The sequence below is a fragment of the Chiloscyllium punctatum genome, chromosome 25, assembly GCF_047496795.1.
Source record: "Chiloscyllium punctatum isolate Juve2018m chromosome 25, sChiPun1.3, whole genome shotgun sequence".
Classification (NCBI taxonomy): domain Eukaryota; kingdom Metazoa; phylum Chordata; class Chondrichthyes; order Orectolobiformes; family Hemiscylliidae; genus Chiloscyllium; species Chiloscyllium punctatum.
The window spans coordinates 4,093,857-4,165,945 of NC_092763.1; positions in this window are offsets into that span (position 1 = coordinate 4,093,857).

Consider the following 72,089-nt stretch of genomic DNA (forward strand, 5'->3'; position numbering starts at 1 on the left):
GTTTTGGAACTGGAGGGATTTGTACCGATGGGACGGTCTCCACCAGAACCGATCTGGAATCAGTGTTCTGGCAAAAAGAATAAATAGGGTGGTCACTAGCACTTGCACTAGTGAGTTGGGGGGAAGGGAAAGAAAAAGCAACAGGGAGTATGGAGTCAAGTAGAAAGATAAGCAGCAGGTTAGCATGTGTGCAGGGGAAAGTTCGAGGCAGACCAGGAATTAAGCAAAAAGGAAGAATAACTTAGGACATATTACTAGAAATGACGCCAATCACAAGGATAAGAAAATCAGCATTAAGTTGCTTTGCCTGAGTGCTCATCGTATCCATAGCAAAATGGATGAATTAACAGCAGAAATCATCATATGCATCACAGAGATGTGGTTGCAGGGGGTTCACGATTGACAGTTAAACATCCAGGGATTTTTAACTAATCAAAAAGGCAGCAAGGTGGGCGGGGTGGGGGGGAGGTGCGGGGTTGCCTTGTTAGTTACGAATGAAACTAAATCTATGGCACTAAGTGACATAGGGTCAGATAATGTGGAGGTTTTGCGGGTAGAGTTTGAGGAACCACAAAGGCAAAAAAGCCATAATGGGAGTTAGGTACAGACCTCCCAGCAGTGGTCAGGACCAGGGGTGCAAGATGTACTAGGAAATAGATAGAGCATGTCAGAAAGGCAAGGTCACGGTGATCATGGGGGACTTCAATATGCAAATGGACTGAGTGAATAATATTGTCAGTGGATCCAAAGAAAGGGAATTCATGGAATGCTTACAGGATGGCTTTTTGGAACAGCTTGTGATGGAGCCCACAAAGCAGCAGTCTATTCTGGACTTTGTGTTATGTAATGAGCGAGACTTTACAAAACATCTTAAAGTAAGAGAACACTTAGTAGGCAGCGATCATAATATGGTAGAGTTCAGTCTGCGATTTGAAAGAGAGAAGGCAAAATCAAATGTAATGGTGTTATAGTTAAATAAAGGTAAATACAGGGGCATGAGAGAGGAACTGACGAACATCGACTGGAAGAGACTAGTGGGGAAGACAGCAGGGCAACAATGGCTGGAGTTTCTGGGTGTAATTGAGGACACAGTACAGAGGTTCATCTCAAAGAAAAGAAAGATTATCCGGGGTGTGGGGATTAGGCATCCATGGCTGACAAAGGAAGTCAGGAAATATATCAAAGAAAAAGAGCGTGCCTACTATTAGGTGGCCAAGAGCACTGGCAAATCAGAAGATTGGGAAGGCTACAAAAACAAACAGAGGATAACAAAGAGAGAAATAAGAAAGGAGAGGATCAAATATGAAGGTGAGCTAGCCAGTAATGTTGGATATTATAGTAAAAGTTTCTTTCAATACATATGAAACAAACAAGAGGCAAATGTAGAAATTGGGCCATCCCAAACTGATGAAGGAAGGCTAGTGATGGAAGATAAGGAAATAGCTGAAACACTTAGTAAGTACTTTGCATCAGTCTTCACAGTGGAAGACATGAGTAATAGTCCAACAATTAAAGAGAGTCAATGGGCAGAGTTGAGAAGAATAGCCATTACAGAACAGAAACTGCTAGAAAAGCTAAAAGGTCTAAAAATTGATTAACCTTCTGGCCCCAATGGGCTACATCTTAGAGTTCTGAGGGAGGTAGCTGAGGAAATATCAGAGGCATTGGTTGTGATCTTTCAAAAATCACTGGAGTAAGAGAAAGTCCTAGATGATTGGAAGATCGCTGTTGTAACCCCCTTGTTCAAGAAAGGATCAAGACAAAAGATGGAAAATTATAGGCCGATTAGCCTAACCTCAGTTGTAGGTAAAATTCTAAAATTCAGCGTTAAGGATGAGATTTCTAAATTTTTGGAAGTGCAGGGTCAGATTAGAACAAGTCAGCATGGATTTAGTAAGGGGAGGTCATGCCTGACAAACCTGTTAGAATTCTTTGAAGAGGTAACAAGTAGGTTAAACCAGGGAAACACAGTGGATGTTATCTATCTAGACTTCCAAAAGGCCTTTGATAAGGTGCTTCACAGGAGACTGCTGAGTAAGCTGAGGGCCCATGGTGTTTGACGTGAGCTATTGGCATGGATTGAGGATTGGCTATCTGACAGAAGGCAGAGAGTTGGGATAAAAGGTTCTTTTTCGGAATAGCAGCTAGTGACAAGTGGTGTCCCACAGGGTTCGATGTTGGGACTGCAGCTGTTCACTTTATATATTAATGATCTGGATGAAGGGACTGGGGGCATTCTGGTGAAATTCGCCCATTATACGAAGTTCAGCAGAAAGATAGGTAGTACTGAGGAGGTGGGCAGGCTGTAGGAAGATTTAAACAGTTTTGGAGAGTGGTCCAGGAAATGGCTGATGAAATTCAACGTGCGCAAATGTGAGGTCTTGCACTTTGGAAAAAAGAATATAGGCATGGACTATTTTCTAAATGGTGAGAAAATTCACAAAGCCAAAGTACAAAGGGATCTGGGAGTACTAGTCCAGGATTCTCTAAAGGTTGACTTGCAGTTTGAGTCCGTGGTTAAGGAAGCAAATGTAATATTATCATTTATCTCAAGATGATTGGAATATAAAAACAGCGGTATGCTACTGAGACTTAATAAAGCTCTAGTTAGGCCCCATTTAGAATACTGTGTCCAATTTCGGGCCCCACACCTCAGGAAGGACATACTGGCACTGGAGCGTGTCCAGCAGAGATTCATCTGGAATGGTAAGCCTAACATACGATGAACAGCTGAGGATCCTGGGATTGTATTCATTAGAGTTTAGAAGGCTGAGGGGAGATCTAATAGAAACTTACAAGATAATGCATGGCTTAGAAAGGGTGGACCCTGGGAGTTGTTTCCATTAGGCGGGAGAGTAGGACCCGTGAGCACAGCCTTAGAATTAGAGGGGGTTAATATAGAACGGAAATGAGGAGATATTTCTTCAGCCAGAGAGTTATGGGCCTGTGGAAGTCATTACCATGGAGCGCCGAGACGTTAAATGTCTTCAAGGCAGAGATTGATAAATTCTTGATCTCGCAAGGAGTACAGCAAGAGTGTGGGTAAGTAGAGTTGAAATGCCCATCAGCCATGATTGAATGGCAGAGCGGCCTTACTTCCACTCCTATGTCTTATGGTGCAGCCCGTGAACTGGGTGCCTGCCCTTGCGCACTTTGTGTCCATGTAGCAGCATGTTAATGACAATTTCTCCCAAGTGGAGGATGACAGCATAGACATATGCTGTGGATTGATTGGAAATGTGTCATGATGTTTCAGGGAGAATAGCAGGTTGGATGTCAGCACCAATTTGATGAGTGCATAATTTTGATGCCCTCGAGTGCGCAGTTGCAAAATTGGTGCCGGGTGTCCAGGATGGCGGTCTGGAGAAGCGCGCAGAAAACTGGAACTACCAGGTACTTGATCTGATTTTCATGTCAGGATTTCTCAATGTCTGGTTTCTATCTGTCCTGAAGTATGATAGAAATCTGTGTATTAATGAGAGAAAATTTTCTATTAATAAGGGCAGCCTCCCAGCCAGGCGTGGCAGTCTTTCAGCCTGGCGTGGTGGTCTCCTGGCATGTGTGGTGACCTCTTGTCCTTACGTGGCAGTCTCCTGGCTTCACATGTGGCGATTTACCATCTTGGCATGGTGGTCTCTCAGCAGCCCAGAGCATGGTCTCTCAGCCGGTGTGATAGTCTTTCAAGGGCCCATAGCTGTCTTTCAGCCCAGCATGGCCTCAACATAGACTTCTGGACTTGAGGTGGTTCTAGAGCAGTCTCCGAACCTTGAGAGCCTTGAGGTGAAGCCTGGCACAGTCTGGAGCCAGGACCTGGTGTGGACTGGAGGCTAGATACCAGCATGGACTGGGATGGAAGGATCATTCTGATTTTTATTTCTCTATTTTCTAATTTATTCCTACAACCTGCAATGCTGGACATTTTATTTTTCACTTTGTAATTTTTTTTTCCTTAAGAACTTAAGCTGAAAAATCTGTATCTTGGTACCTTTGTATCTAAGATGGCAGTGTAAGTGGCAACTTATAAGGGCTTTTCACTGTACTCATCTGAGGACATGTGACAATAACGTTTACTCAATTCAATTCAATTCAATGAGCAATAATTTCTGGTTCTGGGGATCATTCCCTATTGAGAATCTTGTCATTCCTGATGTCAACTTAGACCTCAATTGCTTTTTCCTATAATTGTCCCAGATTTTGCACATATCAGGGATCTAGAAGATTCTACCAAGTAAATTGAAGCAGTTCTTCTTGCAATGATATGGATTTTCGTCAACTCTCAATGGATATAAATGATTTGGCCTAAGCACTTAACCAATAGCAGATGTTTGTTCATTGGAGGTTGTATTAATAAAGCAGACTCCAAGATATAGTCACAATATGGCATGAGATTTTTAACATGTAATTACCTTAATACAAGCTGTGAGCATAAAACTGCTCTGCAATTTTTGCTTCACCATCTTAATTTACTTTAAAAGTCCTTAACAGGAAATTTACTGACAGCTAAACAACTTCAACAGTGAGCTGTGAAACAAGAGCAGAAAGGAACATTAACTGACATTATTTGTCACATAATGGTTGCTGCTTACCAAGGACAAAATCTTGGTTGCTATGGAATCAGAGGAACGGATCAATATAGTTTTGAAATAAGAAACCACTGACCAGCAACAAACGCTATTGTGGTTACACCACAAAATGTTGAAGCAAACCAGGAAAACAAAGAAATGGGTATACCTGCGAACCAATCATAGATGAATGCAGATTAATATCATGAAAATGAGTGAGCCCAATGGTTATAAGACCTTGATAATATTGAACTCCTCCTCAAGTATTTGGAAGATGGCATCTAACGATGATGTCTGGATTTTCATGATCCTGATTGAGAACAGATACAGGACTGGGAAAAATGGCTGTGAAGCAGTGCAGTCAGAGACCTAATTTCTGTTTCCCTGTCTATTTTCTAATAAGCGTGTTCAAAGACCTTATTATATATCTCTGGAGCAAGAGGCGGGGCACTATCACTGCATCACAACAGTCCTCCTGCCTTGATGATTTTCATGTGACTGTGGGAAAAAAATGTGTCTTTTTTTGTTCTCTGGACTTGCCTCTCCAACAGCTGGACAATTGAAAGCCTTTTATGCTCATTGAGAGCCATTCATGAGTAAGACTTCTTAAAATTACATTAAGTGGCCTGCCTTTAGCAGCTCCAGTGTACTACACCATCTGCATGGAGTCATGAATTATGGATTGGGGACAGGAAAAAATTTTAAAAGCTGCTAACATGATTTTGAATTCTTCACAGTTCATCCAGGCATTCTGTAGCTGAACTGTTCATTAAAATGAGTCATCACAGTACAGTGATTGGGAGATATATCAACCCATTAAACAATGTGTGTGCCAGATTATGACATCTGCCAACTATCAAGCTCTCAAGTAAGAGATCAACATTTAAAAAAAAATTATATTAATTAAAAGTAATTAAATAGATACAATGAAATACATGTCACAGTAATGAAACAACAGCCAAGTTTAATAGCAATGTTCACTCATTCAAACTTCACCGTTATATTTATATCTTCTGTCTAGAGATTTATCAAAGTAGAGGGATCTATAGTTTGTTTGTTTCCTTGGGAGTTCTGTGGGCTCTTGGTTTCAATCCAACACTTTAATCATTTTATAAATTGACTTCATGTACACAGCTTATTTCGAAATAGTCTGTTTATTTGGGAAGTTTCATGGGCTTTCAACAGCTTCTGAGAGTTTTATTCTAAAGCAGATAATAGCTGACAAGGTTGGATCAAAATGGCTAGAAGCACCAATTGTGTGTGTTTATAAGCCTTTGATTTCATTAGAAGAGAATTTTTTGTGAATGAGCAGGGCCTTTCATTCCTCCTGCTCTGGACTGGACTCACCTCCATTTCCACCTCAGAGCTTCTGATAGAGACAGCAGTCCACTTGTAGCCTGGAGACCTGGAAGGTGCTGTAGCCCAGATAAATTGAGACAGAGGAATAAATAGTCCCCTGTTCTGATGTGAAGATCCGACTTTCAGATTTTAGGTAATCATGGATCTTAGCAGCCAGGGTATTTTACTTCTTTTTTAATACTTACTCAACACAACATGTAAAATGTCTCTGAGGTAGTGTTCATGTGTTTCTGATAAGACAGAAACAAAGTCCATGAACCTTCCATTACATCCATTGCAGAAAGTGAGATTGGATAATTTCTACAATGATTAGTATAGATATTGATAAACAAAAGTGGGGTACTAGTGTAAGAATGAGTGATTTTGAGAGGCTGTGATAAATCTCATTATTAGACAAAGAGCTCCACCCTGCCTGATCTGTAAGTCACATTATGTCCACATGATATAAGCTTCATTTGTGAGGTTTTAGCCTCGATATATTGGTGAACACTAAACAACAAATTAATCTATTTCTTCTGGATTTCAGTCACAAAAAGTACCTGAATAAAACTAAACTCTGTGCTTTCTTCCAGCTTAGAAAATTTTTGTTACTGCACAATTATTTTGTCCCTCCTCCCATAGTTTGGTGGCTAAACATGGTTGTTATTATTTTATCTTCCAAAAGGGACATTTACAAAAAAAACCCTAAACATTCTATTCTCTAGAATGTCAACTATTCCATTAAATAATGCCTTTTCAAAACTGACCCTTCGTATTTCAAAGGGCTAAACTTCTGCAAAAAAAATTGCCTTTAGCCTGTATTATGTTAGTCCAACTGTGTAAGATTCTCACATAGCCAGTGACATTTAGAACATTAAAATATTAGAACTAGGAGCAGGATGAGGCAATTCAGCCCTCTGAGTCTGCTCCACCATTTGATAACTTCATGGCTGAACTCATCACAGCTTCAATCCACTTTCCTGTCAAATCTCCTTTACACTTTAATTAAAACTCCATCTCCTCTGAATTTATCAGATGTCCCACCATCCACCGCATTGTGGGATAAGTGAATTCCACAGATTCATGACCCTCTGAGAGAAGTAATTTCTCCTCAATTCTGTTTTAAATCTGTTAATCCCTTTCTTAAGACTTTGACCTCTCATTTTAGATTGCCCACATGAGGAAACATCCTTTCTATATCTATATTGTCAAACCCCTTCATGTCTGATTCACCTCAATTAGATCTGCTCGTATTCTTGTAAACTCCAGGGAGTTCGGGGAAAGTCAAACCACATTATATTTCAAAAGCAGCAACAGCATTAAACAATCCAGACTACAACACCTTAAAAATTCACATTTCCACATTATATTTTTTCCAGTGTTGCTCGGATTGATCTGCTTTTATATTCAAAATATGGAGCCAGTTCCAAGAGGGACTCATGCTTTGATTGTTATCCAGTGCCTCTGAGAGATTAAGTGCATAACCAGTCATCCTTTCCTTCAAATCACAGGATAATTGACTTACACTATTATGGTTTTGTCAAGCCATCAGGATCTTTTCTGGAAAAAAAACACAACTCAGTATCTTTGACTTACGAACTCCATATTACCCATTGACATTTTCATTTTCATGAGCTTTGTTTGATTAATGTTCCATTTCATGTTTAAATCAGGATATCAATACTTGCTGATATGAAGGAGACATCTACAAATTAGGTTAAAGTCAACATACTATTTCCTTTTTGATTTTACAAATTGTTTTATTGCCAAGTGCTAAATTGCAGGCTGTGATTTGATGTTGTACTAAGACCTGAAAAAGTATTCATGCATCTTTCAAGGTAGAAGTGCAGTTAAATTAATTATGAGTTCCTTACATACATTCAATACTTGCACTGCATTCTTAAAAGTATGCCTGTTTACTGCAGAATCAGTGGTAGTTTTTTTTTAACTAGGACACATTAACTGGCATCCCATAAAATAGCAAAGTATTATTGAGTTTCAAAGTCACCCATGGAATTCACCCTGGAAGTATTTTATACTTAAAGTGCCTATTTAGTTAAATGTCTTCTTTGATATACCCAATGTATTTGCCATATATAAGATATGATTTGCCTATACAGAGGCTAAAGCAGTTGCTTTTAAACACAGCGTATGCCAAGTAAATAAACAAATGATAGGTTCACATTTTCCTTCTGTTCTAAGCACTTTCTAAAGTTATGGCTTTGATTAACATTTTAGCAATGGGTACCTTTTATAGCTACAGTTCTGTTACCACATACCTGCCTGCTTACATCAGCACATATGAGTACATTCACACTTCAGTCTTCAACACCATAGCAAATTGGTAAACACAGATGTTCAGCAAAAAATGCATATGAAAGAAAACTCCAAGGGTAAAAGAAAATGATATAAAAACATTTACTGTTGTCAGTGGCAAATTTGTCACTATCTGTTAACTCCAAACATAAGATTTGTGTAATGTAGGTTTGCACAATTGTCATGTTTTTAGATGATATAAAAACTGGAAATATTGTGAACTGTGAAAAGACTAGTGACAGACTTCATGAGAACATAGGCTGGTAGGCTGGGTAGATGAAATTTAACGCAGAGCATTGTAAAGTGATGCATTTTTGATAGGAAGAACAAGGAGGATCAACTTAACATAAAGATACCATATTAAAGGTCGGAGAAGAAACAGTGACTGCCTTTTAAATGTTCATAAACCACTGAAAATGGATTGTAAGCTTAATAAATAAAGGCACAGTGTCTGAAAACAAGGAACTTATTGAAGGCCATTCTAAAATATTGTTTTAGCCTCATGTAGAGCATTCTGCGAATCTGGGCATGACAGTTTAGGAAGTTTGAGAAGGCTTCAGCAACAGTGCAAAAATGATCGATGTTTCAGAGAAAAGGGACTTAATTCATATTGATGCATTCAAGATGCTGGAATTATTCTGCTTCGAAAAGAGAAAGATGAGAGGGGAGTTAATAGAGGTCTTCAAAATCATGCAAGATCCAGAATAAGGAGGTGGAGTGAAACCATTCACATTGGAGGAAAGCTTGTAAACAAAAGGACATTAATTAAGATGAGAGGAAATTGAACCAAAAGAGACATGAGGGATATAAGAACATCTGAAATGAGAGCAGGAGTATAACCCTTCAATCACGCTCCATTACTCAATACGATCAAAAACATCACAGACGTCAATGCCCATAGTATGTTACCTTGTATAATCATGTGCTTTTTGCTGTGCAAGTAAGATGTTCCCAGAGTGATTCAGTGAATGGCATGTGCTGAGGGAGAAGGAAGTCTGAGTCCCTGGTAGTATTTGGCCCCAACACAAATGCCTCCTGAGGAGCAAATGTTGGCCACTTGTCTCAGTGATGTTTCTTTATGACTGCCTTTGGATGAAGTCACTGACAGAATAGGCTTCATCTCGGGGAATCTTTTACAGGGTCTGTTTGTAACAATAGTAAGGGTTTAAAGCACCTGAAGGAGTAATTGCAAGATATGAGACAACTCAGTAGAATTCACCAGAGAGTGGAATTGCTAAAAGTGATGCACATGTTTTTGATGCAGGGGTCATTTCAGTGCAGCCATTCAGGTGTGTGTGACCATGACAGCTCAACGGATTGACCTTGATTCAAGGACAAAAGATGAAAAGTTCAGGACCTCAGCTGAGAGGAACTTTGTTAACATTTTATTGCATAGATAAACCAAAGTGAAAACCCTTTCAGTCCTTGAGAAATGTCACAAACATCAAGCAGAAGGCTACTCGATAACTGTTCAAATGAAATAGTAACAGGGAACAATTCTCAACAATCATCCTGAAAGATGGTGGCTGTATAGGTAGTGTCTGGCTTCTCATGAATGGTGAGCCAGTATCCTGTCTTCCTCTGTTTATGTTCCTCCTGGCCCATTGCAGGATCCTTACTAACATTTTCCTGCTCGGAGATTTCCTCTTGTTCCTGAACCTCCTCCTCAGCCAATACATCCCCTCTGTGGAAGGCATAACACCCCCACTTTGGGGCAGGACACTCTCCCTGGACTTTATTGCATGGCACTGCTTGACTGATCAAAGCATTGGTGCTTTATTTCCAGGACAGCTCTGGTCTGTTTTCAATGGGCTTCTTGAAATGTGTGCAGCATTTTTTATCTCCTCAGCAGGGAAGTTTGATGACAGTATTGGCAGTGAAATCTATAGTTGGTATCCCTCTTTGTTCAGCAAACAACCTAACATGGGTTGAAAAGTTTTGAAAAAGTCTGATACTTGAGTGTTCCAAGATGTGTGAGTCATTTTGCGCAGACACGCATTGTTGAGCAATTGTGGCCTCAAGTGATTTGAACATTAAGGGAGTGGAATCCTTTTTGACTTTTTGCTGAATTATGTTAGGGTGCTCTGGTTGCTATGTGGGTGCACTGAATTGCACTGTCCACCTGGGAGAAGCTAGGGATGGCTGAGAGTCCTAAGAACCTGACTGTCTGACTCCCTGAGTCAAGGCGAAAATAGGTGAATAAGGGGTTTTTTGGGAAAACAGCATTGGTAACATCCCAGATGCAGTTATGAGTTGAGCACTGTGAAGTGCAGTGTAACAGAGGGCCCCAGTAGCTCCCTGAAATGGTCTGCTGACAAGCAAATGAAAGGTAGTTGTTAATCTGAGGGCGACCCTCATGGATTGCCACTCAGTCCTTGTGACTGCAGATCCTCATCCAGCAACTGGCATAGAAGGAACATGATGACTTGGCACATCCTGAGTCATCATTGCCACTGGTTTGCATCCATTTATAGATGGCAGATTCCTGTTTCAGCCAAAGAAAAGCTCTTCTCCTATGGCTTCTCACCCTGTAGGCTGTGCAGCAGCTGATTGGTGATTGCTGCTGTTGTGTCAATGCCAAGGACAGACCCTGGAAACACCCACTCATGTCTGACCAATGGTCCTCACTGACTAATTATGGTTGATTCCTTGGACAGACTTTGCAGGATATTCCAACTGACCAACTGGAAAAGTAGGTTTGATTTTGCTTGATTTCCAGAACTGACCGTGACCCAATCCCAAACTGAAAGGGCATTAATGCACAGTCTTAATTTGACCCAACTACTTGACTATCCATGGGGGATCCCTGCAACACACACAAACACACACACACATGCACACTCACCCGTACACTCATACTCATACTCACACATTCTCTCACACTCATTCACACACACACACACACTTATTGTACTCTCGCTCTCCCCTGGACCAGGGTGGACATTCTAACCAATTTTCCTCTGGCCTGGAAAAAGCCCAACTGCTGGGCTGACTGTGGCAACACACCAACTTGCTCACTTGAAGAACCAATAGGGAAAATTTAGGAGAAGGCGATCTTCGAACAATAGCATCCTCCAGAGGCAACACTCTCCTGAAGCCTGTTGAACAGCTGTACCACATGGAGACAAGTGAGTTGCATTTGTTCGTTACCTCGAGATTTAATTTCCTCTGTCATTCTCTAGTTTCGAGGGACCTCTGGTGTACTGGGTCCTGTCAGATTGCAGCCCTGAAGTTTTAAAACAAGTGTGAAGCCTATTGTTAAATTAACCAGGATTTGTGATTTGATAGAAACATATTAACCCCAGTGCGTCACAGACAGGATTCCCCAAAGAGGGAATTAAAACCCTAAATGTCAAAATCTCCCTGAAGACTTGTTAGAATGTCAGAGTAATGTGTGATATGTAATATATTTTGATAGTCACATAATTAAGATGCAGATTGGTCTTTTCGAATCAGATTCTCATAGAATCCCTACAGTGTGGAAGCAGGCCATTTAGCCCATTGAGTCCACACTGACCCTCTAAAGAGCATCCCACCCAGACTCCTACCCTATCCCAGTAACTCCACATTAGCCATGGCTGATCCCCTAACTTGCATAACTCTGACACTCTGGGCAATGTAGCATTGTCAATCCAACCAGCCTGTACGTTTTTGGACTATGGGAGGAAACCCACACAAAGGCAGGAGAACATGCAAACTCCATGCAGACAGTTGCCTGTGGGTGGAATCGAACCTTGGTCCTCGGTGCTGTAAGACAACAGTACTAACGACTGATATTTCTGTCTCTGACTCCTCTCTTTGCCTCAGCTTTCTCTTATTATTTACTAAACAAGTAAAAACATCCTGCAATGTGACTCATCATAATTTTAAAGGGAGAGATCAGAATATTTAGCAGCACAAGATGATTTCTGAGACAAAGGCATTAAAAAAGTGAGATGTGGACAGAGAGAGAGAGAGCATGTGGGAGGAAGGGAGGGAGAGACTGAAGGATAAGATGTGATTTTGTTCGCAACATCTCCAATTGTCCCTCAAGGAGTGGAATGGAAGCCGAAGGAGACAGAGTGAAACAGGGAGAGAAGGGGCCATGAGGGAGGAAAGGGGATTGAAATGGCACAGGGATGGCAGCCAGGCTGGGAAAGAGAATTAGTTCACAGATACTCGGATTCTGATGAAGAGTCATCTAGACTCGAAACGTTAGCTTGCTCTCTCTCTCCATGGATGCTGCATGACACAGTGTTTTCCAGCATTTTTTGATTTCAGTCAAAAAGATATCAGATTTGGGTGTCGACAGTGTCTTGTCACTGCCCAGTTCCTGCTGCAAAGTGTGATCCATTAGGTTAAACCCTGGGATGAGGGTGCGTTTTCTTTTTTTAAAAAAAGGGGTCCTAAAGGAATCATCACCCTCTTACTGAATGTAAAGTAGGATTTTAGCCAATTCTGGACAGTCTGTGGGATCTGATGGTGTGTCATTGACTGCAGCATTTCTGGCTTAGAACGATGCACTCGATTTATAAACATTGTCCCAAATAAATGCTACAATCTTTTAAAATATGAGACAATGATTTTGATGTACAAAATTAAATCATGGAGAGAAAAAGAGATCACTGATGGACAGAAAAAGGGGGAAGTGTTTTGAATTTGTCAAACAGTCTTCCTGGAGAAAGAACTGATCCCTCATCAAGTGGAGGGTAAAACACATAATCTGGCTACTGCCACACTGTTGTTTGTGGGATCCTGCTCTGCACTGGTTTGAATGAATGGTTTTGAGGGCCTTGAAATTTATCAGCCTTAAACTGAGGTCTGGTATAATTTCGGAATCATGAATGTCTGTTTTAATGCCAGGAATTTGACTATAAAATGGATTGCTCAGGGGAGTATTTTAACCAGCTTACCGAAGTTCTGATTTTGGAGATCTGTATCCTCCACACTCTCTGCTTTCCAACCTCCCTCCCTCTCTCTATTTTTCTCTCCAAATAAGAGACATGGGGCAAGAGAGAGAGAGAGAGAAAGAAACTAAGGGAGACAGAGAAAGGAAGGGATGAGTGAGAGGTAAAAAGGAGAAAAAACAAAACACACTAGGGCAAGGGCTAGAGGAGTTGAAGAGATCCAGGCCTTGGATGACTCCAGTGTCCAGTCAGTGCACAGGCCCAGATACACCTGATCACAGAGAGAGTAGGAATGACAGAAATACATCCTGGGATGGCGATATCAGCGAACACGCTGAATCAAGAGTGAGTGAGTGATAGGGTGGAGGAGTGCAAATTAAAGGGAGATAGCTCTGGGGCTGAGGGGAAATATTCCTGTCCCTGTTTTCCTGGAGTTTCTCTTTCAATCCATTTTGGCTCAATCAATGTCAACAATTTAAACCAAGCCTCACCACAAGGAATGAATACCTTAGTCATAGAGTCATAGAGATATACAGCATGGAAATAAACTCTTCGGTCCAACTCATCCATGCTGACCAGACATCCCAACACAATCTAGTCCCACCTGCCAGCAGCCAGCCCATATCCCTCTAAACCCTACCTATTCATTTACGTATCCAGAAGCCTTTTAAATGTTGTAATTGTACTAGCCTCCACCACTTCCTCTGGCAGCTCATTCCATACACGTACCACCCTCTGCGTGAAAATGTTGCCCCTTAGAGGTCTCTTCTATATTTTTCTCCTTTCAGTCTAAACCTATGCCCTCTAGTACCGGACTCCCTCACCCCAGGGAAAATACCTTGCCCATTTATTCTATCCATGACCCTCATGATTTTATAAACCTCTATAACACCCCTTAGCCTCCAACACTCCAGGTAAAACAGCCCCAGCCAATTCAGCCTCACCCTATAGCTCAAATCCTCCAAACCTAGCAACATCCTTGTAAATCTTTCCTGAATCCTTTCTAGTTTCACAACTAGGAAGGAGACCAGAATTGCATGTAATATTCCAAAAGTGACCTAACCAATGTTATGTACAGCTGCAACATGACCTTCCAACACCTGTGCTCAATGTTCTGACCAATAAAGGAAATCATACCAAACACCTTCTTCACTATCCTATTTACCTGTGACTCTACTTTCAAGGAGCTATGAACTTGTACTCCAAGGTCTCTTTGTTCAGCAACACTCCTTAGGACCTTTCCATTAAGTGTTTAAGTCCTGCTAAGATTTGCTTTCCCAAAATGCAGCACCTCGCATTTATCTGAATTAAACTCCATCTGCCACTCCTCAGCTAATTGGCCCATCTGATCAATATCCCATTGTAATCTGAGGTAACCTTCTTCACTGTCCATCACACCTCCAATTTTGGTGTCAGCTGCAAACTTACTAACTATACCTCTTATGCTCATATCCAAATCATTTATATAAATGATGAAAAATAGTGGACCCAGCACCGATCCTTGTGGCACTCCACTAGTCACAGACCTCCAGTCTGAAAAACAATCCCCCACCAACACCCTTGGTCTTCTGCCTTTGAGCCAGTTCTGTATCCAAATGGCTAGTTCTCCCTGTATTCCCTAGTACAATTACAACATTTAAAAGGTTTCTTGATACGTAAATGAGTCTGCTCACTGTATTGCTAATCAGTCTCCCATGGGGAACCTTGTCGAACGCCTTACTGAAGTCCATGTGGATCACAACTACCAGTCTGCCCTCATCAATCTTCTTTGTTAATTCTTCAAAGAACTCGATTAGGTTTGTGAAACATGATTTACCATGTACAAAGCCATGTTGACTATCCCTAATCAGTCCTTGCCTTTACAAATACATCCTGTCACTCAGGATTCCCTCCAACAACTTGCCCACCACCAAGGTCAAGCTCACTGTTCTGTAGCTCCCTGGCTTGTCCTTACCATCTTTTTAAAATAACGATACCACGTTAGCCAACCTCCAATCCTCCGACACTTCACCTGTGACTATCAATGATACAAATATCTCAGTAAGAAGCCCAGCAATCACTTGGTCTATTCTTTTCCATCACTATTTTAAAACTAATAGAATTATGGTCGTTGGCCCCAACGTGCTCCCCCACTGACACCTCAGTCACCTGCCCTGCCTTATTTCCCAAGAGTAGGTCAAGCTTTGCACCTTCTCTAGTAGGTACCTCCACATACTAAATCAGAAGATTTCCTTGAACACACTTAACAAATTCCACTCCATCTAAACCCTTAACACTATGGCAGTCCCAGTCTACATTTGGAAAGTTAAATCCCCTACCATAACCACCCTAATAATCTGATAGTTGACTGAAATCGCCTTACAAATTTGTTTCTCAATTTCCCTCTGACTATTAGGAGGTCTATAATACATCCCAATAAGGTGATCATCCCTTTCTTATTTCTCAGTCCCACCCAAATAACTTCCCTGGCTGTATTTCCGGGAATATCCTCCCTTAGTACAGCTGTAATGCTATCCCTTATCAAAAACACCACTCCGCCTCCTTTCTTGCCCCCCTTTCTCTCCTTCTTGTAGCCTTTGTATCCTGGGACATTAAGTTGCCAGCCCTGTCCATCCCTGAGCTATGTTTCTGTAATTGCTATGATATCCCAGTCCCTTGTTTCTAACCATGCCCTGAGTTCATCTGCCTTTCCTGTTTGGCCTCCTGCATTGAAATAAATGCAGTTTAATTTATCAGTCCTACCTTGTTCTCTGCTTTGTCCCTGCCTGCCCTGACTGTTTGACTCACTTCTTTTCTCAACTGTACCAATCTCAGATTGATCTCTTTACGTCTCCCTGGGTCCCCACCCCCTCCCCCAACACTGTAATAATTTAAATCCTCCCAAGCAGCTCTAGCAAATCTCCCTGCCAGTATGTTAGTCCCCTTCTTTTACAGGTCACTTCTACCCGAAAAGAGATTCCAACGATCCAAAAATGTGAATCCTTCTCCCTACATACCAGCTCCTCAGCCATGCATTCATTTGCATTCATCTGCTCTATCCTCCTATTCCTACCCTCACTAGCTTGTAGCACTCAAGGACCTCCTCTTTAAATTCCTGCCTAACTCTCTATATTCTCCCTTTAGAATCGCAACTTTTCCCTTCATATGTCATTGGTTCCAATGTGTACAATGACCTCCTGCTGGTCTCTCTCACCCTTGAGTACATTCTACACCCTCTCTAAGATATCCTTGATCCTGACACTAGGCAGGCAACACATCATTCTGATTTTTCACTGCTGGCCACAGAAACGTCTATCTGAGCCTTGGATAGAGAATCCCCTAACACAATCGATGTCTTGGAACCAGAAGTACCCCTCATTGTATTAGAGCCAGTCTCACTATCAGAAACTTGAGTGTGTACTCTAAAGTTATATGAACCACTTCTGTTGACACATGCATGTATTCTACTTTTGCATCAATGCTTCAGTTTCCTTTAACCACCCACTACTGTTGTGCTTTATGTGACATTCAGAGAAAAGTGCTGTTGGTTGGTTCTATCTGCTAAAGGCTGCAGTGCAAAACAAAAGCTGGGGCTGATGCTGTGCACAAAGATGCAGCTTGTGGAGATAAATTTGCTGCATTGCCATTATTCAGTTGGGTTCCATGATGGTCTACATTCTTCCATGGTCCCCATGGATGCATTCACTTCAGTTGTAGAGGTCACAACTAAAGTTGAAGGCAAAAAAACATTGAGATGGTTTTGTAACAGGCAGCTAAAGATAAGTACTCAACAGGAGGAATGTGATTCAAAAACAAAAATTGCCAGAGAAAACTCAGCAGGTCTGGCAGCATGTGTGGAGAGAAAGTAGAGTTAACATTTAGAACTGATTTTCAGAACAGCCTGTTCTCATGAAGGGTCACTGCACTTGAAACATTAGCTTGACGTTCTCTTCACATGTACTGCAGATCTGCTGAGTTTTTTCTGGCAATTTTTGTTTTTGCTTTTGAGTTCCAGCATCTGCAGTTCTTTGGGTATTTTTTGGAAGAATCTGATTACTAGATTCTTCCTCAATTTAAATCATTATGCTCGCTATTATTCTCACTACCTCAAGGAACCCTATGACTTTTTTTAATGTTTATGAGACGGTCAAATTTATGGAGGGAATTGATTTGAGAAATCAGATCCAACATGTTGGTTTCTCAGGTTAATGTCACCAAGACTACTTGCTGTAGGTCTACAATTGAAAGAAAAGTGATTCGGGTTAGCAATGTGAGATTTTGCAAGTTTAGCTTCAAAAAAGGATTCTAAAACGGTTACTGCACAGCCTTCAGGCGTGGAATTGTTTTTAATTTACAGGTATCTTATGTCTGCATTCAGGTGAGACAATATAATGTTTTGATTTACTATTTCTTTTCGTAACATACCTTCAGGAATCTGGAGAAAGCTGGGGGTTGGAGTTGAGATGTTTGAGAAGCACTTGCCTGTTTGAAAAAAAATTCATAGAAACAGTTGTCATCTTTGATATCCATCAAATTTGCACCCTACTAATAATTACAGCTTCTCACATCCATTGGACAGCAGAAAGTTAAGTAACAGTGAGAAAAAGAACTTGTATCATGAAGAATGCAGCAGCAACAATATTTGGACTGAACCATCTATCATTATATATTGAGAGAAAACCAGAAAATAAATGCCAACCCAATTCTCCAAAAGTAAATTAGCATTCAAAATACCAGTACAATTTTTCAGCTCTATTCCACATACATTGGATATCAGAGATAAACACATCAAACAAGAGAAAATACCTGGTGATGCATAATCATAATTGAAGATGAGAAGGATTTGAGAGTGACTGCCAAGGAACCAAAGCATTCAGTCATGGTGACAACTTAGATGTTCCTCTGCCAGAGGATTTCTGGATTCTTTAAAACTAATTAGTTTGTTCAAAAATGCAGTTCTCATAGTCATCCACAAATGAATTAATAGAAAAACATGGCAATCACTGTTGTCTTTGTATAAATACTCAACTGAATACCCTTTTAACCGTGCTAGATACACTGGTGGTAAAGTACATGACAGGTTCTGCATAACTTTAAGGTTTGCCTTAAAATGTAAAAAAAAATCAAAGGAAAGAAAGATGAAAGTAATAAACAAGATGAAGAACAGAAATACCTGTCCTAATGTGGCAGGAATTGCTTTCACTTGACCGGCTTGTTAAAATAAACAAGATTTGTTTCCAGATGATCTTAAGACACAGTACCTAATTATTGTTAAGTTGTGTTGCAATTAAGAAGTGGCAGGTCACTAGCAGAAAACATGAAAACTATTAGTTAAGCTCGTTCAACTTCTCATTTCCTCAAAGCTATCAATTAAATAAGAAGTCACTATTTGATATATAGCTTGTATTGACATCAAAACATTAATTCTGCATCAAGCTTAACATGATCATCAAATTAATCACCAGAGTATTTTGGTTTTGCAATTATAATTGCGGTATTAAATTTGAATTAATACAACGTAGCTCTGGAAAACAGTGCCATGGCATAACCCAGGTAAGACATGGCATAGTAGATAACTAATATTTAACATGCATTTAATTTTGGAGAATAGCAGTTGTCAGCTGCTGTCTTCCTGTTTGAATCTATACGTTTATTAAAGTAAGTACCTAAGGGGTAAAACAGGATAAAATGTGAAAATCTGTGTGGGGATCACAGATTAGCCCACATCCAATCATTGTGCTAAAGGCAACACATTAAATACATGCTGTAGCATTGCCTTTTGATGTGAAGGGCAGTGCTTGTCACTGGCCACCTGGGTGTTTTTCATATCTTCCTGGTGGTGGAAATTGAATAAAGATTCATGCACTCTGTGTCTTTCACTGTGTCTCACAAAAAAAAGAAAGAAAAAAAAAGAAAAAAGAAGAAAAAAAAGGAAAAAAATACATGCTGTGTGTGGATTTCTATTCTTGCTGCTACTCACATTGTGCACTGTATGCATGCACCGATAGGGGGCCCAATAATGTTAGTCGCTATTTAAAGGGACTCAACATTTCTTAAAGAGCAGGTGCATTGTTATGGCTGGGGATAATGTCATCCATAATTTGCCTCCCTCCCTCCCTCCTTCAAGCTGATTCATCTCCCTCAAAGGTACCTTACGTAATCCCAATATAGCACCTCCAGGCAATACAAACAGTGGCGATGGTCACTGTGGCACACAGAGAGGGCATTCTTCAGAAGGCATTGAAGTGTTAGCTTGGGATTCCAATGTTCTCTTTACATACTGTCAGCTGTCCTTACAATACAGATTTGGGTTGTCAGCTGCTCTCCATCTGAGCAATGAAGTTGGCTTTGGAAGAGGATAGCCTCATTGCTGGTGGTGTTTGCTTATGTGAGGACTCCAATATTGGATGTGGTCCTGTCAGTGGATCTGAGGATGCTACTGAAGCTGCTCTAAAGGGTAGGCTATCATAAGTATCCATCTCTAATTATCTAAGAGGCAGTGAAACCAGATTGCAATGGGTTTGGAGTTACACATAGGCTAGACCAGCTAAATGGCACATCTCCTTCCCTAAAGAACATTAGTTATCCAGATATGTTTTTACAACTGACCATGGTTATATGATTGCCCTTAGGCTAGCTTTTAATACAGGATTTTCTTGACTTCAAATTTTATCATCTATCATGGTTCAACGCATGTTCATAAAACATTAGCCCAGGATTCCCGGGACATTATTGTTTCAACCAAGTAAGCTATGGTGTCCTGGCTGGTGCCAAGTTTCTTGCACGTCCTTGGAGCTGCACTCACCCAGGCAACTATGGAGTATTCTATCAGACAGTCTTGAATTGTACCTTGTAAATGGTGGACAGATTTTGGAGAATCAGGAGGTGAGCTATTTGCTGCAAGATTCCTGGGCATAACTTGCTCTTGCAGCCTCAGTATTTATATGGCTGGTCCATTTCAGTTTTTAGCTAATTGATTGTGGGGGATTAAGTGATGGCAATGTCATTAATGTCAAGGGGTGATTGTCATAAATGCTACCTGTCACATGTCAGCTCAAAATTGGATATTATCCAGATCTTGCTGCATTGACCATTCCAGTAACTGAGTTGCAAATTATATTGAATGTTATGCAATCATCAGTGAACATTCCTATTTCTAACCTTATGGTAGAGGGAAGGTAATTGAAGCAGCTGAAGATGGTATGAGCTTAGGACACTACCCTACCTAACTGTTGCAGAAATGTCCAAGAACTGAGATGATCAACTTCCAATAACTGCAAACATATTACTTTGTGCTAGCCACGATGCCAGCCAGGGGAGCATTTTCCCCTGATTGCAATTGGCTGTAGTTTCATTCTGAGGTAATGTCATTGTTTTCTACAATGCTGTCACTTCTGCTGGGTCTGTTCTGCTGATATTGTCTCTAAGGTACAATTTTGTTAATATGACTGTGTCAGGTTGTTACTGGTTTTGCCTGTAAGTCAATTCTCCTATTTTTGCACGAGATGTTAGTAAGGAGGAATTGCAGGATTGATAGGGCTGACTTTGCAATTATTGCCAAAGTCCGCTGCTCTATTCGACTACATTCCTTTGTTTTGACCTTGTAGTTGTCTGATACAATGGAGTGACTTGATAGGCCATATCAGAGGGTAGCTGGGAGGCACCTACTTTAGTGGAGCAATATGTTGGCCAGACAAGGCAAGAATTGCAAATTTCCTTCAAGCGCACATTTCCATGCTCAGCCGTCATGACCGGCTCTGGTGCTGAAATAATTACAGGTAGTGATTTTATCCTTGAGGGATATTCCAAATGATTTCTTGTGGTCTTATGTAGAATGTAATCTTGTCAGCTCTATTAGCCTAGGGTTTGCATACAGCTGGCTTTGGAGAAGGAGGTGGAGGGATATGACATATTCCAAATAGCCAATTGACAGGCTTCAAAGTGCAGTAGCATTAGTTTTCTTCAACATGAAGCTGACAGGAAGGAGTATTGTTCACACTAAAGTCTACCTGACCACAAGAGGGTGGAGCCAGTGTTGTGTTCTTTCAGTCTTCCTTACTGTGAAGCCGACGTCATTCAGGGCTCCTATATCAACATTGTGTCTAGTTAGCTCATAGACAACTCGAGCTGAGTATCATTGGGAGTGACTATTCTCACCAAGATTGAGCATCAATTTCATGTTCCAGCCGGTAAATGTCAGAATTGTTCTTCACATCCCACCTGTTTTGAAGCAAGGTTAGCAGTTGTGTTTCGTTGTGTCTCAATCTGGCTGCATTAATAAATGCCTATTGATGGTGGGAAGCCAACAGGGTGGTGGAAAGATGAACACTTGTTCAGGCTCTTGGCCCCATTCTAAATCAGGAACAAGCAGTGCTGTCCTTCGGACAGTCTCCTTGGTCACTCATGACATTACTGGGTAAGGCTGTTATTTCTAGGTCATCAAAATAAACAATATCCTCAGGGTCTAGTGTGAAGGATTGTCATTTTCTCAGGCTGTTTTTAAATCTTTCTCCACCCTGCAGATTTTCTTTGTTCAGTGTCACTTGAGATGAACTCCATTCTTCCTTCCTTCCTGTGCAGTAGACTATTACCATGGAGTACACTTTGCACTGACAGACCCCACCATTTAAGTCTGGAGCTCATCACTTGTTTATGATCTGCTGAATTATAGTGGCAGCATTGAATTGGTCAAGCCACAAGTTTGAATTCAGTGTCTTCCTTCCCCTCAGCCAAGACTTGACAGCACCTCCCTTCCCTTATGACTTTATCCATATACAAACAATCATGGCCCATGCAATTTAGTATAGAATATGTTTGTTCCAGAACATGACTGTCATTTGAACCACTAGGAATCTTTCTGCCGTAGCTGTGGATCTTTGTCAAAAAAGATATCTGCCCAGGTGACGTCCTGTTCATAATTTCTCCCCTCATTAACCTCTTACCTGTCAGCTGATATAGTATGCCCTGTAGACTTATTAATTTTGATTTGTAGAGACACACATTACATGTCACAAACCTTTAGATCCATCAGCCACAAGTTCAAGCTGTTCCTACGTATAAAAGCATCGTTGACTCCCCAATTAATGTATTACATAGCATCATCTTTGTGGTCTTTTGAAGATGCAGATATGTGTGAATAAAATTTCAAGTAGTTGTCAATCAAAATCCAAGGCACATTTTCTCAGAACTGTAGCAAACTCCATTCTGGATAATATGGAAAAACTGAACTGGTATGCGTGAAAAGAATCACTAATCAGGCCTCGAAAATTATTACATCTTCATTTATACTCCGTATTTCCCATTCAACTCCAATTGATCAAGTTTCCTACCCACCAACTCTGCTCTCCACATCCACATATTGCCATAGACTTATATAATGCTGTGTCCGATGCAAATTAGCTTCTTGTCTGGCTAAAAGCCGGTCTGGCCAACAGAGTAAAAGATCATTAAACTCTCACATACATTATGAAATCAACTTATGGAGAGTTCCAGTTTCCTGTGCAAGAACCATTAGTAAAAATCAGCCCCTAACCTCACCCTTCCATACTTAGCACTTTAGCAGTGCATCAAAATCTCACATCTCATTAATAGACCATAACACTCAAATATGTAGCAAGCAACTCACTGACATACTTGACTCTTGCTTACATGAAAGATGTTTACAGTTCCCGTGGGGATTGATCAAATCAAATTTGCTAAATGATCCACAAAAGAAGAAATCACCAGGCAAAGACTTACTTTACCACAAATCAGGATCAACACAAGTTATGTATGAGTTAACCAGCAAGACACCATTGGTATAAATTGTAAATTATGCATGGAGTTGCAGATCTAACACGCACAGTATCATGAAGTAATTGGAAGGCCAGTTCTGTGAGATCCCAATTTTGGCCACACTGCTTCCAAGCAGAAAGCATCTCCGTTTCCTTCCAGGTCTTAGCCAATTATCATAGAATCGTAGAATCCTTATAGTGGGGAAGCAGGCCATTTGGTCCATCAAGTCCACACTGACCATCTGAAGGGCATCCCACCTAGACTCATTCTCCCACCCTATCCCTGTAACCCTGCATTTCCCATTGCCAATCCACCTAGCCTGCACATCCATGGATACCATGAGTGACTGAGCATGACCAATCCACCTAACCTGTACATAAATAGTGCTCCTCCTATGCATGCTTCATTATATGAAGTATTTGTTTCTGGAATCACTTTAACTCTGAGCTCCTTTCTTGGCATCTCTGTTCTTGTTTTTCTGTCTCCACCTTTTATCTTCTCCTGTTGACAATGCTTCACTGTCAAGGGCCACCAAGTCACAATGACCAGTATTCTTATTATCTGAAAAAAATGAGACCTTTTGCAATTCTTTGAAACAATTACAGGGTCCCCAAGGATTTTAAAGTAATTACAAATTATTAATACTGTTATTTCCTCCAGGGTAAAGGCTGTCAGAGCACATGTATCCCAATTGAAAATTCAAGCTTTTCTGCTAATTTGAAAAACACTCTGCACTACATTTCCATTTGACTTCATGTATTAAGCTCTGGATATTTTATTATTGTCAGTAGTCATTAAACAATTCATGCCCCCCTCCCCCCCCATTTACCATGCTGGTGTCCCACGGATCTCTGACAGATGTATGTACATATGGCTTGGACCAGTTTTTCAAGTATTATTTGGTTGTAAATTTCATGAAAATTTGGTGTTACAAGACCCAGTTTAGACCTGGTTTTGATTGGCACAATGGCTCAGTGGTTAGCACTGTTGCCTCACAGTGCCAGGGACCCGGGTTTGATTACCACCTCGGGTGACTGCCTGTGTGGAGTTTGCACATTCTTCCCCTGTATGCATGGGTTTTCTCCAGATGCTCTGGTTTCCTCCCACAATCAAAGATGTGCAGGTTAGTTGGATTGGCCATGCTGAATCACCCATAATATCCAGGGGATGTGCAGGCTGAGTGAATTAGCCATGGGAAATGCAGGGATAAGTTAGGGTGATGTGTCTGGAAGGGTTGGTGTGGATTCGATGGGCCAAATGGCCATCTTCCACAATGTAGTGATTCTGTCCTGTGACTCTGTCTAAAGGCTGCACTTAAATAGATCTGTTTCTCATATGCATTGGTTCTAGCCTCTGGAATTTATCTGTAGAGCCAACATTTCTTTTGTTGTTTTTTCTTACCAAAACAATTTAGGCTAAAAGGTGCTAATTTAATTCTCTTTCAGAAACAAAAGCCACAGTCATATAGAAGCATAAACAAACAAGCAGATTAAACAACAATAAATGGAATACCTGAGCCACTCATACAATGAACTGTTTTCTATGAACAAATTACTGTTCCACTCTTTTGCATGTAAACACAATGAACTTTAATCAAACACAGTTCAACTTTGTTTTATTGTAGATGAATTTTTGTGCAGTCCCAGATCCTCTTGCAACAAGCAGGTAGAAGATAATGACATTGTCTTTGACAGGCAATGTGTGAATAGTAAGTTTTTTTTGTGTGTGTTGTGAATGATTGGATTAAAAATCAGGCATGTTTGTGTGGATTGTTTTTTCTGCAGCATCGTTTTAATTCTTGAAACACAATGCTGTGTATATTAGTCACACCAACAAGGCAAGCTAGCTTCTCTCATTAAGAAAACACGTTTTATTTTCAATTTGAATGTAGCTAAAACCTTATATAAAAGTGAAGAATTACAGACTTTAAGAACTTGTATTTACACAAAGTACTTTCAGCCCTAAAGAAGTTGCAGAGCACTGTACAGCCAATAACTTGCTTTTTAAGTGTAATGGCTGGAACAGTGTTATGCTGGCAAATAATGGGAACCAATTTAGAGACAATAAGCTTCCCAAAACAACATTAAATAACATCTAGGGGTTTTTTTTTGGAGTTAGTTAAGGGATAATCCTGGCTGGATAGTTGGTTTGCAATGCAGAGCGATACTAACAGTGTAGGTTCAATTCTTACACTGGCTGGGGTTACCATGAAGGACTTTCCATCTCAACTTCACCTGTTGCCTGTGGTGTTGTGATCCTCAGGTTAAACCACCACAATTTCTCTCTCTCTCTCTCTTTAATGAGAGAGAAGCCCTATTGTCTGATAAGATAATGGTGAGATTCATCCGAGCCAAGACGACAAGATGACTACATAGCTCTTCTTTAAATAATGTTATTGGATATTTTCAGAGAATCCTAAAATAAAGAAAAGGGATTTCAGCCCATTGAGTCTGCACTAACAAAACAACTCCAAATCCTCACTAGTTCCACTTTCCAGTACTTGTACCATAGCCTTGGACTGTTATGACATGCTCATCACAAACCTTTTAAAGTTTGTGACGTTTTCTGCATTAACTAGCCCCATTGGCAGCATATTCCAAATTCCCTCCACTTGCCAGATGAAAAACAATATTCCTCAAATCTCCTCCAAGCCTTCTGCCTTTCACCTTAAAATGATACCCCCTTGTTATTGACCTGTCAACTGAGGGTAACAGATGCTGTCTATTGTCGCCATCCATGCCCCTCATAATCTTATACACTTCAAGCAGATCTTCCCTCAACTTTCTGTGCTGGAAACAGAACAACCTGAACTTATTCAATCTCCCTTCACAGCTGAAATGCTCCAACCCACGCAACATCCTGGTGAATTTCCTCTGCAACTCCTCCAGTGCAATCATGTCCTCTGAGATCGTGGTGACCAGAACTGCATGCAGTACTCCAGCTGTGGCCTAACTCAAGTCCAGCGTAACTTCCCTTACTCCCAGATCTTCTTTTCTGACAAAAGATGTTGCCCAAAATACTGAGTATTTACAGCAATGTCTGTTTTATTTCATGTTTCTAGCATCTTCTGTATTTTTTCCTTTTATACACTGATCCACTGCCCTTCTAAAAGCATATCTGATCATATAACACTCCTTGAGCTCTTGACTGGAGTACAGTATCAGATAATTTGTGTTCAAACCTTGTTTCAAGATGAGATAGTGCCCATTGAGCTAAATGGCTCTAACATAAGCATCAAAATAATACCTTTCTGTAAAATGTTGTAAGGCAACAAAATTAAAGCTGTTCCAAAGAAGTAGGTTTTAGGAAGGGTAATAGGAAAATTTCATGAAAGAATTAAGTTGCTGAGATGGCAGTCTTGCTAATGAATAAGTCATAAATGGTAAAAATTTAAAGATGGGTCTTTTAGCTATGATTATGACTGTTTCTTTTGATAGTTGTTTGTGGGAGGGCAGCATGGTAGCTCAATGGTTAACACTGATGCCTCACAGTGCCAAGGACCTGACTTTGATTCTAGCCTCGGGCGACTGTCTGTGTGGAGTTTGCACATTCTCCCCGTGTCTGTGTGGGTTTCCTCCGGGTGCTCCGGTTTCCTTCCACAGTCCAAAGATGTGCAGATTAGGTGAATTGGTCATGCTAAAATTGTTCATAGTCTTTCAGAGATATGTATGTTAGGAGCATTAATCAGGAGAACAGTAGAGTAATAGGGTAGAGGAATGGATCTGGGTGGGATACTCTTCAGAGGTTTAGTGTGGATTTGTTGGGCCAAATGGTCTGTTTCTGCGCTGTAGGGATTCTATGATTGTCTTTGGGAAGGAAGAATGTTCTTTATTAAAAGCTAAATGCTCTGGATGCTGGAAATTTGAAAGAAACATAGAGAATGATGGAGAAATTCAGCCAGTCTGGCAGCATCTATGGAGAGAAAATTGGAGTTAATATTTCAAATCCAGTCTGACTCTCCTTCTGTGTGAAACAAGAGTCATACTAGATTCAACATCAGCTCCATTGTTCTCTTCACCAATGCTGCCAGATCTGCTGAGTTTATCCAACATTCTCTGCATCTTTGCTCGTAAAAGTTTATTTGTTTCTTGGTATGATGTTAGAAACACAAGTTGTTGGCGCAGATGGTTTTGCTTCTTCTTAGTTATGTTCATATCTAAGATTAATATTTGTATTCTGTCAACATTTATGAATGTGATTAGTACTAGCTGAACCAGGCATGACCTTCTGATAACAGTAATCATGATAATGAAAGCTTTTGGGATTCAAACATTCTCCAGCCTGCATCATTTTCAGGTCTGTTTAGACTCACTGTCATGGAATGATTGCCACAATTTATCAATAGCTTTAGTATTAGTGTGACTACTGGGATGGTGAAAGGCCAATAAGCTTGAACTTGGCCTTTTATTCATCTATCACTCCCTGTGTTCTTTTTAATAGTGTCCTAATTTCAATGAAAGCTTCACATATTCCCCAAAACCTTGGCAATACATTGTCCATGACTACAAGCAATAGGAACAGGAGTAAGCCACTCAGCCTTTTCAGGATCATTCCTGATCCGATGTTCTTCACCTCCATTTTCCTTCCCTTTCCCCATAACCTACTCTATTGCTCGGCTGCGAGTACCTAACGGCTTCTTTAAGGTCTGATCAAAATGATTGCTTCAATACATAACAAATTTATTAGCTGAATATACTTAATATACATACAAATTAATAAGTGAAACTATTAGCTTAATGTACTTTATATACAAACTAATAAGTTAACCTATCAGCTTGAACCACTTTATACATATACAAACTCAAGAGACTCACTGCCTTTCAGCTCTTTGGGGACTGACAACAGTGGCATTCGGAGCTCCATTTCAGGCTCCAGGACCATGGTCTTGTGAGATCCAACTTGATGATGAAAGTCTAAGGCCCTGGTCTATCCCACGAAGGGGCACATCCTCTCAGTATTGACTCTATTAAGCCTCTTCAGAATCCTACATGTCCGAATGAGATCACCTCTCATGTTCTCTAAACTCCAATGAGTAGAGTACCACGCTGTTTAACATTTACTCATAAGACCTCCTCCTATATCCCCAATCCCCACACAATACCAGGGATCATCCTTGTTAACCTTCTCTGAACTGCCTCCTATAAAATCATACCTTTCCTGGAATAAGAGGACCAAAACTGCTCAGAGTATTCCAGCACCTGGTCCAGTTGCAGTGCAACCCTCTAACTCATATATTCTAATCCCCTTGAAATAAAGGCCAACATGCCATTAGCTTTCTGAACAAGCTGCAAGCTTGATGTGCTTTGTGCACAAGCACCTCCAAGTCCTTTTGTGTTGTCGCTTTCTGCTGTTTACTCCGTTTAAGTAAAACTCTGTCGTTTTCTTCTCCCTCCCAAAATGAACAACTTCACATTTTCCTGCATTATACTCCATCTGCCTACTATTTGCCCACTTAATTAACTGATCAATATCTCTCTGTACATCATTTTATCCCTCTCACAACTTGATTTTCCACCTATTTTTGTGTCATTTGCAAATTTAGCTACAGTGCATTCACTTCTGTCCTCCAAGTAATATATATTGTAAACAGTTACAGTCCGAGCACTGATCCCTGTGGAACCCTATTGGTTATAGGTCACCAACTGGAAAAGAGCTCCCATCCCCACTCGTTGTTTTCTACCCATTAGCCAATTCTTTGTTCATAGGAAAAAGTGAGGAATACAGATGCTGGAGATCAGAGTCGAGAGTGTGGTGCTGGAGGTCAGGCAGCATCCGAGGAGCAGGAGAATCGATGTTTCGGGCATAAGCAGATGTCCAGCTAATAGCCTGCTCCCTGGTTACCTCCATGATATGTTGTTCTAGGTAACTATCCCTAATGCACTCTATGAATTCATTGTTGTAGCTCCCCATTCCAATTTGATTAACCCAATTAACGTGAAGATTAAAGTCACAAACAATTATATGTCTATTGTTTGTATGAGTTGCTAATTGGTGATAGGTTGGAAATGCAACACATCAAGGAGGAAAGGCTTCTATCTCCATGATAACCACCTGATTCTCCAGGTTAACATTTACTCATAAGACCTCCTCCTATATCCCCAATCCCCACACAATACCAGGGATCATCCTTGTTAACCTTCTCTGAACTGCCTCCTATAAAATCATACCTTTCCTGGAATAAGAGGACCAAAACTGCTCGGAGTATTCCAGCACCTGGTCCAGAGGGCATAGGTTGAAGGTGAGAGGGGAAAGATTAAAAAGGACCTGAGGGACAATTTTCTCACATACAGGGTGATGTGTATATGGAATGAGGTGCCAGAGGAAGTCGTAGAGGTGAGTGCATTTAAAAAATACTTGGACAGTTGCCTGGATAGGAGAAGTTTAGAGGGATATGGGCCAATTGCAGACAAATGGAACTAGTTCAGTTTAGGAAATCTGGTCAGCGTGTACAAGGGCTTGGGCGAAAGGGTTGTTTCTATGCTGTAAGACTCTTTTGTAGTTGTGGATATGTTTGCCGAGCTGGGAAGTTGATTTATAGATATTTTGTCCCCTGCCTCGGTGACATCTTCAGTGCTTTGGACCCTCCTGTGAAGCACTGCTGTACTGCGTCTTCTGGAATTTATTTGGTTCCATTCCTGCTGCTTCTGGTAACCAGTTCTGGTTGTTCATTTTAGTGGCTGGTATATTTGGTCCAGGTCAATGTGCTTGTTGATGGAGTCCAAGGCTGAGTGCCATGCTTCTAGGAATTCTCTGGCTGTCCTCTGTTTAGCTTGCCTTATGATCGTTGTGCTGTCCCAGTTGAATTTGTGGTCCTTAAGATCTGTGTGTATGGCTACTCGAGACAGCCAATCAAGGTGTTTAGTGGCTAGTTGGTGTTCGCGGATGTGGATTGCTAATTTTCTGCCTGTTTGCCCTATATAGTGTTTTGTTTGCATGGAATCCTGTAAATTACATTAGTCTTACACATGATGGGTATAGGGTCTTCTGTCCTGGTGAGTTGTCAGAGCGTGGTTGTCAGTTTATGGGCTGTCATGAATCCCAGTGGTCGGAGAGGTCTGGCTGTCAGTTCGGAGACGCTCTTTATGTAAGGTAGCGTGACTAGTGTGTTGGATCATAGTGTGTACTCGATGCGTTGTTTGCTAGGCATCTGCGGATGAAGTTGAGGGGATATCCATTCTTGGTGAATACTCTGTAGAGGTGTACTTCGTCTCTTTGCAGGTCAGGAGTGCTGCAGTATGTTGTAGTCTTTTTGAAAAGCGTCCTAATACATCTTCTCTTGTGTGTGGTTGGGTGACTACTATTGTAATTCAGGACCTGGGCGGTGTGTGTGGCTTTCCTGTACACTTTTGTGCATTCACCGTTCTGTGTTCTTCGTACCATCACATAGTTGTTGATTGTTGGTTTCCTCCTCTTTTGTAAATCTGACCCCTGTCAATATAGTGTTGAGAATTCAGTGTGCGTTTTCGATTTCTCTTCTCTTAATGATAACAAAAGTTTTATCTCAGTATCTGATCCAGAGTTTCTTGTAGGGCTGTTTGTTCAGTCTTTGAATCGCTGCTTCTGCTATGAGCCCAAAGATGGATAAGCCCATCGGTGTCCCTTTGATCTGTACACATATTTAGTTGTTGAATGTCAAGCACAGGTCTAGTAGTTTGAGCATGCAGTTCTTGTTGATGGGTTCTCCGTTTGTTGTCTGTTCTGCTTTTCCAGGGGGTTGGCTATTGTTTCCCTGGCTAGAGTTTTGTCAATTGAAGTGAACAGCTTCCAAATCAACTTCCCAGCTTGCTGAAAATACCCACAATCACGACAACAGGCACTCAAGCTACAGATCTTTACACAAACATTGTATGACTCTAAGATTTGAAGTATGAGGGGTTAATGTTAGCCTTTAAGAAACAATTGTCTCCTGCTATGTCCAAGCCCGGGTATCCTTGGAGAAGGAACATGCAGTGTAAATTAATGGTCTTAATGCTTGTAGACAAAGGTGGCCATGGTGGGGTCACAGTGCTTTATTCCCCTCTTCCCCCACCCCATTTTGATGTAGATCCGTTACAATCTTCCTACCCCCATCCTCCCTCACCTTTGATAGTTTTCATGGCCCATAATGGACTTGTAAATATCCCATTGGTTATCTGGCTGTTTTTCTGGTGGTGGTTACTGGTTTACAAAAAGGCAAAAGAAAAGTCACGTTGATTTTTGGGGTGGGAAGGTTGTGTGTGACAATAATTCTTAATAGAAAGAAAAAAGAAAATGTCAATCTGTCTAAAATGGAAAACAATATAATTACAATACAATTAGATGTGATGTGATGTGTTTTAGTTTCAGCTACTAGGTTTGTAGATGAACACAAACCTAACAAAAGATGTTTTCTGTATCATTATAGCAATAATGTTTCACATTGCTCTAAACACCATGGACATATTCATAGAAATGGGATGTAAGAGTTCGAATTCAATGGTCTAATTTAATTTTCAACATTTGCAATGTCGGCATATAATTGCTTCAGCACCTGTTTTTAGTTCAGTCACCATGACCTTGAAGGATGGTCATTTGAAAAAAAGCCAAAATTTGGAAATGTCTGAGCTGCCTGAGTAGAAGTGAGACAAATGCAAAGGTATTCTACCCTAAGGGCATGCCTGTAAAAAAATAATGGAAATATAATGATTTACTGAGAAATTCATTGTTTGTTTTATTATCAACTATTTTTCTACAACTTCAACATTTTTCAACATTTGCTAATAAATTGCAATGATTTAAAGTGAATTAACATAACCAATTGAGGCATATTATAGTAAGACTTAACCTTGTGACAGAATTACTGATGTCTTCTTCCAAGATATCTGTATTCACTCAATTGCAAACTTTTGACCATGTCTAATTTTAATCAGTGTACTTTTGACAGCCATTCTTCCGAAAATCTCCTCTTATTCTTCTGCCTTGACGATGGCATTCCTTCAAACTCACCCCTCTGGTCTAGTATCTTCTATTATAGCTCAGTGTCAAATTATTTGATAATGTTTCCAGAAAGCACTTGGAATGTTTTACTTCCAATTTGCCATAGTAATATAATTTATGCTTAGTTTTGTTGTAAAGGCTTGTTATATGAAGAGTTTCAAGGTTTTATGCTTTAGTTTTATAGAACCTAAGGAAAGCAATTGATTATCTCAAAGAGGCATAAAAATATGATTCAATTCAGTGAGATGGAGTACCTGTATTCCTACTTTACAGCAAAAGATTTTTTTTGTTTTTTTTGTATCAGCACTGCTGATCCAAATGGTGTCAGGCAGACACTTTATTTCATATAAAAGCAAAATATTGCAGGTGCTGGAATCTGAAGTGAAACAGAAAGCTGGAGAAACTCAGCAGGTCTGTTGATGGAAAGTTCTGTGTCTTATGATCCTGTCCCACTGGTTATCTGATGAAGGAACAGTGCTCTGAAAGCTAGTACTGGTGTTGTGTGATTTTTAACTTGGTCCACCCTGGTCCAACACTGGCACTTCCTCATTACGGAAAGAGAAACAGAGTCACTGTTTCAAACCTGAGATGATGCTCTTGTTTTTTGTGTTGGAACCAAAAAAACCAAGGGAGTGAAAATGATGGTAAAAGAGACATAAACATAGACATGTAAAATGTGTGTGAATGAAAGGTGTGAAAAGGAGCTGAATGGGTTCATACTGCTGAGGGCAAAGTCAACAAGACACAGAGAAGACATGGCTGGGAGGGAATAAGAAAAAATATGTGCATCAAAATTCTTAAACTCATTGGAACCCTGACATCATTGAAACTGTCAAGAGAACCTACAAACAGATGTAGCTGAAGGAACTGTAAAACTGTTGATGTATTTAAACATTCTGCCTCTTAAATATTTGAAAATAAGCTGCCTGTTGTTTTTTTAAGGTTCAGACTTTGCTATTTCACTCAATCTATTAGGCTGCCATTATGGGGTTCGTGTCAGATGACTATATAAGGTACTAAAGGAGTGTAAATACAGTGAATGTTTCTTCTTTTAATCATGAGTTGAAAATTATTCTTCATCTCAACATGGGTTCTGAAGTTAGTAATGGTGGATGCGATGTGAGTTGACAGATTTGAAAGAAAGCCAAAATTTGGAAATATCTGAGCTGCCTGAGTAGAAGTGAGACAAATTCAAAGGTATTCTAAGGGCAGAGTGTGAGCGTGAGGCATGAATTTGTGAGGGCTATGGGCTAATGGGCTGGTTTTGGTTTTAATTTTCTTTATCAAAGTGCCACATTAATGAGACAGGCTGGTCATGCACTCTGCCTCTATTGCTGACAGGTTATGCACTCGTCCCAAGGTTGCAGGCCTTGACTCTGCCCACAACAAAACTCTAAATTTTGAGGCACTTTCTCCTGAATTAGGTTTGTGGAGCTAGGAATTATCCTCCATCTCCGCTCCAGAGCTAAAAAACTAAAATACAGAATTGGGTCCAATCTTTAATTTGGGTGATAGGGGTGATTTCAAATGGTGTGAAAGAAATACAATGTTCACATTTAGACATGAAAAATTGAACATCAATAACTGGAACATTATTCTACTAATACAGATGAACTTGAAATTGAAAATTAACTTGTGAAAGTACACAGAAGTATTCATAGTTGAGCAGATTTAATAAATATACCTGCATAGTTAATCATTTAGATTCTTATGGTGTCCTTCAAGGGATACATAGATGGCAGGGATGTTATTAGAAACCAGAAATTAAACATATAATATATGGTATTAATAATATAAACTTACAATATCATGCTGATAATAAAAGGTTAGAAAGAATGACCTTTACGTTCTTTCATGTCAGAGGATTTCCAGTTTTTTTTTAAATCATGGACCAGATTTTCTAAGGAGTGAGAATCACCCTCAAATTGCCACTCTGCTCTTTCTGTTAAGAAAGTGTTCCAAACTTTTGACAGGCAATTCCGATCAGGACTTCTATATTCAATATGAACACTCTATAAAGGAATAAAATAGTAATTTATTGTCACTTGCATTTTTAACAAGAGAAAAGTAATGTGAAATGTGTTTAACTCGTCTTTCTGAGGCACCTGTATTAAAAACAGAAGGCATAGATAAGAAAAAAATTTTAAAATTAAGACAAAGTCCATCTTAATTCAATTCATTGCTCCTGGGTTCAGGAAAAGACAGTACTGCTGCAGAAAGCTGACAAAGTTCTGCCAAAGAAGCCCTTCATGGCAGGCTGTTGAGTATTGATGTTAAAAATAATAAATAGAAAACAGAAAAGAAGGATGCAGCAGGTCTGAACATCAAAAGTAGACAGGCTCAGAAGTCCAAGGAATGAAAGTTAACGGTAGGACTGGATGAAGTAAAGGATTATGACTAAGTGATAGTTAAGATATGCATGCCAATCGAGTGGTAATTCTAGTCGCCTGTACATGAAAGAGTTCTGAGAATATGAAAATAAAAACGCCGGAAATATTCAGCAGAATCTGTGGAGAGCCAGAGAGACTCAAGCTTCAGATTGATTTTAGCAGAGAATTTCCAAATAGAGATATCGCCCCTTAATTCAAGTAATTTAGCAAAATGTTACAATATATAGCTAACAGTTTCAAGGATAAGATTTCTTCAGACTATCAACCCTTAGCAAAAACATTTCGTAAAGCAGGACACAAATGTAACTGCAGTCATCCCTATCTTTGTTGAGTCTCCCTCTGTGGATTGATTGCATAAAGGTGTTGATTTTTGGTCTGTCCTAATTCCCTGATGGTTGGCATCAATCTCTGGTCTATTTTTAATGCCAGATGATTTATTAAATAAAGGTACCATTCCCTTGTCCATATTAAGTCTCGAATGCTTTTGTGACCAATCAGTTGTGTTGCATCAATTGTCTTTAATTCTTTCCTGATACAGATTCCATTTGTTTGGATTTGGGACAGTATCATCTGACTGACGGTACAATGACACACAAACAATTTATCCTTTAGTTTTCAGCATCAGTTTTCCTCAGTTGTGGGTCTATGTTTCTCCTGCAACAGTTTTTTTTTGCCTCATTTTCTTCTCTTTATAGAAACCAAGTTAGCAAGTAAAAACCAGCAAAGGAAATCGAATTAAATGTTTAAGGCTCGTAAACTAAGCCCAGTGATTCTTTCACCCATGGCCACAGGTTCAATAGCTACTGTACTTCATTTAATCAGTTCCCTTTTGTTCTCATTTCAAAGAAACTAAATAAATAAGCATTGAACAATCATGACTTTTGGTCATATTATACCTTTAGTTTCATCCAACAACCAATACAACGTTCAAAATAATTAGTTTTAATTCTCTAGATTCAATGAATATTGGGAGCGAAGCCATGGAAATTTGTTATTTAGCACTTTCTTTTGGCACCAAGTGCCATTTTAACTGATTCCGTGTCAACACTGCTGTTTTGGAACTCAATGCTTCAGCATGGCATACCATGATAGCACTTCCCCTGGCGGGATTGACTACAAACAGGAGGTTCAGCTATAGTCCATCCTTCAAATATGCATTAGCTGAACTCAAGTTTGAATGACAAGAGAACTATCCTGCCTGCAAATCAACACCAATACCACCACCGATGATCTTGCAAACCTTTGGGGTTAGGCTTCTAGCTGGGACCTCCTTCGCTACCTGCTCCCATTGCCTCGCCTATTTAATTTTTTCTCAAACAACAATATTTTATCATCTCAATTTAATGAACCTTTGTTACACTCCCTCAAAAGCAAGTATGGTATTCTTTCAGTCAGAATACCAAAATTGTACATAATACTCCAGATGTGGCCTTACAACAGATGTGGGTGACTCCACTCTTTTGGAAAGTCCACGTGGTTGTCATATTGTGTTGAATCACCTGAAATAGTCTATCTCAAAAACCATCTACACATCCATAACAACCCATCATGGCAGTAACTTTGCTGTCGTAAATCAGCATGTCAAATAAATAAAATCTTCTGCTTTTGGTGTCAAGAATCATAGCACCAGTTGACATGTATATGGAGTTAGTATTGACTTTATAATATTCTTTGGCAATTTGGCACTTTGCAGCTGACAGAAGTGGTTTATGGTAATTATGCAAATTATTGGCAGCTTTTTTGTATTGGAGCCTTTTATTATGTCAGTTCCTTAGTACAGTTGTGAGTGCATTTGCTTAAATGATGCAAATATCACAGATATTCAGAGTGGCTCATTTGGATGAATGTCTAGTCTGTGATGCAGAGTGATGTTGTCAGTATAGCTCCAGTTCCTGTGTTGGCCAAGGTCACCATAAGGGCCCTGCCTACTCAAAGTTGTTCCTTGCCTGATGCATGGAGACCCTAGGGTTATTCTCACCACCAAACATCCCTTTTTAATGAGATTGCAGCCTGCAGTCCCCTGGGAGTGTGGTGATTGTCTTTCCTCTTCAGTGAAGGAACTGTTCCACAAATGTCAATTTTTGTTTAAGACATTTATTTTTGTGCAAGGTTAATCTCATAAGAACATTGATGCACCGACACAAGGGGCAGGAATAGGCTGTCAATCGTTTTGAGCATGCTACACCATTTAATATGACCCTGGCCAATCCCCTATATCGAAGCCATAATCCTGCTTCCTCTCCACACCCCGTTGATGCTGTCAATATCTGAAAATGTCTATTTCTTGAATGACCCAGCCTCCACAACTTTCTGAATCATGAATGTGACAGGTTCACCCCCTTCTGAGTGAATATAAATGTTTTTTCATCTTAGTCCTAATTGAGTCCTTTAATTGTGACCCTGGTTCGAAACTCCTGCATCTCCTTGCATCTAGTCTGTCTAGCCTGTTGGAATTATATATGTTTGTTTTCCACAGAGGATAAAAAAACACAAAAGAAAATACATCCTTTCTCCACCATGGATTAAAAGCTATGACATTCTGTTCGTCTGGCTTGAAAAGTGTGGGGTTCTAGTTTGCAATCAGTTATTTTCTGATTTTTAGGTGTTCAAATCACTTCCAGATCCATGGTTCTAGACATTGCACTTATTTCGGGAATATGAAATGAAGAAGGCAATAGACAGGGCAAAAAAAAATCTGTGTTTATTTAAATACAAAAGGTAAATATGATATGAGAAATATAGGTAAATGCAATTAACAGGGAAATTGACACAATCAATTGTACAGGGAATAGGAATACTGATAAATACATTATTAACTAGATTAAACACTATTCAAACCTAAAAACAATGGTTTTAATTACAGAATCTATAATCAGGCTTCCTACCCTTGGGATCCCATGCACCTGCCTTCCCCTCCCGCTAACTAGGTTGGAACTTTGTGGTCTCCGGACTTTCAGCTCTCCATGAAGGAAAGCAGTTTTGAAATATGTCAGGCTGTTCCTGCTTGCCATATCTGGACCCTGGATGAAGTCTTCTGACTGCAGGCTTTTCAGGTTGAATTGCGTCCGCAAAAGTATGTAGTGAATCTATTAGGTAAGTACTTGGTTTTCTTTCTTTTCTGTTGATTTTGCTAGCCAAGTTTTCATCTCAGGATGGTGTCTGAGGCCTGGCGGTGTTGGTCTGAGTAAGTTAGTTTGCAGAGTTTGCCAGTTCTTGGATCTTGCGGTTTGTGGTCAGTTGTTGGTTTCCCTTGGTTCAGACCAGGCTTGTGTCTGGTTGCTCTTGCTTGGAAACTCTTGGAACGTTCTTGGAATTGCTACTTGGAAATAGCTGCTGGAACATCCATCAGGTGATATCAGGGTCGAAAATTATATCAATTCTGGGCCCCATATCTTCGCGCTAAATCTGTGTTGTCCATTGTGTTTCTGGTGTTTTCTTCTGAAGTCTGTTGGTTTCTCGATTATTAAGAGTATACATTAATGAATTTTGATTGAAGTTGAATGCCCAGAATCTCTCTAGGCCCCATATTGTCTGTGGTGGATAGTGTGAGGTGTAAAAGCTGTCTTGGGCAAGGGTCTGTTAAGTGTTGTTGACATTTTTTTAGAGTGGAGGAGTTAAAGGGAATTCCAGGCTGAACAATAGTCCCAGTCAGAAATCCCCATTCTGCTTGCTCTGTTGAGTATTTGCTACAGCCTTGGTCCAGGATTTTGCCCAGTATTTTCGATATTGGAAAAGACCAGGGTCTTTACCAGTATTTCAGATGATGGGGATTTTTGTTCGATCCTACAAAAGGTAAGAAGCTCAAAGCATAATAGCCAGGATGAAAACCAGAGATCTTCTGGTCTGGAGTTTTGATTTTTGTACCAACTCTGATTGTTTCCTGGAGGTTTCACCACTCAAATTCCTGCCTCTAATCACCCCAGGCAACTAAACATTTTTTTAAAATCCCACCTTCTATATTTTGATGATTAATGAGAGTATTTTCTTTTGAATGTTCCAATTATATTTCTGTCCAAGGTTGCTGAGAACAGCCTCCAGGAGACTAAAGTCTTGCATATTCCAGAATGGCTCTGCTGTTTTGACTGTCCTGAATTCAAGGAACTACTCTTGGCAATTTTTTGTTTAGACCTTTGAAAAGTTAGTTAAAGTTAGCTTTAGCTAAACTAAACTAAACTAAACTAAACTTTAGTTAAACTAAAGAAATATTTATACATGACCTTAATTTCTTGAGCATTATGGCACCAACATTTGATGTCCAGAAGTCATTGGTATCCTATTAGGATATGTAATGTTCCTTAGTTGTTTTATAACTGAATATATTTATCATGTGGCTTGATGCTGCATTTGTGGTTTGACTACAAGACAGGATGCTCAAAAGAGATGGCAAAGTCAAGATCTTTCTTCAAAGGAACGTAACTTAATAAATATTAATGTGATATGCTGTTATACACAGTAATCATCGATATACTATGATTTTATTGTTACACTATTAAGGAACTAATCTATCTTCTTCATGTGTTCGTGTAGACATGCTCATGTGAGTCTTCCTGAGAATTCTAACATTATCACCATGCTATATATACTCAATCACGTGCAACTCTATGGCCTTATTGCAATGTTGCTGCAGGGTCATGAAGCCTTTATACATTTGTATAGTTCATTCCTTTCTGGCAAATAGCTTTTGAGTTGCTTTAGATCAACTTGTCAATTTCCAAGCCTTATTGGCAGTGCATAATAAGCTGTATTGAACAACAAAGGTCAAGTATCTCATTGGCAACTTTCAAACCTTAATCTTACATAATTCCATTAAATACTTAGTCCAAATTTATCATCTCAACTAGATTATCATGAGCAAATATGGGACATATTGCTTTTAACTTCAGTAAGTTGGTACTTCATAGTTGAATAAAAGTATCAACAAGCCCATCAGCACAGCCACATACACAGATCAACCACAATTTGACCACACACATTTGACAACAAACATTTTAATGTTAAAACAGAATTTTTTGTCACAAAGTTCTCTATGGTGTGGCCAATGAAGCGTTGTAGCATGATTCTGACAGATTTGATGCAAATTTCCATAATTTCAATCATACAAGGTCATAAAATACCTTTCACTAACGGTAAGTAAAAGGTCAGCCATTCAACTTGTCAGGGAGATGTGTCTGAATTGGTTCTGCTATAGCTAAGTCTGTGGAAATTCAGTGGCTTTTTTGTGGTCTATTGGTGAGTTAATGCAGCCAGTGAGGCGAAAGATTTGGTTATCTGCACACACCAAGTCTGCAAGAGGTCAGCTAATATCTCTGGGTTTGTAACATTGCTGCAAAATGGAGTAGAGGTTTTTGAGAGGAGTTGTTTAGTGATGGTGGAAGAGTAAGAAGAGTGGTCCACTACATGTTAGCAGAGAACAACTCTTACAACCACTATCTCATCAAACAGCAAAGTCTTTGTCACATTGGATTTGATAAAGGTCAAAGCACCACACCACCTCCTTGAAGAATGACTGTAGACTCACAGCTGTAGGATAACAGTGCTGCTAAAAGGTATAAAGTTCACAATTGCATAAAATTTCAATATGACCAAATGATTATAGGCAGGTACAGGAAACACATTAAATACCTTTCAGTATATTGGCCATCAAAATGTAACAGATGTCTTGTATGCAAAGAAATGTGAATGTATTATGTTCACTGTAAGCATGGAGAATCAAGCCGGGCAAGTACATGTGTTTGTCGGGTACTGGGATTTCTAATGGTGAAAGAAATGTGCACATGTTTCAACAGCCCTTTGTGCCAACTGGGAGAAGTACAGGAGCCCCAAGGCCTACCACGACAGCAATGTACATTTGGTGTAGAACTATGCATAAGCAAAAAATGTCCCTTAGCAGCCTGACCTTCCTGCTGGCTTCAAATATTCCAGAAAATATGGTAGTTGTGAGAAGACAAATTACCGGTTTAGCTGATAGATGTCCTCCTGTACATGACAGAGTGCAACTCCAGTTTTGTGGTCATCCTCTGCATCCTCCACAGAATTGTCGTCATAAGGGAAAAGCCAGTGCCACCAAGCACCAAGCTGCCACTTCAGGGAAAGGTGGTGTTGGATGTAGTATTAATATCAGTCAATGGTTGGGAGACACTGCTGCCATCAGTTTTTGTTTTTAAATATGTCTAATCCATTTCTTCAGGAATGTCATGACATACTTCTGGAGCAAATGAGATTTGAACCAAGCCTTCTGGTCTAGAGGTAGGGTCATTCCTTCTGGCGCAAGAGACCTCTTGCTTTGAAGCCATTTAGTTATTTTCCAAACGACTTGCTTTGAAATGTTATGACACATGTCCCGTGCAGGTGAGATATGAGCCCATGCCTTATGCCTTAGAGATAGGGACATAAGCACTGTGTCAATAAGTTAATAGGTTGATTTATTTGTGTAAAATCAGCCAGTTCAGAGATGCTATGACACATATCCAAGGTATATGGGACTTGAAGCCAGACTTTCCAGCTCAGATTTAGGGACACAACCACCATACCACAAGCACCCTTCAATCCCCTTTTATGCTCTTAAAATAATCAACGTTAATGGTTTAAAAATATATATTTTAAACCAACCTGTCAAGGTGTTTTGTTACACACCTCTGAAACTGTAGTGTCTGTAACAAGGTCAACCAGATGGACCTCATAGAATATGAGTTCCTGATTGGGGTTGTTAATCTGGTCCAATCAGGGAGGCCCGGTTGACAGATAGGAACAGGAGTGCCAGTGGTTCGATTTACTCAGAGCTGTCTCTGAGGGAGCTGGATCAGTGTCAAGTTCTCCATGTGTAAATAAAGGGTGGCTTGGTGATGGGATACTTCAGAAACAAGTAGGACTTGAACTCAAGCCTTCTGCCCCAGAGGTAAGGCTGCTACCACAGTGCCACATGACAATAATCCTGTTGATTGTATTGGGTCTATGGACTTGTATAATTACCAGTTGTAGTGGGTAAATCACTAATAAATCTGAAGAAGAGACACTCATTATAACAAGATGTACAGCCAAGTTTGCGGATGAAACAAAGATAGTCGGAAGGCAAGTAGTGTGGATGCTATGAAGAGTCTGCAGAGGGATATAGACAGATTAAGCTAGTGCACAAAATTGGCAGATGGAATATAATATGGTGAAATGTTAGGTTATGCATTTTAGCAGGGAGAATGGAATAGCTGAATACTACTTAAATGGAGAAAGATTTCTATAAGTTGTAGAACAGAAGAATTTGGGATCCTTGTCCTTGAATCATGCAAAAAAAGCAATCATCCATGTTCAGGAGGAATTAGGGAAGGCAAATGGAATGTTGGCCTTTATTTCAAAGGCAGGCAGTAGAACACAAATATTGATAGGTTTTGCTAAACTTACAGAAGGCACTAGTCAGATCTATCTGGTTCAATGAAGTCCTTTAAGGAAACAAATCTGCCATCCCTACCCAATAGGACCTACCAGTGCCCCCAAATCCTCTAGCTCTTAAATGATCACCCAGTTGTGTCAAACAACTGGAGGCATGTTTCAGATGAATAAAACAGGACAGAACACAGAGCATCAGCCAAGGCAGTGGAAATGACAGTGATACACGTAACCCGTCTACACTACAAAGCCTTGTTGGCCTTGTAAAGCCTTTCTTCCTAACATTAGGGACTTGTAGCAAAATTGGGAAAGAGACTAGTCAGGCAACAGCCTAATATTGTCTGTCAGGCATGATTCTATGAGAAGGAGTATGACCCAGCCACTTCCATTACCATATAAGGGTACATCCTGTCCTACCAGAAGTGATGGCACTTGGTGAAAAATTGGGACTCCTCAAATTCAACTTTGGATTCCATCAAGTCTTGTAGCATCAGATCAAATCTGGACAAAGAAATCTCCTGTTACTGTCCCTTACCTCCTAACTCTCCAGCCTGCTGAGTCAATAAATCAGTAATCCTTCATGTTAAACAACACATGAAAGAAGCATTAGGGCATCTCGGCCACAAAATGTGTTATAGGTGGATGACTTCAATATCTATCAACAGAAACTGTGTTAATCTTAATGTGTGTTTTGCCTCCAGGAGAGTAAATTACCTGAACCAGCAATGCTTATGTCATCACTTTGAACGTAAGAAAATAGTTGTGGAAAATATGGTATTAAAGCAGCTGACAGATGTTTGTTTAACCTTACTAATTCATACAAATATCATACAAATGTCTGGGTCACATTAAGCTATTCCATAATAAACAGCAACACAATTTCAACACAGGTCTGGTTTCAGGTGATCAGAGTTGAAATGGAGTCTGTGCTCTCTATCCAATCAGAATTTGTGCTATCACCGAGTGATGATATCATGAGCATGTTTCTCAAAGCTATATTGTCAGAGTCACTGTAGACATAACCTAACAGCGATGTGCCTGGCATGCCAATATGTGGAAGCACTCAGAGGTGGACATGAGACTAACATCATTAGAATGTGTGGGAAGATTAGGTGAAGTATCTGAATATATAGTTTGAGGCTGACTGCCAGAACAACTCACTAGAGGAAGAGGCCCTCAAATATTCTCATCTCCAATTTTGGGAAGCCCAACACATCTGTACAAAAGATAAGGCTAAAGCACTTAGGTTAAGTTGTAGAAACCTTCATCCAGAAGTGCTGAGTAGCCAGTCCATCTCAGCATCAGACATACAATTCAAAGTTTGGGAGAAGATTTGTAGCTCGGGTGCTCATTGTTGTGGTTCTGTTCGCCGAGCTGGGAATTTGTCTTGCAAACGTTTTGTCCCCTGTCTAGGTGACATCCTCAGTGCTTGGGAGCCTCCTGTGAAGTGCTTCTGTGCTGTTTCCTCCGGCATTTATAGTGGCTTGTCTCTGCCGCTTCCGGTTGTCAGTTCCAGCTGTCCGCTGTAGTGGCCGGTATATTGGGTCCAGGTTGATGTGTTTGTTGATAGAGGCATGGCACTCATCCACAGACTCTATCAACAAACACATCAACCTGGACCCAATATACCGGCCACTACAGCAGACAGCTGGAACTGACAACCGGAAGCGGCAGAGACAAGCCACTATAAATGCCGGAGGAAACAGCACAGAAGCACTTCACAGGAGGCTCCCAAGCACTGAGGATGTCACCTAGACAGGGGACGAAACGTTTGCAAGACAAATTCCTAGCTCGGCGATCAGACATACAATCTTCAGCCAAAATCCTAGAAATCCGCTTCATTCCAAAATCCTAGAGTTCCCTCCTTAATGGCATTGTGGGTCTACCACAGGATATGAATTGCAGTGGTGCGAGAAGTCAGTTCATCACCTTCTCAAGAGTAACTAGGGATTGGCAATATTAACTGCCTGGCAGTGATGCTCACATCCCATGGGTGAGTTAAAAAAAATCAGAACATGGGAGGGATCACTTGAGAGTTTATGTTCCCTGACAGTAAATCAGCAATAATCCTGAAGACTTGTTCTCCAGAAATTGCTGAGCCACCAGCCAAATTGTTTTAATACAGCTACAACCCTGGCATTTACCCAGCAATATGGAAAATTGCCCATGTATGTCCTGTACACAAAAATGCCAGATAAATACAACCTGGCCAATTATCACCTCATCTGTTTACTTTCATTCATCAGTAAAATGATGGAAGTGATCACAAACAAAGCTATCAAGCGTCACTTGCTTTGCAATAACCTACTTACTGACACTGAGTTTAGTTTCTGTCAGTGCCACTCAGCTCTTGATATGATTGGGATTGGCTCCAAATATGGACAAAAGAGCTGGACTGGAGAAATGAGGTGACTGCCCTTGACATCAAGACCATATTTGTCCAAGCATGACTTCACAACCCAAGCAAAACGAGAGTGAATGGGAATTAGGTGGCAGAACTCAATGCTGGATGGATTATATCTGTCACTAAGGAAGATGGTTATTGTTGTTGGGAGTCAGTCATCTCAGCTTTAGGACATGAACACAGAAGTTCGTCAGGGCAGAGTCCTTGTCCCAAACATCTTCAGCTGCTTCATCAATGACCATTCCACTATCATAAGTGCAGAAATGAGGATGTTCACTGATAATTCCACACTGTTCATCATCATTTACATCTCCTCAGACGTTCAAATGATCCATGCCCATATGCCACAAGACATGGGCAACATCTAGGCTTGGGCTGGCAAGAAAGAGTTGTGCCACACCAGTGTCAAGCAATTATCTTATGCAGCAAGAAAGAATCTACCAACATCCCTTGACATTCAAAGCCATTACCGTCAATGAATCACAGGGCAAAGGTCAAAAATCTTGCAGCGAGCAATTCGCGTCCTTACTCTCCAAAGCTGTTCTGTCATCTGCAAGGTACAGGTCAGGAGTGTAATGGTATACTCTCTGAATGAGTGCGGCTGCAACAACACTGAAGAAGCTTGACAGCATCTAGGAACATTTTGTATGTTTGATTTGGAGCACATTCACAACCTTCACTCTATCCATCACAGTTACATAGTAGCAGTAATGTGTGCCATCTATGAGGTGCACTGCAGAGATTGACTAAGGCTCCTTAGACAGCAAGCCCACCATCACTATCATCGAGAAAGTTAACAATCACACAACACCAGGTTATAGTCCAACAGGTTTATTTGAAAGCATCAGCTTTCAGAGTGCTGCTGCTTCTTCATATCGCTCCACAACCACAGAAATTTGTTTTGGATCCACTCCTGTTTGTCATTTTTATAAATGATCTAGATGGGTTAATAAATTTGCAGATGACACTAACAATGGTAGAGTTATAGATAGTGCTGATTGATGTTGCAGGGTTACAGAGCGACACAGATAAGCTGCAGAGCTGGGCTGAGAGTTGATAAATGGAGTTTAATGCACAAAAGTGCTGTAAAACAGCACTTTGGAAGGTGCAATACGAATAAAGGGCACTGGGCTAATGGTAAGGTTCTTGGTAGTGTAAATGAGCAGATAGATCTTGGTGTCCAAGTACAAGGATCCCTGAAAGTTGCCACCCAGGTCAATAGGGTTATTAAGAAGGTGTGTTGGCTTTTATTGGTAGAGGGATTGAGTTTCAGACCAAGAGCTCATGCTGCAGCTGTACAAAACTCTGGTGCAGCCGCACTTAGAGTATTGCGTACAGTTCTGGTCACAACATTATAGGATGTGGAAGCTTTGGAAAGGGTTCAGAGGAAATTTACTAGGATGTTGCCTGGTACAGAGGGAAGGTCTTATGAGGAAAGGCTAAGCGACTTAAGGCTGTTTTCGTTAGAGAGAAGAAGGTTGAGAGGTGACTTAATTGAGACATACAAGATAATCAGAGGGTTAGAGTAAGAATATGTTTCCAGAGATGGTGATGGCTAGCACAAGGGAATATAACTTTAAATTGAGGGATGATAGATGTGGACAGATGTCAGAGGTAGTTTATTTACTCAGAGAGTAATAGGGCATGGAATGCACTGCCTGCAACAGTCGTAGACTCGCCAAACTTTAGGGCATTTAAATGGTCATTGGATAAACATATGGATGAAAATGGAATAGTATAGGATAGATAGGCTTCAGATTGGTTCCATAGGTTGATGCAACATCGAGGACCGAAGGGCCTATACTGTGGTAATGTTCTATGTTCTAAACCTGTTGGACGATAACATGGTGTTGTATGATTTTTAACTTTGTCCACCCCAGTCCAACACCAACTCCTCCACATCATGGCTATTATCTAGAAGGATGAGGGCTACACCACCAGCTGACAATTTCTCTTTAATCCATTCAGCATTCTGACTTGGAAATGTATTACTCTTCATCCAGTGTTTCTGTGTCAGAAACCATGGAACTCTCTCCCTAACAGCATTGTCAGTGTACTTGTACCAAATGAACTGTGGTGGTTTGTGGTACAAGGTTTGTGATTTGTATGTATTTTAATACAGTTAATTTTTAAGTTTGAATCTTTGAATTTGAACTCATGGCCTCTCGGTTTTATGGGTATCAGAATGTGTTTAAAAATAACTTATAAATACTTCTGTAAAGATGGTGATTTAAAACAGTGTGCTGAAAAGATTTGATGAACAACAGGTTTGTGTTTACTCTGGGAGAATTTTACAGCCAAGTAATGTCAATGGTTGTGCATTAGTCATCTGTCTGGATGGTCACAGATTGATTTTTAAAAAAAATTCAGTGTGAAAACACACAGTTTTGGAAATATTTTCAGGTTTCAGTTTGGACAATTTTTCACAATATTGACTGAAGCTGGATGTGTAAAGCATTTGCTCTTAAGGAAGGGAATTCATGAAAATTGTTGAGAAATAGATGATCTCAGCGTAAGGAGTTCAGTGAAAAACCAAAAGCATTTGGTTAAAACCACCAAGGGGCTATTTGAAGCTGAGAACATTTTTTTTAAATTTCAGTTGCACAAAGTCTTCAGGAAAAGGCTCTCAGATTGGCAAGAAAAGGCATTGATGTCACAGTGAAATTAAAACTTACAGAGGTGATACGGATGAGAAGTTTCTCTAATGTACGCTTTATAAAGTGGTACTTTTGGGATTAATGCATGTTTTGAATTTTTGCAATGTATTTTATATGTAAATAGTTTGGTTTATTCTCTTATCTTCATTCCTTTTGCATTATGCACTTCTGTTTTATTGTTAAACCCAAAATGCAATATTGCATGTTTGAGTTTTATTGAAAACCCACCTAATTGAAACCAAAGAAACAAATCTTTCAATCCATGTCAGTCTGGTTCTGATGTGACCAGTAATAACATTAGCAAGGATTATAACAGATTCAGTGAGTTTTGAGAAGATTCGTAGATCAGGTGGAGGTTCTGGATGTAGATTTGCTCGCTAAACTGGAAGGTTCGGTTGCAGATTTTCTGTCTCCATACTAGGTAATATCATCAGTGAGCCTCCAGATGAAGCACTGGTAGTATGGTCCACTTTTTATGTATGTGTTTAGGTTTCTTTGGGTTGGTTATGCCATTTGCTGTGGTGACACCATTTCCTGTGGTGACATCATTTCCTGCGGTGATGTCATTTCCCATTCTTTGTTTCAGAAGGTGGTAAATGGGATCCAAGTCATTGTGTTTGTTGATAGAGGGGATCGCATTTATCACCCCCCCCCCCCCCGTGAAAAAGAACAGAAAATGACATCACCACAGGAAATGTTGTTATCACGGGAAATAGTGTCACCATCGGAAATGTCATTACCAACCCAAGGAAACCTAAGCACATAAATAAAAAGTGCTTCATCCAGATACTCATTGATGATGTTACCTAATATGGTGATGGAATGACTTCCAGCTGAACAGGCAAACCTACATCCATAACTGGTTCAAAAAGGCAACTTACCAAACCTTCTCAAGGACAGTTGGAGATGTGTAATAAACACTAGGCCAGTCAGTAGTCAACATTTTCTGAATGAAGCAAACAAAAAGTTTTTATGGGTGTTTGGTTGGGCTGAAGATTATAGTGCGGTGTGAGAGCTTAATGATAACACAGCTGCCTTGCATTCAGTGCCAGAGTTGCTTTACTAGGTTTCTATTCCTGTTTCCTTTTGAGAGTATTACTTGATTGTCTTTGGCACCCTGCACACATATTACCTCTCTCTCACATTTGATTTCCATGTTCAGGTCTCCACGGTGAATCTGGGCCATGTCTCTGTTCTATTTGTCCATTTGCTTTGATTACCATTGCAGCCAAATGCAGACCTCACGTTTAGTAGCACCTTCCCTTCTTCAATTAACTGACATTGATGCAATGTTTTTGTAGAGAGCCTTTAAGTGCTGGGGGCTAGCTGGAACATGTGCTAAACACATGTGCTTCTAAGCCCACGTATATTGCTCTGCCAATCAGCTGTGTGTACTATATTTGTTTGTACACTCCAAGCAGACAACAGGGGTGGCAATTTGAAATTTTCCTACTGCCTGCCTCAATTGAATAACATACTGATAGATCAAGAATCGTGACCCACAGCCCAAAACAGCTGCAGATCAATTTATAGCCCCAAGCATCATAATTACATATAAAGACAATTTTACTTCTTCTCCAGAGGGGGAGCAAGTCCTCAAAAGATAAACACTCCTTTTATTTTCAGCATACTTGCTGAGGCTAGTCTGAGCTCCCTAACTGTTGGCTGAAACAAAATGGCATCGCACAGCCTGTCAGCTTTCAGTTCTCCAGAGTATTTCCACACTCTGTTTATCAACAGTATAACACTGACTACACTTCTCAGGTACTTTATTGCCTGGAAAGCATTTTGCGAAAGTCATATCTCTTGTAGGGTGCTATAGAAATGCAACTTCTCCTTTTCCCATTTTATGCTGCCAGTTGAGTTGTTGAAGGAAATTGTGCATTTTGATACTTTGGAAGCAGCCAAAATACCATACACATCTTGCAATTGTACATAATATATTCCCTGCAATCTCCTTCATATTATTCTTCTGTCAAGCATGCCAGTTGATCATTTTGAAATTGCTCATTAAATCAATAGAAAAGTTTTCTTTTGTAACATTTCATTCCCAAAATCTGTAAGAGACAGGATGTTGGAGCAAGAGAGAGTTTGCTGATATTTTTCAATTTCCCAGAACAATGAGCAGATTTCCCCAATGGAAATTACTTCTGTGTGTGATTGTCAGTCTCTTTGCGTTCCATACTATGCGTCTGTTGAAAGTGAATACAGCAGCGTATGGAAGCAAATGGATTCTTATTTTTTACACAAACTAAGTAGACACAACTGGAACAGATTGTAGTATGTTAGTGATACACAAGTGACTTTTCCACATTAGCTCCCACATATTGTAGATAGCTATGTTGATAATGCCCTTTGACTACTGGAGAATGCTCACATTCTCTCTATTTGATTTTATGTTATCATGTTCCTGTGTTAAAATTGGTATAACTTGTTTGCAGATTATTAGTGGGACATCAGGATACATTCTTCTCATTATCTTTCTCAATCAGTTCCCTATAGATTACCAACTCTTCTAATTTTGCTTCCTGTACCTGGATGCAGGCAATAAATTACAGCAATGTGCCATAAATGTCGTAATGCTGCTGGTGTTGGTAATGTTATAGTCAAAATAGGATCTCGTGGGATTGATCCCAAGAGTTTAACTGTCAGACGAGTTGCAATATATGAAAGTTGGGAATGCTATTCTGATATTAATTTGTCATTATGAAAACTTTAAAATTGGATAAAATATCAGCACAGTGAATTCTATTTGCAATGCAATCAGAAAAGTGGGGTGAGGGGATGGGGAGATGAAATTGGTTGTGGTAGCACAAAATGGGTGAGAGGGATTACATCACATGTGCCAATTTACTTTTCTGTTAAGTCTGTGTCAGCAGATGCTCTAGTAATTACGGCTTTAAAAAAAGGCCATTCAAAAATTGTTACAGTACATTTAACTTAAAGACCATTGCGCATCCGAGTGTGATTAAGACCATAAGGATATAGGAACTTGAAAAAGGAGGAGACCATATGGTCACTTAAGCCTGCTCCATCACTGCTGATCTTTGACCTCAAAATCCACTTTGTCTCATTCCCATGTAATCAATCCAATGTCAAAGCATATTATTTCATATAAGCAAAGACTTCTGTGGAATTGAAGCCCTATAAAGAGGTGAAATTCAACTTGGTTGGGGAGACAATATGGATGATGGTGAATCAGCCTTTTTCATCAAACTGCATTAAATAGGTAGGTATTTACTGTAAGAGACAATCAGGTGAAATTGGTCTTTGCCAGTTCATAATGAATTAGCAGCGCATTTTATACCACACCCGGTTTTCCTTTTTGGTGTTAATGCAAGTAAATTGCATTGTAAAATTGTATTATGACATAAAAGAATGAAGTGGAGGTACTGCTGTTGGACTGGGATGGACAATGTTAAAAATCGGCCAGTCAGGGAGCATCCAAGGAGCAGGAAAGTCGATGTTTCGAGCAGAAGCTCTTCATCAGGAATGCAGTGAAAGTCAGCAGTGATGTAATTGAATGATGGTGCAGGCTCAAGTGCTTATGTTCAAAACATCAACTCTCCCACTCCTCAGATTCTGCCTGACCAGCTGTGTTTTTCCAAAACAAAAGGTGACATCTCAGCTCAGACAATGTATTAAAGGTGTGAGGTTAGAGTCAGTCTATATCCCAATCATAAGTCAGACTGGTTCTATTTCCAAAGTAGGAATTTATAAAATGTTATATGGATTGACTGTCTGCAATGACTGCATGCAAATCATGTGCTTTTTGAGCAAAAATAGAATGTATCTGCAAAAACAATTCTGCAAATGCAAGTTCACCCCATAGACTTTTGTTTGTGTGTGTGTGTGTGTGTATGTGACAAAGAGAGAGAGTATGAGTGTGTGCATGTGAGTGCTTGCATGTGAGCATGTGCATGTGAGTGTGCATGAGAGAGTTTGTGTTTGCATGTGTGCATGCTTGATAGAATATGTGTGTGAGTGTGACAGAGTATAAACCTGTGGGAGGGTTTGTGTGTGGGTGTGAGTGTGGGTGAGATATGTGTGAGTGTGTCTGAGAGAGAGCATGAGTGTATGAATATGCAAGAGTATATGTACATGTGCATTTGTGTGTATGTGTATGAAAGTGTATAGTGTAGTGGGGTGACCTGTAATGTGACATGAATCCAAGGTCCCAGTTGCGGCCATTGTCATAGGTACTGAACTTGACTATCAGCCTCTATTTGGCCACTCTGCATTGTTGCACATCCTGAAGTCTGCCTTGGAGGATGGACACACGATGATTCGAGGCCAAATATCCCTGACCGCTGAAGTGTTCCTGACTGGGAGGGAACACCATTGTCTGGTAATTGCTGTACAGTGTCCATTAATCCGTTGTCATAGAATCTGCTTGGTTTCGCCAATGTACCATGCCTCGGGGCATCCTTGCTTGCAGTGTATGAGATAGACAAAGTTGGCCAAACCACATGTGTACCTGCCATGTACATAATGGGTGGTGTCCCCACGGGTAATGATAGTACCCATGTTGACAGTCTGACATGTCTTGCAGTGGTTACTATGACAGGGTTTTATGGTGTCATGATCAACGTTGTCCTGAAGGCTGGACAATTTGCTGCGAACAAAGATCTGTTTGAGGTTTGGTGTTTGTTTAGAGGCGAGAAGTGGAGGTGTGGGGAAGGTCTTGGTGAGATGGTCATCCTCATCGATAATGTGTTGCAGGCTGCGAAGTACATGGTGTAGTTTCTCTGTTGCCGGGAAGTACTGGACAACGAAGAATACCCTATCGGTCGCATCTGTGTCTATCTCCTGAGGAGGTCATTATGGTTTCTCACAGTGACATATCAGAACTGGCAGTCGATGAGTTGAGTATTGAGTATTCTTATGAGGTCATCCTTGAGCACCTTCAGGTGTCCGTTGTGTTCCTCCTCATAAAAGTAGTTAGTGATTTCATCTGACATTTCTCTCCTTGTTATTATACAGAAAATGATAACCTTTTCCGGAAACAAAAAGTTAACTTTCTCCTAACATAACAAGCAAAACAAAAATTTAGATGAAATGTGAAGCATCTGTAGATAATGTGCTGAAATATATCAGCTCATATACCACAGTTTGTTGATGGCGAATCAATCAGTGTTCACGCTGTTGCTCTTCAGCTGGCAACAGTTTCTGGAGGTCAACCGTGCACAATTCAGTGGTAGTGTCCTTACCGCTGGGTCAGGAGGTCTAGGTTCAAATCCCACCTGCTCCAGAGGTGTGTAATAATATCTTGGAGCAGATTAATTAGAAAAATAGGTTAAATGCAAAACCCAGAAATTGTTGTCAGTGATTCCATGGTTTTGCACAGAATTGACATGGTTACAAGATCCACTCTGGTGACAGAGTGTTCTTAAATTAAAGTCACCACAGTTTTACCAGACCATAGGGCTGCTTTCTCATTATAGAGAGATGACTGGTGGTAATTTAATCTCGGGGTTACCACACCTCAGGCATGGGGAGAGATACAGAGGGAAAGTCTTCCATGGTAACCTCAGCCAGTTTAGCCCATGCCATTGCTGTTACTTTGCATCACAAACCAGTCATCCAGCCAACTGAGCAAACCAACCTGAATTAATGACAATGTTTCTATTTTGACTGCTATTTTTATTTCAAGGAAATGTTGCACCTGTTGAATTTAGGTTTTTAAGAGTATACTAGCCATATTATTACTGCAGAATAAACTCTCAAGCCCTAATAAAACGCTAATTCTATGTTTCTGAAATGGCAGATACCTTCATTATACCTAAGCAATCTACTTAAAATGAAAGAACTAGAAGTAGGACCATCCCATTCAACTCTGTGGGTCTGTTCCATCATTTAAGGTCAATTTGTAGATATGATTCTAGATTATACTCAGTTGCAGCTTTCAATTTGTAAACAAAAACAGAATTCTGAAAATGATGCAGACCTGAAAATGAAAAGAGGGGAAAACAGCATCTTTAGTTGAAAAGTAATGCCAATGTTATAGCTCTAAAACCTTATCTGTGAATATTGGACACATCTTCTGCATGTCAGATCATCATCGCAACAATGCATAGAGGTTCATATGGAGTCCCAATGAATTGATTCCATGCAAATTACCCTGGGAAGCAGATGAGCAAGTTATCTGGCACAAGTCTCACTTACCTGAATTGTTCCCCTTAAATGTTCAAGGAATTAAAACTAGCACTAAGAAGCAGCGTAACCATCTTTCCTGACTTACACACAACTAAATTCCTGATTTTCCCCACAGATACCTGGACACTCAAATCCAGACCTGACACCTACCTCTCCAACTCAATCCTCAACATCCAGGGGCCACTCAACCCCAACACCTAACCCTCTACAGGCGATTCCTAATACTAACCCTTTGTTGACCCAATTCCACCCACACCCCAGATCCCTCCTTTACCTAGCACCTCCTTTGACCTGACCACTATGCACTCTCACCAATGTGGTACCTTACAGACCTGACACCTTTACTTCCTCACTTGCTCAGCATCATAGCCCCACTTTGCACTGTACTACCAGGTATCCTAGTCCCTCATGTATCTTAGATTTTCCTTCTCTCTGTAGCTGTCAGCATGATTCAAAAATCTCTCAACTACAGAATATAGCACTTGCTGCTGAAAAAGGGAGCATAGTTAAACAGAATCATGGAATTATTATGCTATAGGTGGAGGCCACTTGGCCCATTGCTTTCAATATCAGTCCACTCCACTTGATATCTGTGAGCATATGCCTGGAATTCTCCATACAACTTCAGCTGGGAAACCTCTTGAGCCAAAGGTGCACCTGAAAACCTGCACCAAATATAAGTGAGCAAATTTTAGCCTCAGGATTCTGACCCAGTTCAGAAGATTTGAATTTCATTTTGCTCTGCTCAGTCTAACTTTCTTTGATTTAATGCAAGTCAGCTTGCTAACTTCTCATGCAGCAAAACTCTTGAAATTCTAAATTATTTTTGTGGCAATCAAAATCTTCCACTGTATTATGCTCTGCCTAATGAACAGTGTTAACAATGACTGCAGCAAAGAAGTGAAACTCTTTAACCTCTGATACATAATTATGATTATTTTTCCCACTTGTAGCATGAGCAATTCCAACAATGACATGTATCTGTGTTAATGTAACACTCATACAGCAGAAAAAATGGTTTTCGGTTTCTTTAACAGCTTAACAAAAAGCAGTGACAGTAGTTTATCTTTAGTTCTTGTTTACTTCTACATAATTTTAATTAGGCTGAAATGTTCCTTTTGAGATGATAAAGTATTCTAATAGCTGAGAATATGCAAAAAAATGTTGCATAAAGCTGACCACAATCACGCCTTGCAAGACTTATTTCAAATAAACATTTATCACGCATATTCAGATCCTCCTAACCATATGGTGAATTTATTTCTCTGAACAAGTGAATTTAAGAGACATCATCATTGCACTTATTAAAATGTTGCAACGGGAAGCAATTTTTGATGGAACAGTGCAGTAAATCGTAAATAATTGTTTCTATTTAATTTGTTTTTTGACACTTATATTTTATGCCTTTGAAGAGTTTGGAATAATGACAGAGAATATTACAAGGTGTTTCAAACATCACTCAGCTATAGAGCTTCTACTTACTGGGGCAGTTTCCAGAAGTTCAGTTTTTGAACCATCAAAGTGTAGCATCTGTACAACCATTAATTTACAAATATGTGCACATAAGTGTTATTTGCAAGTTAAGACAGAAAGGATAACTGCCAGGATGATGATATCATATGGTTTGAAATCGAAAAATCGTCTTGCATGAAGCTTCTCTTCTTGCAAGCTCACATTTTTCCAGCAAAATTTTGAATTGAACATGACTTGGCAGGTATGAATGCAAAGACAAACGTCTGAACTGAAGTGCCAAATAAACCTCAATGTTGTTTGTATGAGGGGGGTGTCTTGTGCCACATTGGATAGCATTCCTGCCTCTCAGTCAGAAGATCCAGTTTCAGGTTCCACACTTCGATTTGATGGTCACAGAATGGCATTGAACAGGTTGATTATCAACAAGTAAATCCTTCCACGGCATAAAAGACAGGATAGCAGGGGAAAGGCTGGCAATTGGGAATTCAAAATGCACAGTGGGTTCAGGCACTATCGGCTAATGGTTTCTTTCATAACAATTCTGTGGTAAGAGCAGGAGAGTCTTCTGGTTAGTCGTACTTAATGTGGAGTGTTGCTCCTCAAACTGTGTCTTCTGGTGACAGGCTGACAACTTACTTCAGAAAAAATAGCGATGGAAAAAGCATAAATACATGCTTTGTCTGCTTCATATGCCACTAGATATCGGAAAGAACCAAGAAAAGAACTCAATTATTTGTATGGACAGAGCCTGGACTCTGTGAATAAAATATTGAGAATGATTCTGGCGTGCTGCTTCCAAATGGTGATTGGTAGGCTGATAGTACCAATGCTTGCAAAAGCTTCTAAACTAATTTCAATTATATGGAACAGCAAGCCTGCTCTGAGTTTAAATAGACTGCTCTGGAGAACTGATATCTGGTGGACTGAGCTGAGCATTGACAAATGTCAGGGGAGAGAATGCCAGAGATTAATAATGCTATGAGTGAGTACATTTCTCCATATGTCAGTCTGAACTGATCAAGCCGCTACCCTGAGACTGTGCACTATGTTCTAGATGCTCCAGCCTGGGGAAACAATCTTTCAGTGTATAATAATAAGTTTTTATTTTATTGTTAAAACAACATCCACAATATTGTGTGATGCCACCTTGTTAAACCCAAAACAAAGCAAAATATAAAACCAAGAGCTGCGAATGCTGGAAATCTGAAATAAAAATAAAAATTTCTGGAGAAAGTCAATGTTTTTGATATTACCAATGTCACCAGATTTCACAAGTATTTCATTGAGTGAAAAACACTAATGTTCTGATAGAAATATGAGTCATTCATTCTTGAAACATAGGAGCAGAAGTGGACCTTTCAGCTCCTGCCTTGTCATTCCAGATCATGGCTGATCATCTATTTCATTGCCTTATTCCACACTATCCCTAATATCCCTTAATCTTGTTAGAAACTAGATATCTCTCAATCTTGCCTTGAACTTACTGATTGACTGAGCTTCCGTTGCCTGTTGTGGCAGAGAATTCTAAAGATTAACTACCTTCTGAGTGAAGCAGTTCCAGCTCATTGCAATCCCAAGTGACTTGCCTTTTATTCTAAGATTGAGTCCTCTGGTTCCAGACCCCACAGCAGGAGAAAAATCCATTCCACATTTAGTCTGTCTGTCCTTTTAAAAACGATGTAAGTTTCTATGAGATTGCCAGTCATTCTTCTAAACTCCAGAGAATACAGGCTCAATTTCCTCAATCTTTCTTAATAGGACACCCACAGTGCTGTTGGAAAAGGAATTCCAAAGCTTAGACTGCCAACAGTGAAGGAATGGTGATATGGTTCCAAATGTGTCTGTGTGACTTTGAAGGGAAGTTGAGGGTAACGGTATTCCAATGTCTCTTTGCACTTCTAGGTGGTATGTATCACAGATGTGGAAGGCGCTCTTTAAGCATGGCCAAAGGACAAACCTAACCTTTTTTATGTTTAATGAGTAAACGTAGATGGCTAAGTAATTTTATTTTATATGTTAGTTTAGTACAATGTTCGGTTTATCAGAAGGACTAGGAGACAATCATTCTCCTTGCATATGATTCCTAAGAAAAATAACCATAATAATTGGAAGCAATGTTACGAATTCAACACTTCATATAGATAAATGAACTCAAAGTACTATGGTACCTGATCATTTGATACAAAGAGAAAATACTATAAATGCTCCTCAGTTCAGTCAGCATCTGTCTCTGTAGAGAGAAAGAGTGAATGTTCACAGAATACAGAGGTAGAGAAAGATTGAGGGATGAGACAAAGGAAAGAAGGGGGCAAGGTCTGTGAAAGGTGGAGGACATAAATGATTAAATAAAGGAACAGTAGTGCATGTTGCATAAGGTAATTGTTCTGAAAGAGTTAATGTTGAGGGCCCACCTAATCTGATAATGTTACACTGTCTTTGAATGGAAAAGAGGCACTCTATCACAATCTGCCACTGATGACAGGTGGGACATCTTTGCCTGCCAGAAGTCTTTGCAATTATGTCTAACTAGCCAGTGGAAGTTGTATCTATTGCTATCATGCAATAAACTACACATTGTTAAGGCAAGGTCTCTTTTTTGATCATGACTCATGATTTATTGTGCACCATTAGACACTAATGAATGGGAGACTCCTTACAGTAGACAGTCCTGACAACAAGCTGCGAGTAACAACAACATATGACAGTACTGGGCAAAACAGGATGAGTCCTGAGGCAATTAAAGCGAAAACAAGATAGGTGCATAGGAACTATAAATGGCAACAACAGAATCACTGTGCATTCATTGCCTGATACATGAGAATAGAGGTTATGATTTGAAATTGTTGAACACAATGTTGATTCCAGGAAGTTGTAAGATCCCCTTCAAAGATGAGGTGCTGTTGTATCAGCTTCAGCTGAGTCTCATAGAAAAGTGTAAGGCCAGAGCCAAATGAGTCAGCACAGTTATTGACCATAGCACTGAAATGGCAGATGACTAGGAGATCAGGATTAGATGGGAGGGCTGGTCAGAGAAACTGCATCATGCAAAATGAAATCTCTACTTCAACTGAAATGAGTCTTCAGGTCCCCTGAAAATGGGAATGGGAACACTTACCTTGCATTTGTTATATTTGCTTAGGAAAATAGAGTAGGAGGGGGAGGGATGTTAGGCATGGTGGAAGGGTGGTCCAGAATGTAGTGGAATACATTTTATCTTTATAAAGAAGGAAGGGGAAAAGAGAGGAGAGGAACAATATAAGAAGGAACCTTTTTTAGTTCAAAAAACTTTTGCTGTGCAACATTTTGCTATGCGCACTAGCCAAATGTGTTGGGAAAAAAATTCAACTGCAGGAACTGAAATGCTCTGAATGATTATTTGCATAAAGGATATTCTGGCTTGCAAAAATGGCAAATCGAAGGAGAAACAGTGAAATATTAAACAATGAGAACAGCAAGAGAATAGATGAATATTGCTATAAATACAAGAAAAATGAATATCACTTCAAAATGTGAATGTAAAATCATTCTGTTAGTGGTATTGTGTTGATATAATTCATCAATAGAAAAAAGAATTGGTGTTATTAAAAGCACTTGAGGTGCCATTACTGCATCTTGCTTCTGGTTCTTGGGATTAATTGCAAAGCTGAGCATTACTACAAAAGCAGAAAATCACCAATTAATCTCACAATTAGGGACAAAGGACAGACTAATCCAATTTCAATTGTCACTTTCTAAGCAATAATCAAGTGATTTAAAAGATATATTTAAATTAAATTTTAATTTATTTTTCTGTTTAAAAATACATTCTCAGAAATCACAAAGCTGCATGTGAAATCACTGTCCTAAAAAGAAACAACTGAGATTTCTTAATAACCAGTTGCAACAGTTAGAAGTTGATAAACATCCAATGCATTAGCTATAATGTATAACAATATCAGCCTGAAAATATTGACTAAAGTATCTGCTTCTTTATCTGATTCTGTACAAAATATATTTAATATTATTAATTCATGAACATTAATTTTATTATAGGAAGTTACTTTGTGCACAATTGAATAGTGACAGACCAATGACCTCCTTTAAAAGTATGACAAAGTCATGTGACTTAAATGCCATAAGGTTTTCATGCATTAGTTACACAGAATAAAAACTGAAAGAACTGCAGATGCTGTAAATCAGAAATTGTGAGAAAAGCTCAGCAGATCTGGCAGCATTTGTGGAGAGGAATCATAGATTCATAGAGACGTACAGCACAGAAACAGACCCTTCGGTCCAACATGTCTGTGCCGACCAGATATCCCAAGCCAATCTAGTCCCACCTGCCAGCACCTGGCCCATATTCCCTCCAAACCCTTCCTATTCATATACCCATCCAGATGCCTTTTAAATGTTGCAATTGTACTAGCCTCCACAACTTCCTCTGGCAGCTCATTCCATACATGTACCACCCTCTGTGTGAAAATGTTGCCCCTCAGGTCTCTTTTATATCTTTCCCCTCACCCTAAACTTTTGCCCTCTAGTTCTGGACTCCCAACCCCAGGGAAAAGACTTTGTCTATTTATCCTATCCATGCCCCTCATGATTTTATAAACCTCTATAAGATCACCCCTCAGCCTCCGACGCTCCAGGGAAAATAGCCTATTCAACCTCTCCCTATAGCTCAAATCCACCAAACCTGGCAACATCCTTGTAAATCTTTTCTTCACCCTTTCAAGTTTCACAGCATCTTTCCGATAGAAAAGAGACCAGAACTGCAAGCAATGTTCCAACAGTGGCCTAACCAGTGTCCTGTATAGCCGCAACATGACCTCCCAATTCCTGTACCCAATACTCTGACCAATAAAGGAAAGCATACCAAACGCCTTCTTCACTATCCTATCTACCTGCAATTCCACTTTCAAGGAAAACTTTAAAAATAGTGACCTAAAAAGTTCAGAGGCTAGGAATTCTGCAGCAATTAACTCATCAAACAGCCTAAAGTTGACTCCAACATCATAAAGACACACATTATACATGATAGAATGTTCCCCATCATCTGGATTAGTGCAGCCCCAATTAAGAGATTCAATATCATTCAAGCAAAAGCAGCCTACTCAATCAATTCCCCATGCACCAACTCTCTCCCCTGTCAGCACACTGTGGCTATTGTACTACAGTCTACAGCATACACTGCAATTTACTCATGAAGGTTCAATTTCTCTACCATCTAAAAAGGTCCACAGTAGCAGATGCCATCACCATCTGCACATTTCCCTCCAAACCACAGACTACCCTGACTTGGAGTTATAATTGCTGCCATTGCTTCAGTCTCTGAGATAAAATTCTGGAACTCCCTTCTTAATAGCACTTACATCTCATGCTCTGCAGCAGTTTAAGAAGGCACTTACCACCATCTTCTGAAGGGCAGTTAGGGATCACCCATAAATGCTGGCCTTGCCAATGTTCACATCCTCAAAACAAAGAAAAGCACGCTACCCAAATTAGTAAACTATAGCTCAATAATCCATGTTGATTTCATTGAATCAGAGCTTCCTTGTTCTCAGGTTTAATTTGAACTAAATTGGATGGAAGTCACTGACTGAGGCTTCATCGGAAATATAAGCCTACAAACAATTCCAAAAAAGGAAAAATTAAATCACAGGAAAGGAGAGAACAAGAAGCTGACCAAACTTGTGTTCATTTCATTCAATTTCTCCTTATGCATCTTTGTTCTCATTGAGATTGGTGACAGAGGGAACAGTGGTTTCTGAGGGCTCCACGCACAATGCTATTTCGATCAGTTTGGATTTACCATTACGTACTCTTCTGAAGGATTTTCCTTCAGAAGGAATCAGAATTAATATTTCTGTTCAAGGAAGCTCTGAGGAAGGGTCACTTGATCCAAACACTAACTCTAATTTCTCTCCACAGTTGCTGCCAGATCTGCTGAGCTTTTCCAGCAATTTCTATTTTTGTTACTAGTTACAGAGAGTTTGCTTCCTAAACTATTAGGTTATGTGCATGAGCAGATAATTATTATATGGATTTTGAATTACACTTGTGCTAAATTGCCTGCTGTCTACTTGTCAAAACTCTCCAGAATGTGAAAGATGTTGCAGACAACATAGTCCTTTAGTTTTGTAATAAAATTTTATTTCATGCTTCTTATTAGTGGCTCTTTGAAAACTTCAAATTTTCTTCTAAATACACGCGTCTGTTGAAAAGTGACCAGTTTCCGTACAATGTTGTAACATAATGAAAATAAGTTATCATTGTCAAAACACATTTTTTAAAAGAAAAAAACATTGCTTGAAAAACCCTCCTTCACAATGGTTTAAGATAAAGTAATAGATGAAAATTTGGATCCAGAAAAAGAATTAATAACGAAAGAACACAGAGTTGTAGTATTTAGCAAAAGAACCCAACACAGGAGGACAGTTTTTTTTCAGCACATGCTCTGTAATGCACTGCCTGAAAGTATGATCGAAGAAGATTAATTAATACTTTTCAAAGTGAATTCAGTAAGCAAAGGATTTTTTTTTCAAAGTCCAGTGCACAAATACTGGCCTAAAAGACGTCCTATCATGTTATGATTCTATAAGTTCAATCAATGACTTTATGACGCTTTGATTCTACAGGGTCACTCTTGAAGCAAAGTGACTCAATTGCCAACATCGTACTTACAACTACCTAACTCTAACATCATCTGAATGTTAAGAGTTGAAAATTGTCATATTGTTGAGTCACTTTACAAAGGAAAGACAATCCATCATATTCCCCATGATCAACGTGTAAATGAGGACAATATGATGTGGTAATTTTAAATTTTCAAAACATAATTAATTTTATTAGTACTTGATCAAGCAACTAATCAGGAATGACTGTGAACAGTATGTTGCTCTGTTGAGTTTCGCTAGGGCTTATGATGGAATACGACACATGAGCTAATCTTCTCTGTATCTTTCCAATCAGTATTGTGTACCAAACCAGAATGGGCAAGACAGCAGACATGCCTGAAAAGCGATTTCTCTGTCATGGAATGTGGGTGTCACTGGCTCAACCACTTTTTATTACAACCCCAAGTTGCACTTGAAAGGATGGTGGTGGCTGGGCTGCTCCTTTGAACTTCTGCAATCTATTTGGTGTAGGTGAGCCCACAGTCAATGTTCCTTCCAGTTGTACAGCTGTGTTCTTAGGTACTTCCGAGGATGAGAACATGCTAATTGACATGCCAATGCATTCATTTCCAGTTTTGATTTATTTCTAAGTTAGGGTGGTAAGTGGCTGGGAGGAAAACTTGAAAGTGGTGGTGTTTCCGTGTATCTGCCTCCCTTGTCCTTCTAAATTGAAGTGGCTGTGGGTTTGGAATGTGCTGTCTGAGGAGGCTTGGTGATTTGTTTTTCTGCGGTGCACCTTGTGGATGGTAAAGACAGCTACTATTGAGCATTGATGATGCAGAGTGTGAACATTTATGGATGTAGTACCAATCAAGCAACTTCTTTGTGGTGGATTGTGTCAAACTCTTGAGTATTGTTGTATGGGCATCCCTCCCGGCAAGTGGGGAGTATTCCATCAGGCCTCTGACTTGTATGTTGTAGATGGAGGACAGGTTTTGGAGAGAAATTGACGACCTCATTCCTGATGAAGGGCTTATGCCCAAAACATGACTCTCCTCCTCCTCCTCAGATGCTGCCTGACCAGCTGTGCTTTTCCAGCACCACACTCTTCTAAAAGTTTTGGAGAGTCAGGAGGTGAATTATTCATAACAATATTCCTTACCTCTGACCTGCTCTTGCAACTAAAGTATTTATATTGGCAAGTCCAGTTCATTTTCTAGTCAATGGTAGTTCCAGGATGTTGATAGTGGAGGAGCAAGTAAGGCCATTAAAAGTCAAGGGCGATGACTAGATTCTGCTCTGGTAATTGTGTGTGTGAATGTTGCTTTACATCCTAAAGCTGGATATTTTTTGAAATCTTGCTGCTTTTGAACACAGATTGCTTCAGTATCTGCAGTTTCTTTGGCCTTTTGAAGATGGCATGTGTGCAAGGGATGCCAGTTTTCTGATGGATATCCACTGAGAGGCATGTTGTTCTGGGAACACTGCATGGTAAGATAGGGTTAGAATTTGATGTGAGGAATGTTGTAGGATGGATAGGTAGTTAATGAGGTGTGTTTGACAAGATTTCTTGCTAGGCTTTGCAGTATGAACTCTTCCAAAATCGTTATACAACTCACACTTTTCAAGGTAAATTATTATATTCAGCCCAAAGTCTTGAATTTTGAAGGAATTGTCATCTTTATCATTTTGAGCAGTTGATGCCACCTACAGGCTATTTAGCTAAGAATACTTGTGGACACATGGAGTAACAATTCATTTTCCCTCAGTGCAAAGGCCATGAGATGGTTCTTAATGTCTTTTCATTGTCACAAAGCTGATTCATTAGCAAATATCCCCACTTCTTACTTTACAATGGAGGGAAAGACGTTGATGAAGCAACATTGGTTGGGCTTAGCTTTCTAAACTATTAAGTTATGTGCATGAGCAGACAGGGACAATTATTATATGGATTTGGACTTACACTTGCACTAAATTGCCTGCTGTCTACTTGTCAAAACTGAGGAACTATGATAGAGAAGTCCTGGAGCTGAGATCACTGAAGTCCAACAGCTACAACCACCTTCCTTTAGAGCAGGTTTGAGTCTAGGCACTGCTGCCAAGTCTGCACACTCAGGACCCACAACCCAGGAGTCTCCAGCTTCACTGCTGTCATCACCTTGTCGATAACCAGGAGTCCATACTCTTGGCTTACTGCAACCAGGAGTCCCTCACTCTGCTGCCAGGCTGCCGTCGCACCAAGAGTCCCGCTCTAGCACCTCCCTCTGGGATGTTGCCTTGCCAGTCTTGAAGAGTCTGCTGCCACTGCCTCTGCTGCCGCTTCCACCCACACCAGCCCGGCACACTAGGAGGATGGCCTCGCTGACACTATCGCTGCCTCCAATTGCCAGGAAATGCCATTTCTGCCGCTTCTTCTGACCACTGGGTGGCTGCTGTCACTCTGCACATGGCCCATTCTTACTTCCACACTGATGCCGCCAACTAACCCACCGAAGAAAAGGAAAATGAAAGAAAGACAAACAGCGCAAGTAAAGGGGGTGAAGAGCACAAGTGAAGAGGTAAATGTAGTGGAATGGGTCTGGGTGGGCTGCTCTTCTGAGGGTCGGTGTGGACTTGTTGGGCCGAAGGGCCTGTTTCCACACTGTAAGTAATCTAATCCAGTTTGGAGCGGATGACCCGTGACCCCCACAGGCCAAAACCCATGAGCAGCCCTGCTGTACCACCACCATCTTGGTCTTGTGGTCAAAGTATTTACATGATCAGACCAGTTCAGTTTCTTGTCAATGATAACCCTCAGGGTATTGGACAAGGTTAAAAATCACACAACACCAGTTATAATCCAACAGGTTTATTTGAAAATACTAGCTTTCAGAGTACTGCTCCTTCATCACATGTTAGTCTTGATGACTGTAGAACCAATGATGATGATGCTCTTGAGTATCGAGGAGCAATGGTTAGATTCTCTCTTGTGGGAGATAGTTATTTCTTGATACTTGTATGGCATGAATGTTATTTGTGACTTATTGGCCCAGGCCTGAATTTTGCACAAGTCTTGCTGTGCATGAACATGGATTGCTTCAGAATTTTATGAATCATGAATGGTGCTGAACATTGTACAGTCATTAGCGAATATCCTCATCCCTAACCTTCTGATGGAGGGAAGGTCATGGATGCTTGGGCTGAAGATGGTTGGACCTCAGACACTATCTTGAGGAATTGCTTCAGTGATGTCCTGGGGCAGAGATGATTGACCTCCGACAAACACAATCATCTTTCTTTCTGTTAGGTTTGACTCCAATCAGTGCAGATTTTTCCCTAGTTCCTATTGACTTCAGTTTTGCTAGTGCTCATTGATGCCATACTTGGTTGAATGCTATCTTGCTGTCAAGAGCTGTCACTCTCACCTTACCTCTGGAATTCATCTCCTTTATCTATGTTTGGATGAAGGTTGTGATGAGGTCAGGCCAAACCCAAAGTGAGGGTCAGTGAGATGGTTATTCCTTTGCCAATGTAGCTTTATACAATCCTTTTAATCAACTGTCTGATGATCGGGTGAGAGCTGACAGGGCATTAGTTGTCTATGTTAGATTTGTCCTGTTTTTTGCACACAGGACAACTTGGTCAATTTTCCACATTGTCAGATAGGCACCAGTGTTTTAGCTTGTGTTGTGCTGTTCACTTGTTCTTGGGATGAATTCTGGAAGAACTTTGAAGAACACACTCAAGTGTCAGTCCCAATTCATCATGGTCTAGTGTATATTGTCACACCCATTCTATCAGGGATAATGTGAGCACTCAATTGCAGGAGGAGGAGGAGGAAGTGGAGGAGGGAGAGGAGCAGTAGCAGAAAGGAAGGAATCAACCAATTAATCTGCTTTCTGGACGGGTTGACTGTGTTGAGCTCATCGGACAAAAGTTCTACCAAACACAATCACACTTTCCTGTGGTACAGCAGTCCCACACCTTACCTTCCCACTGTTTCTCACTGTCACTATGTCTTCTTGACCACCATGCTGAGTTGAAAGCCACCACAAAACACACATGCCAAGCCAACTTTAGCAATATTTGAGAGAAACTCAACAAATCCTCCTTAGTCCAATGCTTCCATGCAGAGTTGCTTCAGTGGGTACAACATGGCTGGCGAAAGGATGCTAGCATTCAGTGGGAGAGGCGCCATTGACCTTCCAGGATGGCCTCCAGCAGCTCTGACTCTCAAAGATCCATTTTCCGACTGCAACACCTTGGTGCGGTTGCAGCAGTGTGGGCTGGCTATTGACAGACTACGGCAAGACCACTGATATGTGGCGGTGATGGGATCACAAATGCCGTGTCTCTGAAAGAGGACCATGCATGGTCCACAGCATGGTGCCTCGGAAATCCTCATCATATATCAAAGTGCTGATTGCTGAACTGCTGAGACCCTGAAATCAATCTTCAGCAGTCACACACTGTCTGTAATCGTGGTTCAGCAGCCTGAGCCTGCCCGGTAATGAGGAGACAGGTAGAACCTTCACAGCCTCAATCCAAACTTCTACTCCAATGGTGATTTCTGCTTATGTCAGTATGCAATTTGAGTCATCTGTCATCAGGTGCTGCTGCTCAGGTTTGAGGGTGTTCTTGTGGAGTTTGTCACCATTTCTACACTGCAAAGAACAGTTAATCTCAGAGCTGAATAGTAGGTCAAGTTGGTACCAAGCTCCCCATTCTCCTAAACAATGACAGCAAGCTTTGTGCTGTTAATCACTTAACAGCAATCTAGCTTTGTTCAACACTTTACATCAGTTGTATGACACTTTGATCTTTTATTATAAATTCTGTGTCCTATGATCCTGCCCCATTAGCTACTTGACAAAAGGGCAGTACTCCAAAAGCTTGTATCCAAAGAAACCTGTTGGATTATAACCTGGTGTTGTGTGATTTTTAACTTTGTCCACTCAAGTCTAACACTGGCATCTCCAAACCATAACTGAATAGATGCAAGGAAGCGGAAAGAGAAATGTATACAAGGGCTGCTGTGATATTAAGTATCAGCTGAGACTATGAATTTTCAGCTTGGCTCTAATAATTGCGAATGAAATAAAGATTTAGGTTTCTGATTCCTTTATAAGTCTATGGTATCTGACCTTGACCAATCTTGTGAGGTCACTTACCTTCCTGCGCTGTAGTCAAATGTGTGAGGAAAACTGTTTGTATTGACAATGATAGCAATTTGATTCCTCTGTCTAACTGGAGGATTTCTCTCCTTCTGTTTATTTCCTATGTCAAAGCCTTTAATTTGTGTGTTGTCTACATTGCAACGTGAAAAGAAACACAAGGGTTTAATCACATTCTGTGATCCTGTACACAGCTTCAGGCTTTAACCAATGTTTCCCCATGCGTCTTTTTGGCAAGGAATTATTTTTATCTTAAAATTCTACATGTTTATTTTCATGTTAGATTCCAGTTCTTCATAATTCCCTGAATATAAATTTCTCAAAAAGCATGTGACACGACCTATCTTTGTGAATCTTGATAACAACTGATTGTGCAATGGCTGAGCGTAGGGGTGGGGAAGCATATATGTCAAATTATTAGAAGCATTAGCCTGACCTTAATGTACACAAGAAGATAATAAAGAAGAACTTATAATTCTTGATTTGATAGCTCTCTGCCAGATGGTCCAGTGGTTTGTGGTGAGTCACATTAATCACAAAAACTCTGTCCACTGAAGTACTGTGTCTTATATTTCTTGCTGAAGTGGAGCAATGCAGTTGGAAGGATTTGTCCAACTCTCGCTGATTAGTTTCATTGCTGTCACAATATAACATACAGAAAAAGTTTGAAGATGCCCTCTTTCCTCAATGTTAACTGTTCCTATTATAGAATTGTTAGAACTTAAAAATACGCCTATTAGATATGATTGAAATAGGAAAGCTAATAGGTTACTTCTGTGAGTTTTGTTTTCCTGAAAACTGTATGAGGTTTTGTGTCTCTGGATAGAAATCCATGGAATGATTAAGTGATGATACCTGTGAGCAGTTCAAAAAGGGACAATGGTTAGATAAGGCATCAGCAATCATGCCTTTCTGATAAGAGAACATGATAGATGCTTTAAAAACAACATATTACAAAAGGTTTGTTTTTTTCATTCAGCCTCACTAAGTTAAGGCACTGCTTGTATGCATGTTAATTAGTGTGTAAAAAGAGAAGCTATTTTAGTAAGCAGCAATAGTTCAATAGCCGGATAATGAATTTGAACAGGTATACTGGAAGCCGATTGTAAATACTTCATTGATAAGCCCTCTGAACAGTTTTGGTCATAAATCAATTGTGGTGGAATAGATATGAGTTAATGAACCTTCTCCAGGTTAGTTGTGAAATGTGGAAGTCTCAGAATCACAGAATTGATATGGTGCACAAGGAGATGGAGGCCAAGTGGCACTGTTATTAGACAATGGATCCAGAGACCCAGGTAATAATCCAGGTATTCAGGTTCAAATCCTGTAATAGCAGATGGTGGAATTTGGATCCAATAAATATATGGAGTTAACAGTGACATCTAATGGATGCCCAGACTTGAGTGGCTAGATTTGTTCAAAGTCTATCCAATTTAGTATAATGATAGAGTCTCACAAGATAACGGAGCATTTGCTCAATGTGAAGAAAGGATGTTGTCTCAACATGGACTGTCTTTTTTTTGCCTATGCTGTTATTGTCAGTTGATGAGGTCAAGTGTGTTTTTTCCTCTTTTTGATGTGGAGGCTCCAGTGTTGGACTGGGGTGGAAAAAAATTAAAGTCACACAACACCTGTTGGATTATAACCTGGTGTTGTGTGATTTTTAATGTTTACCTCTTTTCGGTTGCTTCAGCAATGTACTAGCAGCGATGTACTTTAGGACACAACTGGCTTTTATCAGTAATGGAGCAGCTGAAACTATTGCAAATTAATCTCTCCATGAGTAATAATGACTGCACTGGCTTTGTGGAGTCAAAATCCTGTCTTCACATTGAGACTATCCTCCATCGTGTTATATAGTACTATCACCATGCTAAATGGGACAGAATTTGAACAGATCTAGCAATTCATGTGCCATTATCACTAGCAGAATTGTACTCCGATGCAATCTGACCCTAACAACATTCCAGCAATTGTCTTGAAGACTCATGCCCCACAACGTGCTGCATTCTGAGCCAAGCTGTTCTAGTCTAACTATAACACCAGCATCTACTGGACAACTTGGATGGCCATCAGTAAGGTGATGGAAGGTGTCATGCTACCAAGAATTTACTCAGTGGCAACTGCCTATTGATGCTCAGTTTGTGTTCTGCCTGGACCACTCAGCTCCTGACCTCATTGCATGTTTGGTTTAACATGCACAAAAGAGCTGAATTCCAGAGACAAGTGACTACCCTTAAAATCAGGGCTACAATTGACAGAATGTGGTATCAAGGATCCTTAGCAAACCTGGAGTCAATGAGAATCCAGGGGCAAGCTCTCCACTGGTGAGGTGGGCCCAGCGGTGGGCCCAGTGGTGAAGAGATGGTGCCGAAAGAATGGTGACTCCAATGATGGTGGGTCCAGTGTAGATGGCAATGAGGCGATGGGAGAGTGACAGCAGGGTAGGTGAAGTGTTGCTGGTGAGCAGTCTCGGGACTCATGGTGGGCACAGCAGACTAAGACTGATTCTCTTTCAGTTATATCTTTTTATGCTTTTTATTCTTAAACTGTTCAAAATGGCATCTGATTGATTTGAAGCTTTTTGCTGTATTTTACTGCATTGTACACTGTAATATGAACAAGTGACAATAAATTATCATCGTTAAAGAATCTGACAGAGGCTAGGATTCTTGCAACAAGTAGCTCACCTTCTGCGTCCTCGCAGCCTGCTCACCATCTACAAAATACATGTCAGGGTAAGGTGGAATACTGTCTACTTTCTTAGAGTGGTGAAGCTCCAATAACACTCATTAAGCTTAATACCATCCAAGGGAAAGCCAACTGGCACCCTATCCATCACGTTCACCATTCAGCCTCTTCACCTCAATGTACAGTGGCAGCAGTGTGTAACATCAATGAGAGACAGAGCACTAACTCACCAAGGCCCTTCTGACAGTCCAAATTCATGACCTGCACCACCTCGAAGGACACATGCAAATTCCCCTCCACACTACTTATCATCCTGACTTGTGACTATATCACCATATCTTTCCTGTTGTTTTATTAAAATCTTGGAGTTCCCTTCCAAATAGCATTGTGGGTGTTCCTACACCCCAGGAACTGCAGCAATTCAAGAAAGCAGCTCATCCCCACCTTCTCTAGGGCAATCCCGGATGGGCACATTTTATTGGCATAGCCAGCAATGTCCATGTCCCACGAACAAATAAAAAGAGACAAATACTGAGTAGTATGCACCAACTGAACTTGAACTGGTGATGGTGACATTTTAATGACAAAGTAAATATTAAGATAAGTTGAGGAATTGTGTTCATGGAGTTCTATACAATGTCATTTCAGCACAGCACAGCACCGAGTGGCATATTTTTGAAAACAAAATTTTAGAACAAACAGGCAACCTTTTAGAGTCACACTGTGCATAGGAGTGTGGTTAAGAAAATGTGATACCATAGTAATATCAGTATACACAGCTGGAAAACTAAACATCTACAGGGCTGCTGATGGAAAACCAAACATCTGCAGGCTGCTGATAATTTAAGGCTTTCTATTAATGGCAGGTCTATGTGTATTAAAGTTGGTTGTCTCTGCAGTGAGATGATGGAGGAGGACTGGTTTGTCATGACATAATGACTCTCTTCATTTGATTGATATGAGAAGTGTAGGACAGGAGTCAATTTGAGCAAGTTGGGTGTGAAGATATTACAGGCTGATCTGACTAAAATCAGCATTTTTTTGGGCAGTTTGAAAAGAATATGACATACAAGGTTTCAGCAAGTGTCACAACTTGTGCTCAGCTGACTATCAGATGACAAATCTTTTCTCAAGCTTTCAGGATCAGATACATCCCTTCAAAAAGTGAAAAACCATGGAAGATAAATGTATTATAGAGAAGATTGATGCCAATGAAAGAGCTGCAGTATGTGCCTCAGATTTCTGTAAAAAGTCAAAAGAACTTCAGCACAAGATGAAATGTTACTGATTAATCAGTGAAAAGACATCGATGCCCTTTATTTCTGTATTTTTGTAAGATAATACACATTTAATAACCAACTTCAGTTTCAAAGAGGATTTCTCAGAATGGATATTGCATCATTTGGTATAAAAATAATAATTAAAATGGGTACATCGCTATTTGAAAGCATGTATGGAAAATAAAAACCATGAGTCATGAGCAAAAATGTATCATACAGAAATGAGGAATATTTGTATCCTATTTCATTGCATTAAAGGATAGAAAGTTACTGTAGTTGTGGGTATGTTTGCCAAGCTGGGAAGTTGATTTGCAAACATTTCTTCCCCTGTCTAGGTGACAATTTCAGTGCTATGGAGCCTCCTGTGAAGCGCTGCTGTACTGAATCAATTGGAATTTATTTGGTTTTGTTCCTGTTGCTTGCGGTTGCTGGTTCCAGCTGTTTGTTGCTGTGGTCCATATACATAGTCTAGGTCAATGTGTTTATTGATGGAGTGCATTGATGAGCTTCTAGGAATTCTCTGGCTGTCCTCTGTTTGGCTTGTCCTAATAATGTTGTGTTGTCCCAGTCGAATTTGTGGTCCTCGTAATCTGCGTGTATAGATTCTAGGGATAGCTGATCGCGGCATTTAGTGACTAGTTGATGTTCATGAATGCAGATTGCTAGTTGTCTGCCTGTTTGTCCAATAAAGTGTTTCATGCAGTCTGTGCATGGAATATTGTACACCATGCTTGTCCTGCACAATAAAAGTGTACAGATAAGCCACACACACTGACCAGATCCTGAACTACAACAGCAACCACCCAAACACACACAAGAGAAGCTGCATTAGGACCCTATTCAAAAGGGCTACAACATCCTGCAGCGCTCCAGATCTATGAAGGGAAAAAGAACAACACCTCTACAAAGTCTTGCCAATGACAAATATCCCCGCAACTTCATGCACAGCTGCTGAACAGACAAGCAATGTGATGAGGACATGCCACGGCCCAACACACTAACCACTCTACCTGAAATTAAAACAAATCTTTGGAACTAACAGCCAGACTCCTCTGAGTACTTGGATTCATCACAACACATAAACTGACAGCTACACTCAGACAGCTCACCAGAACAAAAGACCCAATCCCTATCATGTGTAGGACAAACATGGTGTGCAAGATTGCATGCACAGACTGCATGAAACACTATATAGGACAAACAGGCAGTGGTCTGCATTCATGAACATAAACTAATCACTGAACGCCATGACTAGCTGTCCCTAATATCTGTATATAGAGATGACAAGGACCACAAATTCGACTGGGACAACACAACAACAATAGGACAAACCAAACAGTGGAGAGCCAGAGAATTCCTAGAACTCATCCACGGATTCCATCAATAAACACATTGATCTAGACCTTATATACCTAACACAGCAATGAACACCCCGAACCGGCAACCGGAAGCAATGGGAACAAAACCAAATAAACTCCAACCCCCTCAGTACAGCACCACTTCACAGGATGCTCCAAAGCACTGAGGATGTCACCTAAACAGGGGACAAAACATCTGCAAATCAACTTCCCAGCTCGGCAAACATACCCATAACCATGACAACTGGCACCCGAGCTACAAATCTTTGTGCGAACCTTGAATATACAAAATATTACTGTAACTTACTGACTATCTATTATCAGCACAATAGTTTTCAACAGAGAACTCACATATTTGGCATTACTCAGCCGAATACTGTGAGACCCTTGAATAATGCAATAGCATTCTTACACAAAAGTCCAACATATGACAAGGTTACAGCTATTCTTTTCATTCTAAGACAGTGATGAATTCAGTATTGTACCTTGGCCTTATACATTTATGGTGAAATGTTTCTGTTCAGTGTTAGCTATGCAACAGAAGAAAGCCTGTAACACTTTCGCCTTTATTTTCTGATGGCCCGATAATCATTTCTGAACAAGGATGGGAAGCTGTGCATTGGGGTTGAATGGAATCCCCGGTGTGGCAGAACTCTGAAGACATTGCCTGGGAAATTGAGGACTCTGATGGGTATTTCCCCAATGCTTGGAAAATCCAAAAGTATCCACTAAAGTCTGAGA